The sequence below is a fragment of the Melozone crissalis genome, unplaced genomic scaffold (genome assembly GCF_028551555.1).
Source record: "Melozone crissalis strain CALT ecotype California unplaced genomic scaffold, PUWL_Pcris_2 ptg000027l_1, whole genome shotgun sequence".
Classification (NCBI taxonomy): domain Eukaryota; kingdom Metazoa; phylum Chordata; class Aves; order Passeriformes; family Passerellidae; genus Melozone; species Melozone crissalis.
Window position 1 is genome coordinate 18,267,208 of NW_026535805.1, and position 72,089 is coordinate 18,339,296.

Below are 72,089 nucleotides of genomic sequence, written 5' to 3' on the forward strand. Positions count from 1 at the left end.
GTTGATATCAGATTTACAGAGCTGGATAGGTTTGGCTTTTAGAACATTTTGGACATATTTAGAGCTTGTTCTACAAATTCCATCTGCACTTGTGCATGTAAATACACAGATACACCTTGAAACGTGCTTGTCCTAGCAGTCATATGCTGTCATATCAAAGATTTCTCAGCTATATATGGACTGATCTTGGCTACATGATTTGGCTTAAGTTATATTGCCAAATGATGTAACATTACACTAAAAATAACCAAATAACCTACATACCTTTCTTACTAAAGGCAAGTATCTCTAAAATGGAGGATAATTTTCTTTTAATTAATGTAATAATATTGTTCCTCCTACAATGCAAGCTGAGTGTATCTTTTAGTTTCAATGTGTATTCTTCTCTTATGTCTCAGGTATGCTTTGGGGTTTAAAATATGAGGGTTATCCCCCTGAAAATGATTTAAGGCCCTCTGTATTCCTCGCAACATATTTTGCTCCTTGGGAAAATCCCTCTTGAGCACTGTCTAAAAGACAAATTATAGCTTCAGGTTAACATGTGCCAAACTGATTTGTCTACAAAAATGAAATAAGCATACAGTGTAATGGAAGAGGATTTCCAGGCAACGAAGTGTCATGATAACTGAGTGCCTTATAGCCTTACACAATATTAGAGGCACTAAAGCACTGCAAGATAAAGTCCCACCCTTCACAACTCTCAGGAAATGCATATTATATGTGCTTCACAATCTCTGTCTGATTTACTGCTGATAGTATAAAGGGCTCTGTAATCTACATCCAGGCTCCAACTGTACTTTAGGAGTACCATCAAGGAAATTAGCATTAATTAGATAGAGGAAAGATGAAAGACTCTAGGAAGCATTTAGGACACAGTAATCATGTTTCCTAAAGAGAGAGACAGAGTGTGGTCAAATAAAGCTGCTGAATGATTAGGTCAGAGGCTCCTGCTTTGCAAGGGCCAAATGCAATGAAAAACACTGCAGCCAGAGCTGAGAGAAGTGCAGCTCTACTTACAATTTCATTCCAAACTGCTCCCTCTTCCCCCCTGCCTTTCCTTACCATAGCCATAGCCACAGGCTGCGAATTGGGGGCACCCTCTGGCTGAGTTTGGTGTTCCTCAAAAGAAATGCTTTGGTCACACAATCTCTGAGGTGTCAAAAATCAGGGAAGTAAACAGCAGAAATAATTACTTTCCCTGGCGTTGTCTTATAATGGTTTAAAGTGCAGTATTTCCCTGTACTCAGTCCTGTATGGAATGGTGAACAAACTGAGCAGAAGTTTGCCAGAGCTGTTCCTGCAGCAAGAGGGGAATTAAACATGTACACAAAACAAGACTTTTGTTGACACTTTATTCTGTAGATTGTGCCTGCAGTGCGATACAAGCTCTCCTATCACCACAGAAACTATGAGCAAGCTGGAAGTATCCTGCAGAAATAACTCCAACGTTGATGGTTAAATTGATGCAAGCCATATTGAAACCAGAAGAAAGGAGAAATATAATATTTACGGATGTTGGGATGGCTCATGTGAAGTGTCTCCTACTCAATGTAACTGACCTGAGCTGGGGATTTGTCTGAGCAAAGAGAAGAGTTAAATGTTCAGCTTTCACTGCTCTGCCTTGGCTTTGGTTCCCAAAGTGTCCCCCCACCATCTCCAGAGCTGTTGCATTTCTGGTGTGTGGTGTCATCATTGCTGAAATAGGCAAGCTGGTGCTGTAGAGATGATGTGTGTCTTGCTATTTTATTCTTTGCTTTCCAGAGTTTCCATTTAGAGCAGCGCAATGTATTCTGTCCACCTTACAATGTGAGGTGCATGATGGCACTACAGCCTGAGATTAGAGTATGAGGGTTTAAGTTCAGACACCCACATTACTTGTGGAATCACTTCCACTTGTCTGGAAGTGCACAATGAATGTAAAATGCTGCACTTCAGGCTTGAAAGCAATTTATCTTCACTTTTCTTAACAGAAACAACCATGTAAACTTTTGAAAACCCAGGCTGCAGACTTCCAGGTGAGATAGATCAAATTCAATCAATACTTGATTAATAAGTAATTATCCTTTATAATACAGGTTAACTACTAAAATTCTTTGTTCACATTTACTCAGTTACATAAATGTATCAAATTATTAACTGCCAGTGGAAGACAATGTGCTCAGAAATTTGAAGTCTGATCTTCACTGTATCATTTAATCAGAATGTAGTGTCAGGTAAATCAGATCCACCCAAATTACTCCATGCATAAAATGGAAGTCACTTTCATGTCAGAGAGGATAAATTAGTAAATAATTGATAACTAGTTTGATAATTAGTTGATAATCAAGTGTGCTTTGAATCAAAAAATGCAAAGTATTATTATCAGCATTAAACTCTCCAGTAGGATATGACTCAGCCTAATGTCTAACAGTTCATGTTACTATATTTGATTTCAATATTTTAATACAATTTTCATTCTGATTTTATTAGACAAATTTTAAAAGCCCTTTAGCAGCCATAGTTTGGTCCAACAATAAAAATGTGTAAGTGACTTTGGCACCAAACTTTAGAAATTAAAAAAAAATCATATTACACTTTTAACATAAAAGCACCATAAATGCTTGAACACAGTATTAGAAATTCTAGCTGACTTTGCCTATTTCCATGCTAAGCATGCCATTCTAGGAATTAAGATATATCCTGGAAGTTTAACATATGTTGGTTTGCTTTTTAATCTTTTTTTTCAGTCCACTATTCCTTCATTTATTTTTCCCCAGTATGTTTTTAAGTGCATACCAAAATACAGAATCTCCACTTAAAATTACAAACTTTTTTTTTTTTTTGCAAACTAGACACTGATTTTGTGACAGTTTCTCAAGCACTTTTTAGCCAGACTGCTCTATCTTTCCCCCTGCATCACTTTGGATGTCTTTATGTATGGGTGACAGGATAGGAAAGCATGAACATTTTAAATGGTGTTACAAATGATGCTACAGTATAGCTGCCAACATGGCCTTTCACTCTATATCTATGAAATTTACTGCATTTCATAAAAGATGATTCCTGTAATTCTGTACCACAAAAAGAATGAACACATGGTACTATTAAACAAGTTATAAAGATAAGTTATTAGAAAAAGACACACATAAAAAAGTACATTTATTTATTTTTTAATATCACAATTTGTAGCCTCACCTCAAGGTTTGATTCAGATTTTGCAAAATGTTGGGATTGGTAGGGCTAAATTAAGAAACATGATACTAACTTCTGCTTGAACAGCATTTAGCATAAAAGCCTCACAGAAGCTATTGCTGATACATGTTTGTGCAGACACCACACTGATGAGAAAACTCTCACTGATTAACTGAATGCACATATGGAAGGATTCTTACAACTGTTTTTGATGTGAATAAAACTGCATAGGAACTGATGATACGTCAGAGAGACCTGCTGAATGCCCAGGGACATAGGGAACTTTTAAGAAGAATGAAATACAATATCATGAGCTGTTTTTAGAGCAAGGTATGACACAGACTAGGTACAAGGTCACGCAGAGTGTATCTAACATCAAGGAATAAAAACAGCCTCAACATTTTTATTACTTAGATTCTTATGATTTGGGGAGAAAATATCTTATTGTTTTTGGATGCCTGAGTTCTGCAATTACATGCAATAAATTGCACAGTAAACCAGCTCCTGATAAAATTTTAATTGGTATCATCTGTTTTTCTGACTGCTTTTACAGATCTCAAAGTAGCTTAGTTGGGAAAGGAGCTGGTTTGCTATAAAAGCAGTTATTACTTTAAATAAAACATTTTAGTCAAACAAACTGACTAAATTCCTTAGAATGCATGATCTTGGCAAAAGATTATTCTCCTTTTTTGATGTTTACCTTTGTTACTCTATAATAATGTTTCTGGAAAAGAATGGCTAGGGAACCCCTTTCTGACTGAAATTCAGAATGTAAGAGTTAATGAAGCAAAACCATGTAATGAGCACAAATGCAACCATGATTAAAAAGGTAATTATATCTATTTACCTTGCTCACAAAATGATACCAACAGCCCTATCTATGTACAAATCTATCCCATATGCAAAGGACATTGCACAATCCAACATGCTGAAGGTTTTTTGGGGTTTTTTTTCAGCCCTAGCTCATGAAGCACCAGACAAACACATCCTCAGTCATGAGAAAGCCATGGGGCAGCATGTGCATTTTGCACAGAAGGCTGCATTCCATTCATGCACTGAAATTAAAGCTAAATAGAAACCGGAGTTCCTCCAGGCAAGAACCATAACTTCTAATTACCAAAGGTAAAAGATAAACTGAAAAAAACAAACATTCTTTCAGATACTGCTAAAATTATGATGTGAGTCTTAGAAATATTTATCTTTCCATCCATGAGGGAACATTCTTCTGGTAATTTGGAGTTTTTCTTGGATTCTTGTTACTGTTTCACAAACATCTAAGGCTTTATTTGTAGTCTTAGTGGTGCTTATATAATTACATAAATCTAAAAAAAAATAGAATGGCTGATTATTCTAAATTCCAGTTAAAATAAGTCAATTGAAAAAGGAACTATACCTCAGTGTTTCAGCTACATTTCAGAGGGTCATATATTCATGTGCTCAGCAGGCCACAGAATGAATGATCTTGTCACAGGAGATCACCAGGATTTCTGGGAGATCTCAAATATAATTGAACGTCTAATGTGGATTCACAATAAGCCACAAAAAGCAACAGTGTCTAAATCTCTGGTAGTCCTGAAAAAATCTTAGAGCTGCATCAAGTGAGAAATGAGACTATCTCCACTGAGAGCTTGTCTTTGAGAAAGCACTCAAGAAACCAAGTCTAATTAACTGGAAGTACAGTATCAAAGTTGATTAACTGTGCAATTGAGGATAGGACCAGGTGAACTCTGCCACAGATGCTTTATCTCTATGTGGCACCAACATACATAGCTTTGGGGTTTCCCAGAACTACTGCCTCCCCACAAAGCCCAGTAATTAAAGTTAATTCTTCCTGTAAGTGTCAAACTGATTGCACAGGTCCAAGGTGGCTGTCTAATGCATGTGGGGTATACCCTGTGCTTGCCAAACCAGCAGGCATTGGGTGAGTGAGGTATAGATCCACACTGTGTGTCCACACACAGGACAGAAGTCTTTGATCTCTGTACAGAAGCCAGGTAAACGTGTCAGCTCACATGTCAGTTCAGGGCATATGCCAAAAACCATCTGAACTTTCACCATGAATCTCCAGGAAGGCTGAAAATCAAATATAGAAAGTAATATACAGACAAATATGGAAAGTGATAAAATTTTCCTGGTAGAAAGAAAGAGGGCACATGTTTGGAAACAGGAGGCAAACAATAAAAAAGGGAATGTGCTGAGTGGCAGTTTTGCTGGATCATTCACAACTGTTAATGCATGCTACTGCTGTTGGAAATTAATAAAATTTTCAAAAGTCCTCCTGCAGAAGCATGCCCTGCTAATGGCTACTTGTCACAAATGAGTGTTTTAAGGTCATGTAAGGAATCATGTTAACAAATCATGTAATCAAAAGTCTGTGTTGTATATCAATGGACAGAGCAAGATCAAACTCAATTCAGATTCATTGTATATTTTCACATGATGACAGTCACCTTCTCCTGTTGATCAGGTCAGAAAGGTCTTAAAGGCATTAAACTGTATTAAAGGCATACAACTGTAATTTCTTTTGTTTGGGATTAAAGAAAACCTTAGGAGGAATGGCATAAAATATGCTGAAAATTCTCTAAGTAGTTGTTCATAATGAAAGCCAAACTCTTACAATATATGTAATAAAAAGTACAAATCATAGTAAAAATGTATGGTGTTTAAAAGTAGAAATCATATTCAATCTTTCTGGAGTAGTGGTGGTACCAGTAGGGCAAACTGAATTTTGTAGGCAGAATCCTTTACAGAGCACAACAGATCTGACTCCACTTTTTCAGATTACAAACTGAGTAACAATAGCTCACATCTTCTGCACATGCTTTCTGCTGTGCTCCACAGCAAACTCTTGTAGGTGAGAAGTCCCTGATCTTTTGGCTGGTTTCCAGTCCCAGGATGTTCACCTTCCTTTTCAGTATAGGCTTGAGGAAAAATGGCAAAAAAAAAAAGTCTAGGAAAACATTCAAGGAATCTCTTGCTACTGGGTCCTGCTCACTAATGTGTTATTGTGTTTGGACTGCTAAAACAAGAAACCAAGGCACAAAGCCAAAGCCGGTCAGAAATCACTGTATTTCCATGCCATAATATGCACTATATGCTGCCATGGCTAGTTTAGCTACCATGGCCTTCTCCTTTGGAGAAAACATTCTCCATCTAGTAAGAATTTGCTGCATGTTGAGTGCCTCCCTACCAGTTTTGAATACCTGGGCCAAGAAATGTGCACCTGCAGATCCCAATACACAGCTGGAGCAACATTCCAGCAGGCTCCTGCAATGACTCATCAGCTCTGATCCTGTTCACTGCTCCAATTAATGAAAAAAATAATAGCTGCAAAGTCCAGTTTTAAGCCTTTTATCCAGAACCACTTGGCCACTGCTAAACAATTAGTTATTTCCTCTGATATACATGGAGATTCAGATGTTTTAAAGAGAACACTTTAAAAGTAGATTAATCTTCACTTAAAAGTTGATTTTCATGTCAATGCCTTAGCTTAGTGTGCTACATTAAGGACTTGCTTTTAAAGTACAATGTTATCTACATAGTGCAGACTCTTTCGTTTCCTTTTTTATTCATTACTTTGTGCAATTGTCCAAATATAAGGTAGATTAATATAAGAAAGAAATATATATATATATATATGTAAAAGAAAACAGGAATTAAGTGATCACCATTAGTCTGAGATTTTGGTCTGCACCTTCTTCTTCAAACTAAGCTGAGATAGGGCAGACACAAACACTGTTTCTTATAAATATCTACAATCCTGATATTATCACTGATGTTTTTATATTTCAGCTCCCCTGAAGCCTGTGGAGTTTGCTTCTAATTTGCACTATGCTTAATGAAAGCAGAATCAGCCCTTTAAAAGATCATAATTAAATCAGAATTTGGCCTGTCCCTATACTTACTCCTTTTCTCCTTAACCTAATAGTAACAAAGAAGAGCTCTGGGTAGAGGCTTAAAGCATGAGATTTTTAATTTGAAGGATGAGAAATGGTAAATTATCTCAGCTTTTCCCTTCTATCAATTAAACAATACAAAATGCTGCATTATTTGATTATGCCATTTTCTTTATGAGACCTGTGTTGTGGAAATTAATATTGATAGTCACATTTGATTGCTGACAAAAACCATATTAGTGAAAGATACAGTTACTGTTGAAGTCTTGTCCCAGGAAATCATAGGAAATTCTCTTTTCACTCTTCAAAACTTGGAAAAACAAACAGAGAAAACATAAGACATAGATGACCTGATAAAAGTTACACAATTATTGTGTAACTGCAGAGACATTTAAGAGGAAACACTTAAATCTCTGCAGTCAGCCACAGATTTAATCCAGTTTCCGCTTCCCCTCTGAGGTGCCCACAGCAGAGCCCTGGTGGGGCCAATGCCAAGCCTACCCCTGATCACTGCAGCAGATCACTCACTTCACTCCTGGCAGACCCTCAGCACATGGCCAGAGGGATGCCAGCACATGAAGGGGACTCCTGTTCTGCTCCAAACGCCCCAGGGTCACACACCATCACTGCAAGGAGTCCTTGTGCAGCAGTCAGGCAGTGCCCTGCTCCTACCCACCCATTGTCCCCAGTCTACCCCCAGTCACAGGCACCAGCTGCAGAGAGAGAAAGGCTGCTACTAGAGGGTCATTTCTGCTGGAAGCTCAAGAAGTACCATAAGGATGCTGGAAAGAGCTTGGATGTCTTGAGAGAGATGCAAACAAGGGCGAGGTGTGGCTTGTGTTTTGAACCTACAGAGGGGTGACTCTCACTGTCAAACCAAACAGGTGTCATAGAACCAGCCTCAGGCCTGTCTGAACTGGTGGATCCAGAAACACTTCCAGTCCCCTGGGTCAGGGCAGCCCAGGCACTTCCCAGCTGTGTACTGGAGATAAACTTGGACACATGCTGTCTCCTCCCTGCCCTGGTTTCCTCTGGAAGCAACATGGAAACTGAGCAGAGAGCTGCCATGGGCTCAGGGCAAGATGACAGCACTGTGGGGAGAATCAGGGTCCTCACTGGATACCAAAGCAGGCATCCGCTCTCAGCCTGGACACAGCCTAGATGTGTCAGATCATTTACCATGGATATTGTGTTCCACAGGGAATGGGAAAGATCCTTGAAAATCAGTGGGGTGAGGTTGGTTTGTAGCAGCTTAGAGCCCAGGGTGACCTAATGGTGCTGCAATTTCACGTACTCACATTCCTCAATTCAAACACACCATGAGCTAATCGATGATCCATTTGTCTCCCCATTGGATAGCAAATAATAGGGGTTTAGATGCCAAATAGGAATGTGGCCCAACAGGGGAAATTTAAAGCTTCTATTTATTTGGGACTTCCCATATTGATATCAGCAGTGATAGGAGGACCAACTGAGCAGGAAGGATATTATGGGCTGTTGCCTGCTTTTTGCAACCAATTCCTTTCAAATCCATGCAGGATGTAGCCTTGTCATCCTGTTTGAAAACATTCTTCGCATGTTGGAGTTTTCAATGCTAAGAGAAAAGGTGGCCAAAGGGTTTCTTATGGCCACAGGGATCAGGATCACATATATTTGTGAGGATGAGCGTCACAGAGTAACACTTTACGTTATCCTGCTGGCTCACTGCACCTGTGCAGGCATTGTGTTTTTTAGGAAGTGTTTCAGTTTACAACATCCTGTCCTATGCTGCTGAAGCCACAGCTATTTACAGCACATGGAAATACTACAAGGGCTGGAATGTAGAGGTTCAATGTTTCTTGATTCTTCCCTAGTGTAGATTGTCCTGTCCGCACCCACAGAAATTACTCTTTAGCTGGAAGGTGATTCAGTTCAGATCCGAATTTATCTCTCTGGTCAATAATTTCCTTTCAGGTAATTCCTGTTGAGGAGCATAAAACTCTTATACCTAGCAGAAAAGGAATTCCCACAACAGCAAGGCATGTTTAATAATGTCATTGCTACTATGTTTTGGTAAGAGAATTTGATGCCCAGGCTTTCTGTTTAGAACCCATTTTGCCAAATCTCAGCAGCAAAGTATCAGCACATTACACAGGATTTAATAATGAACTATAAAGTCACTGCTTGCATGCTGCATCATTTTAGCAGCTTGGTTTTAATGGCATTTTCCTTTCTACATTTTTATTTCTAGTTCACTTTGAAGAGACTGCATATTTCAAAGTTTTTTTCCCTAACTGTTAATACTGTTAATTTGTTGATATCATGGGGGTTTATTTATGGTCAATACCAGCGTAATTTAAAATTAGTTATAAAAAGCTTGCTAGTCAATGTGCTCCAAACTTGTAAATCTTATTAGATATATTGCCAGGCAGAGAGCTATATGAAATCATCAATTTTCCTGTGAGCTCAAGTGGGGCGTTAGATTGCCTCTCCCAGGCAAAATCTCTGGGGCTGTTCCACACAAGGGAGTGCTAGACATGGTGACTGATTTTACACACAAAAACTTTAATTTCAAAGTTTAAATATCCAACAGCTTTTCAGATAAAAATGACCCCTTATTTCTTGTTGGTCAGTGTGTGTGGAGAGATGGGCTCTGTGAGGCCTGACAGCACTCCCAAACACTCTGGAAGCCTTGTAGGGGGGCAGACCTACACTCTGACAGGCTGCACACCACAACACAGGTCTTTGACAGAATTACATTAGAAGGATTTGTCAGCACTTGTTCTGTTTCACGGCTTGGAAGTGCAGTTCCATGCAGAGAGGGCATTACTACTCAGCACGCAATTTCTGCAGGATGTCATGAATCACAGGTTGCAGGACATCCTCCTGAAAGGCTCCATAAATTCTGACTCATTTTTAAAATAAACACAAGACAATAGCAAGCAAGACCAAACAAAGGTAAATATGAAAGCACTGAAATGCAGAAATAGGATCCCACTATGTCCCCTCCCAGCTGATACCTTCCTCCCTTCTCCCAGCCACTGAGTCGCTGAGAGCTCCACACCCCTTCATGAAGGATTGTCTCTGCACCTCCATGTGCACATCCAACCAGATTGGAGCCTGAGTAAATCTTTGCTCAGGACTTCAGGAACTGGTTGGCTGTGAGCAAACACTGAGTAAGACCACTTCCTTTCTTGATGGAATTCACTAAGGAATTTATTGTAATCAGCTCTGACATTTTTCTTCAATGATGCATTTTTTAATCTGGACGTGTCATGAGAGAATCATCACATGACATTTTTCCATGGTTCCAAGATCTTGTTTTCCAAAAACTGCATAAAATATACAACTGAGATTTGCACATCAGTTAGTAGTCCAGATAAAAATGGAATAGACTGAGTAGAAAAGTCATCTCTTCAAGGACAGAAATACAAGACAATCACGCATGGCTGGAAATCCAATGCTGAGCACTAATACCCTAGCTTTAAGTTGTTGTAGCTCAACCATTAAACTGAAGATTAATGAATCTACTTGAAATATTTGATGGGAAATAAAGACACTCACACTTCTTAAAAATCAGATCAAACTTGAAGAGAATTAGATACTGGAAGCAATTTTTTTTTCTGATTTGTAGCCTTAAACAGACACACAGAAGTCAAATACAATGATTCATGCAATAAATTTTATAAGTATCCAGAGAGACTGAATAAACAAATGGCTGCAGAGCAGTATGGTTTGCTGTTCTTTAGGGAGTGCTAGCTCAGATCTGGGAAGGTTCATTATATTTCATATTGGCTGCATTTACAGGAGGGCTTGTAACAAACTTCTGCCCTTTTAAAAAATTCATCAGATGTTATCAATTCAAACCTATAACGTATTTTGGGTTAATGCATACCTCTGTGTAGCAATCTGAGAGCTGTCTTTGGAGGTTTCAGAGCACTGGCCACTGCAAGTAATGAAAATTTTGTAACAAAAACACTCTGTGTTTCTAGCAAATTGGCAGATGTTACTAACTGACTATTTGTTCCATTCCCTAAGTTCTGACAGACAGAATTAAGTTTAATACACCTACAGTAAATTTCATATAGAAAAAAAAGTCAACATTTAACATACCAGGTCCCAAATAAAAACCTCTAAGTGTTGTGGTTACTTAAGAAAAACAAACTACGTCATTCAGCAGAAATACTTGATTAAGGTTTGGTACACACCTTCTTCAATAAAATATGTATTCCAGTCATATCAGTTTTCTTAAGAGGTTACTCTTAAGAACCCAATAATTTAGCTAAAACAGAATGGGATTTAAAATATTAGCTAAGTGACAAAATTCCATTGAAACATAAGCACCTGATTCTGGACTAAGCTAGTGCAGACAAAATTCCTCCCTGAATTAAGTGGGTGTTTTCTCATTACACTAACAATGTACCATTGGCATGTGGTTAATGGCCAGTTTGTAGGCTGTTTACACATTTAAAAAGATTAGTCCCTTTGCTTCACAAATGGTATTCCACAATGGCAACATATTTATGTACATGTGGGATGGTAAGGAAAGGAGAGAAAGAGTTAAAGATAATTAAATTCTTCAGATGAAAGGATTTTTGTCTGAGGACCAAAACTGAACACTATTTACCACCAGCAAATGAATTTTTCCAGCACTGTTATAATTCTATCTGATTCCATTTGATCAGTGTTTTAATCACATATGGTAGGTACACTGTTTGTTTAGCCAGACATCAGGCCATCTATAACAGAAGCACTGCAAAAAACATTACCATAATTGATGTGAAGACTATGAAAATTAAAACACACATACCAGTTATATTTGTTATTAGGCTTCCAGACATTTTTCTGCAAATGCACTAGGCATCTTATGAAGTGGAGATATCTTTAGAAAAGATATTTCAGATTTTGCCATGCTAACAATTTTAAAGCTTTTTTATATTTTGATTCTACTAATACTTTTCAATCTAAAATAAATAATAAATCTTTACAGTCTGTAAGAAAAAGGTGTGTCCTGGGTTAGCTACTTCCATCTTTCTCATATTGCAAACTCCTAAAAATTTTCCTGTGCAGATCCACATCTACTGACAATAAGCATTCTTTTCTTAATTATAATCATAAGACCCTCAGAATTGGACACCAGGGGCCTACAGATAACAGGTTCAAAAGAAGTGCTTCAAAAGCAAGGTAGCAACTCACTTCTCTTCACCACTTTGGAGACACTGGAGAACAGGAAAAAAGTCAGATCTTTACAACCTTGGGGGTCTTGGTGGTTTCAGGCTTGGTTTGTGGATTGTGTAAATTGTGAATTAGAGAATATTTGTGGGACTGTGGAATAGGTAATTTTATTTTGCATTTTAAATGCAGATTTTGATGTAGCTAATCCCATTTGTGCGGACAAATAAGTAGAGGCAGACTTGGTTCCAATCTACAAGGCAGGATACAGGAACTGCACACCTATGGTAACATCAGGACATGCAGAAGTGCACATTGTAATAAATACATAGAAAAGTCAAACTTATGAAGTGCATTTCTTTAAGTGATAACTGCATATAATTTCACACCAGCATCATGTTACTGATACTAATAGTTATTCTCAATTTACTGTAAAATCAACTGAGAATCAATTTCATAGTCCTTAAACAATGTGCAAAAGGCAATACAAGAAAACATGAATCATTCCCTCATTTCTGGTAGGAACAGGATCTCAAAAATATATTAATGGCAAAGAAAATGGGTAATTGTTGATTTTTAGTCAGTTCTAAGCACATGAAGAGCAGAGCTCTGCCCAAGTGTATCTATTCTGGTGCTGTATTCAGTTATGGGCAGATTGCAATGTCTGAGGTTGCATTTACTGGTTTTAACTGTGTGCTCAATCGCACCATTCTGTGGTGTGCTGTGGGAAAACTGCTCTGGTTTTTGTGAGTACCTGTACAGATGAGACTTTGTCCCTTAAACACAGTAAACTACTTTCAGCTTGGCATGCTGCAGTTTTCTCTCTGCAACCTCTGTTCCAATCAGTGGTAAGGCAGGGATCCAACTTGGAGCACTGATGTGTTCCAGCTGTTGGCATTAATGCAACCTTCCTTTTGGAACCAAGAGGTAAATGCAAGACATGAGACATGTTTGAAGGCATTTTCTCAATGACTTGTTGTTAGCCAGCAGCACGTCTGGCTAACAATATGCAGACATGGGGGCAGCTGATGCAGATTTTCATAGCTGTGAAATCCCATCCTGCTGATCAGTGATGCTGTGGTAAGGCAGCAAGCAGAAAGCAATGAAACAACTCTGGGCTGCAGGCTAGAAAGGGTGTCAGAAGAATCAGCTTTACAAGAAGAGAAAGGCTCCATGAAGCAGTTGGAAGAGTTTTCCTCTTTACTTATCTAGTTAAGACAAAACTCCCTACCCCTCTCTGCAACCTCTTCCTTCCAGCACTATAAACCAGAGTAGAGCTCTACTTCTAATCCACATGAAAATAAGGAATATAAGCCAATTTGGGTTGTCCTGCTGGATTTGCTAAGTGTTTATAAAAGAGTTTAATGGAAGTGAAACTTGGGGAACAATTGTTTAGCTTAGTAGGAAGGGTATGAGGAATATGGGATAAGCACGTGATATCTGGATTTGAGACTGAAATCTACACTGTTACCTTTGCTTTATCCTCTGTGAACTCTTATTTTCAGTAAGTGAAGGTCATGTAAAATGACTCCCAGCCCACTTCCACACCCAGCCGACTTCAGCATTTCCTAATTAGGTTATATTCATTCTTTATAATGTGCTTGTAATAGATGTGGTACTGTAGTGTAATCTCAACTGATATTATTCACTTCCCAGGAATGTACAGCTGAAGCTGCTCTGCAGGCTCTGACTGAAAACAATGGGTGTGCAGCTGACAAATAGAAGTAGCTATTTTACATGCCCTGGTCTATTTGGATGCCATTGTTTTAAGTGATGTCTGCTGAACAGGTATTCACATTAGAAAAACAAGCACCATTACAATTTTCTGATGTGGCAGCTATTTTTGAAACTCATTAAAGCTTGCTAGAGCTTTTCCCATGCAATGAAAAACTGGAATTGCCTGTTGTAATATTGGCTGGCAGTTATGAATGGCTTCAGCTCACATTTTATAATGAAGAAGTGAGCTCATGCTATATAATTGTGGGCTATCCCTAAGAATATTTTTATTCAGCGTTATTGTCAGACTAAATTAAAACTGCCAAAGAGCCCAATTTCTCAAGATGCCAGGTGCTCTCAACTCCCACAGCAGTTAATGAAAGACTACTCAGCAGCTTCAGAATTAGTCCCTAAATGCTGATAGTGATGCTCAGATTTTCATATTAAGCAAGATGATTTGCAGAGCTGTTGTTCTTCTACTCTTCTTTCTCTTTGTGAGTATTCATTGCTAAAAGTATTATTTATTCTATTTATGCTATCCACTTATTAAATTTATCTGAGCTACTGCCATATCCTTTCAAATGACTTGTGGTTTTCTTTTCCCCTTGTAAGTTTAAAACAAGCATTAATGTCTTTTATTGAAAATTACTTAGTGAGGTATTTGAAGCTGCTGTTGATCACAGGCAGAGGCACACGTCTGGCACTAGACACTTGTTTGCATGCCCTCTTGCCAAACACAGCGGAATTTTTGTCCTCATCTCCCTGAGGTGTTCTGCAAGGAAAAGTGCTCTGAGCTTAGAGGACCAAGACAGAAGATGAAAAGAGAAAGAAAAAGCTCTTTGAGGCAATCAGTGAACTACCACCTTCTTTCACTGACTGAATCACTCCATGCACTCCTCCAGGCATTACTGGGCAGCCTGGGAAGACTGGGGAGGGGGGGAAGATTGGTACCTGCACACACCCATCCTTCCACTTGGCATTTCACAATGTAGTAGGAAAATGCAGACTAGGAAAGCCAAATCTTGTGCAGGGTTTGAATATCAAAAAGAGCTGAAGGTCAAACATCCGTCGCTAATGTGTACAAGGTTAGGCAAAGCCCTTGCTCAAACTGTGGGTCAATTAGTCCTTCTTTTCTCCCCTGGGTCCAAAGTGTTATCACCACAGAGGACAATGAGTTAAAGCCAAGTATGGTCCTCTGGAAATCAGAGGCCATGGAACAAGAGTTGAAAAAAAAGGTTCCAAATATTATAACTCTTTCAACACTGTTTTCTAGGTATTCTGTTAAATATCCCGCTGGGAGGCTTCTTTTCGTCAAACTAAACCACATTTCTTTGGACTCTCTTCTCTGAGTGATTTCAAATATATAAAGAATTTAGATGAAAAACAGATCTGTATTTTTTCATTGTTTAAAACATGGTAGTAAATGCTCACTTCTCAGAAGAGTGATAGTGATTTTATTTATAGAAATTCCCAAAGTGACAGTTACAGAAATAATCTGTGGCAAACAAGTTGCAGAAGACTTTTTCCCTCAGTCAGATCATATCCTTGCTTTCCAATGCTGTGTAATAATCTCCATTATGTAGCGCTGATCATTGTTTTCACTTGATAAGAGCAAACAGCGAGCAGAAAGTTGGGGAAAATAAAAACCTCCTAATAGGATTGTCATAAAGATCATCTCACTGTTCTCTGGGGTCATTGAGAGAAGAAATTAGACTGATTTGCAGCCAAGAACGATGTAAGTTGTGTATCTGTTGGGAAAACAGAAAAAATACAGATAGTGCAAAAATGAGCCTATGGGTTTACCTCAGAAGGTTGTGGATTTTCTTCCAGTGGATGAATTGAGGAACAGAGGATAAATGAAGATGTGTAGGAATATCCTGGGTATGTGGTTGACCAATTTGCCCACAGTGCCACAGGGATCTGGGAGAGACTGTGAAAAGTGGAATTTGTACACACTATGCAGCAGCCCATTTTAGGGAACTCTTAAAGGGGCTGCATCAGCCCTGGAAACGAGCATGGCAGTAAGTGCTGGATCCTCCATCAGGGCACAATGGAGTAGATGACACCAAAGTCCCTTCAGTTCTGACCCTACAGTTCTATAGTAGTCTATAGTATAGTCACTCTCTGAAGTAACTTATGAGAAATGAAGTATGCTTGGATGTATGTGCATTGGTAATCTACATGAGTTACTAAAACAGAGCCAAATATTTAGACTATTCCTAGATAGTATTGCTAAATGCTATTTAGCAAGAGTGTTTCAGAATGCATTCTTCGGGAACCCTGGAAAATGGAGTTTTTGGAAAAGGTTTTAGTCACTTTTTCTCATATGTTTTGGTAGTATGAAGTTTTTTACATTAAATAATTTAACTTATTAGCTTCCAGAGTTTATGCTAATCATGTGTACTTTAGAGATCACAAAACCTTTTAAACAGAAAATTTCAAAGCAGAACAGACTGCTTAACAATCCTCACTAAACTCATGGTCTAGCTCTAGCTGAAAGAAGAGTAAAAGCACCACACACTTGGCATATATAAATATAAGCCCAATATTATGACGAATAGAAGTTCTCCTGATTCAGCAAAGCACTTAAACAGATACTTACTTTAAACTCCAGTTTTAATTCCTAATAAAATAGGTTTGAAATTAAAAGGAGAGAAGGCATACATCTGTGGTCAAAAGAGTCTTAACAACAAAGGATCCCATCACTCCTTTCCGGTGCTCAATTAAAAATCTGCATGTTTTTAATAATTCTGATACTTTAGCTGTTAAGAAGTATAAGAAATTCATCATTGAAGTTCTTCTAGGAACCTTGGTTCTGCCTCTGGCCCCTACATGTGTGTGCTTCAGTGCTTCCCATAACATGCTTAGCTGGGAAAGGGACTGGTGTTTTTTCTGCAGAGAAACTACAACTTCATGCTAAACCATTAGTGCCTTAAAACACAAATGCTATTGATGTGTACACGTATCACTTTCCTATTAATATGTCCTTTGCTCCTATCTAAGAGAACAAGCCAGTATCATTATGGCCTATGATGGCACACTTGGGTGCAGTGCAGAGGGCTGCAGCCTGGCTTTGATGTCCTTGGAATGGCTAACATGGAACTTAAAAAGGTAAAAACAATGATACAAGACACCAGAAATGGCATGACTGTGTCTTCAAATTGGCTTTTAGGGCTGGAGTAAAGCAGTGAAAATGTGCATGAATCTCAGATGGGATAAAGACGAGCAGAAAAGAAGGAAGAAAGGATGAAAAGCTGGAACAGCTGCCACAAATGAGAGGTGCAAGAGGTCACGACACGAAAGGGCACAAGAGAGAAACCTGAGTAAAATCAACTGTGGCACAGTACAGTGGCCCACAGGTTTGAAACCCAGCTCTGGAAAGAAGAACCAAGGAAATATTCAGAAGAGGCAGGGATGTGTAACATGACTGGAACAAACTTTTCACTGAGCTACTGTCAAGTGTTGCCAGCCTGTTATTATAGCAAATGAATCCATGTGTCTGTTTCTTTTGTCCTCAGAAACAGTTGTGTGGATTTTCTTCAGCTTCAGCACATGGTGCCACACACATGCATGCCCACACAGATGTCCTTTCTGAACTAAAAGGAAGTAAGAGCAGTGTCCCCCCTTCAGTGTCCCTTTTAAAAAGTTTTAAACCACTTAAATTAGGTTCCTAAACGAGAACTTAGTCTCAAGCATAGAGTCGGTAGATGAAAGGTAGCATGGAGTGTATTCACATAGGATAAATAATTGAATAATTGCTAAGTTGGAAATGTATCCAAAGAAGCCAGGAATTACTACAGAATTCTTTTTTCTTTTGCTTACACAAACTTTATAATAGCTGTTTTCTCTGACTCTCCTTTTGTATAAACTGGGAGCAGCCTCTGGGCTGCTCTCAAATTTACTTTGGCTTCTGCAATAGCACTTAAGAATTACTGGAACTGTGCAGTCTCTGGCCATGGCTCCAGAACTGTCGGAGGCCAGGGCACAGAGCCATCCCAATCCCCTGGGCAGCAGCCTCCAACCACCTGCTGTGTCACTGCCTGCTCCCACCTGGGAGGCCGTGCACCGGGCAGGGCTGTTTGCACAAAGGCCTTGCTCCCATGGAGCAAGCAACTTCATCCTTGGCTGTTCAATGGCATATGGAGGGCTTGAGAGGTTTTTTATCATTGTGATATGTAAATCAAATGGTTAAAAAGATTTTCACAGAATTGAAAATATATCAGTAATGACAAACTGTGAAAAATGTGAAAGCACACTACTTTCTTCATAAGTTTCATTTCAGACAGCAGGATGGGGCCATGCATGGCATGATGCTTCCTGCCCAGAGACATCACCCTGTAGGCATAAGGGCGCGGCGGTCTGTGGGCATGCTGAATATTACAGTATCAACACCTTGAAAGGAACATGTTCTCTGAATTTGGGTACTGTATTTACAAAAAAAGAAAATACAATTAACCCGTGGTAAAGTGCTTTAGAGTCAGAGTGCTCCAATGCAAAGAGAGCAAAGGGGAAAATTCTCTCACCCAGATGTGGGTATGTAAACATAATTTAAGCTAAGTATACACGTTTACATACAATGCATCCACTGTTTACGCTGATTTTAAAACACCATACGTAATGAAAATTATGCAAATATTTAGAAAAATATCTTAGCCTGGGTAAGGTATATACCACACTTAATATTTCAATGAGGGCACATGCAGTGCTTGTATGGCAGTGCCAAAAGTAACATTTTGAAAAATGACCCTTCGGTAAAACTGTCAGGCACAGAGTGTTGAGTCCAGGTATCTGCCAACAGAAACCTTTGAGAGGATGTCACTGCGAGAGGTGGACCAATGCCGGGGTCTCTATCTGGATTAACCAGAGAACTTGTAAAAAATTTAACATCAGCACAGTATTTATTTGGCTTCCTAGTCAGTAATCTGCAGGACTGCCAACAGCTGTTTTGAGCCCTTTACCGTCTGGGCAAGGCAGTTTCACTTGTATAAAACAGACGGGCAGGTGCCCTTAAATCTGTCAATTAAGGGCTCTTGGCCGACGCTGAGCGGTCCGCGCCCCGCGCAGCAGCTCCGCGCCGCTGCCCCGCTCCGGCCCCGCCGCTGGGCGGGAGGAGCCGCCCCTGCGCCTCGCCGCTCTCGCAGTATGTGCCGGTTACCTGTAAATCACAGACTGCCGGGTCCTGAAAGCCCGAGCGCTCCTTAACAACGCGTAAATAATGGAGGACAGGCAGGATGAATGAGTGCGGCGGGCGGAGAGCGGGCTGAGCTTCACCCCTGACGGATCGGGGCGCCAAGGAGGTGAGGGGCAAGAGGGTTTGGGTGAGAAATCATGGGCTTTAAAGGGCACCTCGGAGCTGACCGTGCTCGGGGGACAGGGGGAAGGGGAGTTGCCCACCCGAGGGCTTCATCGGGACGCTACCAGGGTGTGGGGTGTGGGGGGCTCCCGGACTGCCCGCAATACCCCCACCCCCGCAAAACAGCTCAAAAAAAAAAAAAAAAAAAAAAAAAGAAAGATGCGGGGGGGGGGGGGGGGGGGACCTTTTATTGTTACTGCAGTTGTTCCCGGCGTCCCCGCCCGCCTCCCCGCCGGCGCTCCGCGGTGCCAGGATTTCCCTGCAGCCCGCCCTCCCCGCCCGCAGCGCCGCCGGCAGCGCCGCCTCCCGCGGCAGCCGCTCGCCGCCCGCGGCCCCGCGCCGCGCCCCCGGCACACGGGGCGCCGCCGCCCGCGCACTGACAGACGCTCGCAGGTGCCGCGCTCGGCCCGAGTCGCGGAGGGGCGGCCCCGCTGCCCTCCCGGCTCCGCAGCGGCGGGACGGAGATAGCTCGGGAGGGAGGAGCGGCGCGGGAGCAGCGGCAGCGCCGTAAGTCGGGGAGCGGGGCGGGAGGGCCGCCGCCGCCGGGCTGCGCGACCGGGACGCGACGCTGCCCCTCCTGACTTGCGGGGCGGCCGCGGGGGGCTGGGAGGGAGGCTACGCATTTCGGGGTAGCCAGTGTTTAGCTGCTGGGGAGGTTCATGCCCGAGCTATCGCTTAGAAGGACTCGGGGTGTTTCTACATCGCTGAAATTCCGAGCTGAAATTCGCCCCTGTATCGGTTTAAATTTCCATACCAGTGTGTTTTGGCATACCTGATTTTGTGCCCGTGCCTTGGAGGCAGAAGGCATACCCAGCCTACACCTCCTGAAACAACAGGCTGCGCCCCTTTTTGTGCGGTGTGTCCCCTTGCGCCGCCGCGCCTTGCTGCGTGGGGCTGAGATAACCGTGCGCTGGAGTGCGCTGCTCCCTGCCCGGCCGGGGCTGCGGCTGCACCGAGGGCAAGCTCTGCGCTGGGGCAAGTCAGTACCCCGTGTGATGCTGGTTGTCGAGCTAAGAGTTCAAGTCGGGAAGTCAAATTTGAGAATTTGGGTTGGGCTGCAGATTAATAGAAAGGACTTGATTTATTTTCAGTTGAAATTTAAAAGAGACCAAAATAGAGGAAGCAATTAATTTAAGACTTGCGTCACTGTAGATTGTTGCTATGTTTTAAAAATAGGAAGAAGGCTTATTATGAAATGTTTAATGTAACAAATATGATCTTGATCTCTTACTTTCTTTTGAAAAATATCTGGGAGGGAGGCAAGGACTCATGCATAGACCATTAATTTCAGTTATATATAGGTTGTAAGGATGTAACATTGTTCAGGAAAATGCAGATGAAAAAAATCAGAAGGTTTAAGGCATTAAAATCTAAAGCTGAACAATTCTTTAGATACACACTACCAGAAATCTTATAATCCATGTTCTATGGTTCAGATGTTTAGAGGAATGACAGAGATACCAAAAAAGGCATCATGATACTCAGCGCAATTCTAGAAGCAGAATTTTCTCGTTCCCTACAGAAAAGGAAAGCACATTTCTGGAAGCAAGAAGTGACAGATGTGGCATCTTGGCAGCTGGCTAAACATAAAAGCATGTATCAGCAGGTGATTAGTGTTGCAAGGATTTATTTTTAAAGTGTCTTGTACTGAAAGGTTTCAGCCTGTTTTAGCATTAGCAGTAAGATTTAGTTGCACTCTGTGGTGTGTTACAAATAGCCTTTCAGCAGAAACATTCAGAAAAGCAAGAGAAAGCTCCTATGTTCCAGGCACTCCTTGCTTTGAACATTTGTTTTGCATTACAGCATGTGAAGGAGAGGAACTGAGCAGGTTCTTTGGTCGGTATGATAGTACGGAAGGGAATGATTTTTTCCTGGCCTCAGCATAAGCCAGCGGTATCTGGGAAGGAAACAATAGGGCCTATCTTCTCCTTAGATTAAAGGTAATCACAGTTACTGTTGTCTGGGCAGCACCTTGTACATCCACAGAGGTAAAAACCAGGCTGCAGAAACTGCCTCTGCCCCTCTTCTCTGATTGGTAAAGCCAGCCTGAATCACCAGGAGGTGGCCTGGGTGAATTGCAGAAAAGAAAGAGATGGATATCACCTAAGAGGCAGCCCTGAGCCACTCTTTCCCTGAGGCAGCAGCAGCGTGGGTCTGCACCATCCCTGTTTGCCTGCTGTGGCTAGATGTCACATTGACTTGAAAGAAGCATCTAAAACTGTTCCAAACCACTTGTATCAGCTTTGCTCTGACCAACAAAAGCCACGGTTCGTGGCAGAACATGCTTTGCTGTCAGCTTTTCGTAATTAGGGAGCCTGCTTTGGTTTATAGTCTTCTGACCCAGATGGCTTCTTCTAGAAGAGATTCTGGTCCTCTGCCCAAGTTTTGACAAATAGTTAGGGGAAGAAAAGAGAACTTGCATTTTAAAAAATTTCTTTCTGCCACGCAGAATTTGTTGTCAGTTTCTCCTTTACTTCTTGCCAGTGAGACCATGTGTGTCCCAGGGGCTTAGCAATGCTCTCTGACCAGTTCTTTTCTTCTTCCTCACCCTGGTTAACAGAATTGCTTTGGATCAGGTCACCTCATGCCTATTTGGCCTTTCATAATGATGTAAACCACCACAGGCTTTTACCCTCCTCCATGCAAATTTTACTTTTTGGAAACAAACAAAGAAAGCCATCTTTTTTTTAGGTTTTTTTTTTTCTTTTCCCCCTCTTATGATCGCATCAGAGTAAATATATTTTCTCAAGATCTGAACCATCTCATGGAGAACTCTCCTTCCCCCAGTGATAAAAGTGAACTAATTGGGTGGTCTGTACCTAAAAGCCACGGTACCTCCATGGGTGCAGTGCTTATAGGCAAGGCAGTTGGCTGAAGGTGTTGTTTGTTTGTTTGTGTGATAGCAAGGTGAATTTCCCTAATAACCTGAAGTCTGAACTTAAGCAAGGATGTGGGAAGAATTGTGTTCAGCTGTTGGGTAGAGGACTGTTTTTCAATGGTTTCCTCTCGCTAAGCAGACGGGTTAGTAGGCAGTGAAAGCGGCTCAGGGGTGCTAAGGGATGTGTCTGGGTGGAGCAGTGAGAACAGAGTTCTGGCTCTTCTGCCGAGTTCAGTACATCCTGTGTGAAGTGTGAAGCAGGATGACAGAAAAAGGTGCAACAACTCATGAGCTCAAGTAAAGCTTATGCTGAAGAAGAGGCACACTTCTAGTGTTATTAAAATTTCTGGTTGACATTCATGCATATAAGCATTGCTTACAATATTTTACACTCATAATTGACATTCCTAATGTTATTGAGCAAGGATGTTGATCCAGCATGGTGACTGCTGGGAAGGTGAGTCTGATGGGAGCAGCTGGAACTGGCTGACAAGACTAACTTCCTCATAGTTCAGGGGTTAAATCAAGACCCAGTAAAGCCTCAGGAAGCACACTGCCAAGATAAAATGGGATGATTACAAGAGGACAAAGTTGGCCAGGGTGACAAGATGTATTTATACCTTTACTTAGTTTCATTGATATTTGTGGAATAAATAGTCAAATATAGAAACAAATATTTGTCTTATCGTTTTACCACTAGTCAAGTCTGCAAGAGCACAGCTAGTCAATAATCTTTGTAAGCAACTGAGATTTTTCTTTTGAGAGGCTAGTGAACTGCTGAATGTATTTTACTGCTTTTTGTGTTGTGCTTTTGTTTTTTAAAGAGGAAAGGTAAGCCATTTGCAGGCCATTTACAGGCTGAGCCTACAGCCAAGTAGCACTTTTAGTGCCTAAAACTCTGAAAATGTGAGAGTCGTTTTTGAATGCTCATACTAAATTGTATCGTCATGATCTTAGTAGGTTTCAATGCAAGACCATTTTACTGAAATGTATATATAGCACAAGTAATTTGAATTACAGTTATTCTTATCTTTGAAATTAGCGAGTCTTGCAATACTCTTAAAACTTGATGACCTAGTATCTCATGAATGCCAGGGAGCCACATTAAGGTTTCAACCCCCACTATGTGTGGTAAAGCAACAACATACAACTTATCTATGTAAATGTTGTGTTCATGCTGTTTTTACTTGCACAAAATAATAGAGAAAAGCTCACCAAATCTGATACACTGCTTTGATTTCTATCATAAAGGTCAATGGGGAGCATGTTAGATAAGAAATTAAATGGACTGACACTGTGAGTTTTTGTGCTGGGTCTCATTCTGAACGAGCTAAGTGAACTTTTCTATGATTACATGTAAACAGCAGCTGACCTTCTGTAGAGATACAAGAGCTGATGGCAAGCTGAGACTAGGTATGACTTGCTTAATCAGGTCTGCAAGCTTGTTTAGGTACATTTACATGGCAATTAATTTTTTTTTAAGTCATCTGTAAGAACTTTCTAAAAATAAATACTACTTCATATCTTTGCTTGGAAGATCTAAAATGTAGGGCTTGGTGTATTTTTTTTTTCATCCCTTTGAAATACCAGGTGTTTCAAGTCCCTTTCTCACTATTTTGCTGTAGAAACTTTATATGTATCTGAGGATTTGTGTTGTGCCTAAAACAAAGGAAACAGGTATTGAGTCTTCATTCCAAATGTGGGGTTTTTTGCTTTATGAATATTAGCCACTAGCATAAAAATAGTAAATAAAAGCAAACTGTTAGTCTGAAATTTCCTTTTTTCCCTCCCTGCTAAGAAATCTATACATTATAACATTCAAGTCAAGCAAACCCAAACCTCTAAAGCCTGTTTTTCTGGTAAAAGCAAGTATCCATAAGTTGGCAAAAGCCTGTAGAAAATGGTGATACATATATAAGTGCATTAAGGTCATGTTATTTTTCATAGTTCTCTTGCCTTACATAGTATGTGGGGTGAATTAGGTGACATAGGAAAAAAGGAAGATCTGTTTGAAATTCTGGGCTAAAGCTGAAGCCCCTGCTCTGTCATAGTTGTTTTGGGTGGTACAGATGATGAAGGAATCCAATGATTCCACAAATAATACAGTCTTGGGATTTTCTAACTTTGTGTTCTTTGAGTTTGTAACCTTAGTGCTCTACATATGATATTTCTAATTATGGGGTTCATAATTCTCAGTGATACTCTGCAAGGAAGATCAAAGGTGCTTGGCTGCTACCACAGTCAGCATCTCTGAAGCCTTTCTGCAGAGAGCTGGTGAAACCAGCTCCCTAGCCAGCAGAGCTCTCAGTCACCCTCTTCACCAGGAGAAATCCAAATCCCTGTAAGAGTATGAATAATAAATCTTAATGAAGAGGAGGCTAATGTTTTCTTATTTTTTTGTGGTTGTTTTTGGATTATTTGGTAAACTATATTTTGGTTAAAATATGTTTCCAAAGGATGGTTAGATTAGTATTCTCATGTTCAGATTTCAAATGATAGCCTAATCAATTGGAGTTTTATGAGGTCCATGTGATTTGAAGCATTAATGTGACTCCTTGATTCTTTGAGAGTACATGTTTCTGTAACCACAAAGAATAAAAAAAAAGCATCCTTGAAACTGGAAGTTGCACATGCCACAGTGAGGATGAAGAGAAAAGGTGTAGATTCTGCCTTTTGTAATGTCATGTAAAGGCCAGCCATGCCATTTCTGCCCAGCACTGTGGTTCTTGTAAAGGCACTTTACTTTGGCTTTTCCATGATTTGTCTCTATTCATCTGGAGGATGGTTTATGGCTGTGTAGTTTCCGTTTGAAGGATGCATTGCTCCTAGAAGTAATGTTAGGGGTTAGCCCAATTTAAGGAAGGTTTGAACATCTATGGTATCAGTGTTTCTGCTCTGGATACCATGGATTACTGCTCTTGATCAAGTCTAGGCTGTTCTTTGCTTGCTTGTGACTCCTGTAGCAGATGACCTTGGAATAGTAACCATGGTTCATAGGAGGGTAAGATGTAATGCATCTGGGGGTCTCTTCTGTTTGATTGTTTGCAAACCAGATGGGAATATAGAAGTGAAGAATGGAGTAGCATGTCCATGCATAGGCTGTATATATGGCATACGGGATTGCACTTTGCTTCAGTCCAAACAGTTGGAGTGGAAAGGTGAAATGGGAGGAAGGTGATGTTCACAGCAGCTACAATTCTGTCGGTATTCCTTGCCCCAAAAGGCACAACAGGTGAAGAACCATCTTCTGTGAGATGCTATTGCTGTCATTTTATATGTGTATAATTCTTAATATACTACATACCTGGCTTGTGGTTAGGGGTGTGATGCTGCAGTAGTACAAATTTGTAATAATTCACTTTGGTCATGCTGCCTAGAAGGCAGGAGTGGCATCTAGTCAGTTTGATGAAAGACTTAAATGCAAAGGTTTGCTCGTTACTGTTAGCCTTTCTGCTTAACTTGTTTCTTATTAGTAACAGCAAAATAATCAGTGGCACACAGAAATCCTCAAGACTGAATGGAAAATCTATTGTTAGGAACAAAGATAGTGGACTGAGCAGACCAGTAATTTGTATGGCTGTTGCTCTGTTTTGCATGTCCCTCCCCACTTGCTTGTTATGATTTTAGTGGAAAGAGAGGCTGTGTTTCTTCTGGTTTTCTCTTTGTGTACCTTCAGGCAGTATGAATACCCATCTCAGGCTCTGGAGTCTTTCAGATAAGATCCCCTGAGGTCAACAGCAAGGACAACAAAGTAACCCATTTGATAGCAGTGGACTGTACAGCTCTCTTAAAAATGCATGCTTCTGGTCCCAAAGAAAAAAGTTACAATAGCAAGAGTCCAAGAAGGTTATTAATCTGTAGGAGTTTGTAAAGGAATTTGTAAGGACAAAAATAAAACCTGTCTCTCCAAATGGAAGTGCTGAATAATCATGCAATTTATGCTGTGGACAGTTTTCACATTTTTGTCTCAGAATTAATTTCACTGTTAGTTTCAGTAGTTATTTTGCCTTGAGAGTACAACCATGCCACTACCTTGGCAGAGAAATAAAAATCATAAATCAGGTATTTTGTGGCATGGTATAACATTTTGATTACTGGGAGATGCTCTGACAGCTGTATAGGAGGAAGTGACAGAATTGTTATCTAATGAAGCAACAACAGAGAAATTGGAGGCTTTTTGACATTGCCTCTGGTATGCACAGTATATCCATTCAAGTGTACATCTTTAGGTGTATCAAATAATCTCTGAAAATACAAATATATAATCTGCATATAACTGAAAAATCTGCAAGGAAAGAAGCAGGCTTCAATCTCAAATGAACAGTCTAAACATGCAAATTACTCCTGTTGCTAAATTCCAACCAATTTTCCTGCATCAAACCTGTGTAAATGTCTTTGTTCCTTGCATCTGTGAATAAACCTTAATTCCTTCCCCACAACCACTGTCCTCCATCTCCTGGTTCCACATCCCTGGTTTTTATGCAGAGATTCCATCACTGATCTGAATTTGGGTTGATTGCTATTCCTGCCAGCTGAATTGTTTGTGGGGATGGAGCAATGTAAGCAATGAGGGCTAATATTTTCAATAGACTGGACTTCAGAAGGTTCTAGGTGTCAGACACCAAAGCTACTGAATCTTGTAAAAAATTATACACTTTAACACCTTGACATTGCCTGTCCTGGTAGTTCAGAATGACAGGAAAAGACACATTTAAAAGTACAGAAGTGCCAGATCCTGTTAGCAATGTTGTGGATTTTCATGGTTTGTATCTGTAGGAGTAAAGGACCTTATGATACAGCTGGGGAGTAGAATTAGATCATTTTGTTTTATCTCATTAGAGAAACAGTTTAAAAACTTTGGTGAAAATTCTCCTACCTCCTAGTCCTCCCAATAAACACAGATGGCTGCAGAAGAGGATAGAAAATGTTGAATGGCAGTGTCAGATATTGATAAACAACTCTGAAAATAAGCCTTAAAATGGAAGCTTTCAACACAGCTGAAGTGTAGGTGGACGTGTTGAAAAGGCATCAGCTGAGAAATTGTGTGTATTCTTTCTGTAATAAAAGTGGTATCTGCAGAAGCAGGAGCAGCTGTCTGTATGTGTGTACATTTAAGATCCATTACTGAAATGGTACCAGATGATTTTTCAGGTGTTCTGATTCAGTGTGTTCTTTGAATCCATCTGCTGAGGTAGCTGGTGGTAGTTATTGGGCTTTCCAAATTTCAAAGTTTGTAATTTTGGGATAAGTATCCTGAAAGTACAAATATGGTCCCAAAGTCAAGTTTTGCAATGGTAACTGTACAGAGGAGATGTGATTTGAGAAGAAGTTAGAGTTGTATTTTCAAGTTCAAGAACTGTGTGATTGATTTTTTTTTTTTTTTTGTGTAAAAGTGAATGAAGCCACATAGACTATTTTTAATTGTGTGTTTTTCTTCAAAACTGGGTATCTGTAGTTGGACATGGATTCCACTTGATCATGGATCTTAGATACCCTTCTTAGACAGTTGTACTTCAAAACGAACAGGAAAAAGTTAGCATTTTAAAGAGGCCTAAGTTGCTGTGAAATGGGTGCCCTTCTGCTTGCACAGTGTCAAAGGAGGAACAGCTTTTAAAGCTTGCAAGATGTCAAACTGTTAATGGCAATTTGACAGGACAGAATTTATTTCGTTCTCCATGCAGGATTTGAAGTAATGTCCAAAACAGAGATCTACTAATTTTTTCTTTTTTTCTATTTCGTGCTGAAAGATGAAAACTTTACAAACACAACAGTTTTGATGAGAGGTCTATTCTGATAACTGCCAGGAGATTTGTCCTTTCAACCTTCATATTCATCTTGATGGCCAAAGAAACAAAATCTGTGGGCAGAAATGCTCTAAAAATTTAGTGTGGTGTTACTGAGATAAAAATACTTTTCCAAATACTTAATTCTTAAGAGAAATGCCATGAATTTAGGGAAGAATACTGTTCATATCTTGAATGATGAAAGTCAGACCAGACCACTGGGAACTTGCTTATGACAAGCTGTAGGCCTTTCCTGAATCATTATCCAGTTCTGTGTCAGTAGGACTCCTGGCTCTGCCTGAATTGTTTGAATTAAAGAACAGTAATTTCTTAAAAAACAAATAAAAAACTAACAATTATTCAAATACCAGAGAATCTACCATAAGCCTGAGTAAATTGTTCTTGCTGTTCCAAAAATGTATATTTCCTTTATAATTGCTTTGACTAGCTTCAGTCTAGCAAACTGAAACTAAATAGTTGGACTTTATGATCTTAAAGGTCTTTTCCAACCTTAATGTTTCTATGCTTCTATGAAATGTAAGTGATAATGTCAGTCTTGTGGCTCTCCTGGAACTTTGTTTCATGAACCCTCTTGGAATTGTGGCTACAGGAACTGGACATAGTGATAGCCAAATACAGAAATACTGGATCTTTCAGTGCCCTTGCATGCAGCAGGGAATTGCACTAGTCCCTTATGACTACAATTCAAGAGGATGAGGTTCAGCCTGGTTAACTCTTCTGGCCTCTTATTTCTGTTTCTCAGCACAGTCCTCCTTCCTGAAACTGTGGCCTTTGGGATTTAGTCTTCCATTTTAAACTTGAGCGCATGACTAGGGCTGCTGTTAAAACTCAAGTGGCTTGCTGGGGTTCAGATACCAGCTCGAGGTGGTTTAACTTGACAGGTAACTGCACAGCACACAGCTGCTTGCCCACTCCTTCCCCACCCAGTGGGATCTGGAGAGAATTAGGGGAAAAAGGGTGAAATTCATAGGTTGAGATAAAGACAATTTAATAGGACCGAAAAGGAATGGATAATCATAAAACAATTCAAATGTACAAAACAAGGGATGCACAGTGCAGTTGCTCACCACCTGCTGACCAATGCCCAGCCAGTTCCTGAGCAGTGGCCCGTGGCCACCTTTCCCCTGGTTTGTATCCTGACCATGATACCATATCCTGTGGGACATCCCTTTGGGCAGTGGAGGTCAGCTGTCCTGGCCATGTCACCTCTCAGCTTCTCCCCAGCCTACTCACTGCTGGGGTGGAGTGAGAAGCTGAAAAGGCAGTGACTTTGTGTAAACACTGCTTAGCAACATCTGAAACATCGGTGTGTTATCAACATTATTCTCACCCTAAATCTAAACACAGCACAACACTGTACCAGCTACCAGGAAAAAAATTAACTCTATCCCAGCTGAAATCAGGACACAGTTGATCAAGGCCACTCTATCCCTCAATTTCATTTTCTACCTGTTGATTTTCCCCTTTGATTCTAAGTGTTCCAGTACAGATCATCTTAGGGTAGTTTTCAAACCAAAATGGATCAATTCAAGGCAAAGAGTTTAAAGAGTACTCCCTGGTAATGCAAGCTTCAAGTCCTGCTGAGCAGAAAGCCCACACAACTCCAAATGCCCTTAGAAAAAAGCTACGATTTTTCTTTGTATCATTAGTCTGACTTGGGAGTGGCAGTACCTTTTAGGGCCTGCAAATGGAGAGAAACTCCTATGAAATCAGGCGTGTTAAGCTCCTGTGTAAGAACTCATAATTGATCTACGATCTTGTGACAGCTTAAAAAAAATATTTGTGGTTTTCAGTGGATGTACTGGGCTAAAAGAAGAGCTGTATATATTGCAAGTTGTCCTTCCACTGAGATGTACCAGTTTTGCATCTTGTAATCTATTTAGTAGAGCAAGAGCTTTGATTCTGATCTAGTTTGCAGCATAGCCTCCAATAATTACACTGATTCAATTACTGTTGAAGGAGAAAAGATGTAAACTAGTGACTCAAAAAGTTATCTTAGTTGTTTTCAAAGCTATCAGCAAAGTGTTTGACCCAGGAGCACATGGCTATTTCTGGGTACATAGGAAATTACAGAATTTCAATGGAAAGCTCAAGAAGAATGTTTTGGTGTCTGACAAAGCAAGTGAAAAAATTTTCTGTATCTTCTGCATAAGAAAGGTAACTAGCAAGAGGTATTAAGGCAGTTTTATTATTTATTAGCCTTAATCAAGTTCTAAAACAGCAGTCAGTTTGTCTGTTGGATATTAAGTCACTGGGAACATAATACCCCAAATGCAAGTCAGGTCAAGAGTCTCTGGATTTTTCAGGTATTCATAATTTTTTGCTTTTAAAGTTGAGATTTTGCTTTAAGATGTAATGCTTTTTCAGCCTCTTGGCGCCCTGAGTGAACTTGCCTGCCTTGTTTCAGACAATTTGAAACACTCACTTTGGGAGGTGTGAACTCAATCACAGCCATTAATCTGGGAACCTGGTGACTATAAAAAGTTAACTGCTTTCCTGCAAGCTGCTAATGTCTTGTACTTGGAGAATTTTAGCTTACTGACTAGGTGCAGATTTTTTTCTTTTCATTGTTGTTTGTGCCTTTTTCCTTTCCTATGCTAAATTGTCTCTTCCCATTTTTGTCCTCTCAAGTGAATGGGTTATGGTCTTTCCAGGAATAGAAGTTTAACAGCAGTATATCCGTGGCTGGATTTTTATTTAAGAAGATATATATTTAATTTTAATTATTGTAGGATGAACCCTATTTAGTGCTGTGTTCTGAGGGAACAAACAAAAGGACAACAAAATTCCATTTTACTCAAGGATGTGGTTTAACTTAGGAAGCCTATGACTATAGCAACAGGGGTGTTGCTGAGCTACTTTTTACATTGGTCTCAGTAGCTGTTGGTGAACTATTTATTACTTTCCTCCAGTAAGGATTTCCTTGGGCTCCAAGAAAGAAGCCCAGGTATGCTGCCCACTGTTTCTGCAGCCAGAAGGAGCATACCTCTGGTGAATCCAGGTTAGCAGGCATGTGCACAGGGAAAGAAAGAATGCCCCTTGGGTGATATCTTCCTTTTAGAAGTTACTGTACATGCCTTTTAATGGAACTATGTTTGAGTCTTTTGTTTATGGTTTTTCTCCTCCTTTCCAAGGGAGCTATATCCAGAGAGCCTGTGGAACAGGCCCTACATTATCCAATAATTTCTTCTGGCCCAGTACTGAAGCAGCAGCACTTGAAATGTTGATGCCCTACTTGAATGCAAGTTCCCTCTTAAACTTCTTGAGTATAGTGTCTCTGCTGTTGTGTAATTCAGGGAGTTATAGTTTGTTCCTTGCCTTTGTTTCCACAGATGCTATCTCTGTTAAAAGAACCATATGGACAAGAGAAGAGAGGCCTACACTGTTCCTTAAATTAATGCAATCCTCATGCATTGTTACACTATTACATGTTGTTGGGTTTTTTGCTGGATATGGTTTGGATTTGAGCCCAGGACAAGGAAATTGACTTCAGTTTTTCTTCCTTTGCCGGCAGTAAGAAACTCAGGAATACCTGTCTGCTTATTTAGGTGGCTTGGTTTCTGACCATCTTTACATTGCTTTTGTTTTCTGAGTTGGTGTTGCAGTGTTTCTTTTGTTGTTGTTGTGTTTTATTTTGCTTGATTTCCCTTCTCCCCCAGCAGAAGTTTTTGTCAGCACTGTAGCTGTGTTGCCCTGGACTCTAAAGCAAGTCATCTTTTCTTAAATTTTTAAGGATGGTAAGCCACACTAAGCAATGTAGTGCTTCTCCCATGTCTTGAATTTTGACTCCCTGGAGCTTGAAAGAACCATTAGAAATTTGCTTTAAATAGCCTGCAGTAAAGGTAGCATTTCATCTTACCTATTTATTAGAGGATTAAGTAAATAAATATGCCCTTTACATGGGAAAGTAGGTCCCAGAATTATGTTCTTTTATTTTTCTGCCTACACACCACTGCTTTCCACACCAGTTGTATGTATTGGTACATTAAGGATTTGCAGCATGTGGTAACAGCTCATTCTTGGTCAATACCGAGGTGCATCCATGCCCAAGGGGATTGCTACACCTCATTTCTGTGCTGCTAGAGTTGTATGAACAAGATGAACAGAGCTTTAACAGTCCCGCAGCAAGTGTCACAATGCAATATAAAGCCCTGGTATATGTGTGAGTGCTCCATTTCAGAACCAGCTTCTCTCAACTCTGAAGTAATTACTGCAACCTGTATAAAGTATAGACTCAGTACACTTAGCTGGTATTGGTTTAGTCAGACCTAAACATAACTTTTGCCTTGTGCAACACTTTGCTTCTCCCACCTGTCATCTCTGTTTATTGTGAGGGGCAAAAGGGTAAGATTGCTAAATGGTGAGCTGAGGCATTGCTAAAAAGACAGTTGTTAAATTTGAGTTGAATTTGGCTGTCAGATACCTGGTAGAGGTCTCTTCAGTATCCTGAGAGTGGAATGCCACTGCTGATCAGTCTTAAACCTATGGACAGTGATTTTGACAATGGATTATGTATGTAATGGTCGCCTTCAGAATCTCTCTCCCCTTTGATCTCCCTTGTTGGAAGTACCATAAGGAACACAGTAACTGGTGCTGAGGAGCATGTTTAGCACTTACTTGGCATTTGTAAAGGAGTGAGAGGGACCTGCAAATATAGGCTCCTAGCTCTGCTTCTGAGGTAGGAGGAAGGGAAAGGAGTTGTCTGTTGACTTGATCTTAAAGGTCTTTTCCAGCCTGAATGATTCTATGATTCTATCTGGCCTGTGAGGGCTGCAGAGAGGTGCAGCTGGGTGTTGGCATCTGTTACCTAATGTCTAGCCTAGTTTCTGTTGAAATATCGGATTAATTTTGGGGTTTTCATTAATGTGGGTTTTGGAACAAATTAAATGTGACCAGGGTCCCAACAAGGATCTGAAATCTGTTTTCTGCTGAAGAAGTCTATATACAAATGAAGAGCAATTTGCATCATTAAGCACATGCTTCACTCGGGATGCTCAACAGGGGAACACTGGGACAGAAATTGCCTCGTGCAGTGCTTTTCTTATAAGGTGGGAGACACTTAAGCCCAGTCCGTGCTTTGTCCCATCTGTATGTTCTTTTACAGCCTTTTTGGAGAGGTGGTAGTTGTTTTACAGCAGTCTGAGTTCGGTGTGATCCTCTCTCCAAAAGGTCCTTGCATCTCGCGTTTCTTTAGATACCAACTAGCATCTAGACATTCTCCTTCTCCCCAGGCATCCTCCCAAGGATTTACAGTATTTTAAAGGTGTGTTGAGAGGGTTGGTTCGAGTAGGAGAACTCATAAAAGTTGTAACTCGTTTCTCGCAACAAAGACAAGTTGTTTTGATTGGTGTTACGCCACCGTGTTTGTCAGTGTCGATTTATGTAAGGCTTTACATAGGATGCTCTGCAATGAGTTTGTTTTCTGGTAGTTTGTAATCCTTTCAGGCCAGCTAACATTAACGAGCGGCAGCATTACTGTGGCTGGCTTTCTTTTGATCATGCACAGCCCTAGTCAGGAAATGGGTGAGGAGCATGAGTCATGATTACATTACCCTAATGTGACTGCCCACTAGAAGTTTTCTTTTTGCTGCCAATATGCCTTCCCTTGACACTACTTCTGAAAACAAAACGTCCATTTTGGAGCACTTTGAAATATTGACCTTTGAACAGAGAGATTTATGTTCTCTTGCAGTCTCAAGGCAAAGCTCTAAGCAGGAGCCCCTGCAGAGAGCTGAGAGAAAACGAATGTCTGCAAAACACTTTTCCAGAAGTTTGCAAAGACACGACTTAACTTGCAGTACACTGGGTCTGCTTGGATCCAGCATGCTTCCCTGACCCATTTACTTATCCTCTCATGTTGCCTGCACAGGCAAGCTCCAAGTCCAGTCTGTACAAGGGCTGTCATCTCATTCACCGTTTGGCTTAAGCTTTGTCTTAGATCTGTACTTCTCTTTTGAAATATGGCTACAATAATGGGAAGATAGGTGCTGAGTGCTGGCTGATGTAAACCCTGAGTGTTGAGAAGGTGGCTTTAGTGGGATTTGAGACAGCAGTATTTTGGACAGTTTAATTAAATGTGTGGGATTTAGAGTGTGAAAGAAATATCGGCTGCTAATCAGTAAACTAGTTTTAGCACCGAATTGCCACTGTGCACTCTGGATATTCAGACAGTACACCTCTGTACAAGTGCTGGGTATGTTAATTTCTTTCAAATTAGACTCATTTGCTCTGACCGGTTTTAAAAGCAGTATGTGAAATACGACTATTGGCACGAAGTGTGAATTCACCCTGATACTACTTGATATATTGCAGAAAAAAGGAAGTCTGATCAGTTGAGTACGAAGCATCTCAAGGCAGAGAACCAAATGTCTTGAGAGAAAGTGGGGACCCCTTCACTGCTGCCCAGTGTGGTGCATCCCTGTGAGTTGGGGCACATTGCAGGTGTCACTGACGTGTTGCAGAGCAGCACCAGAATATGACATGTCTTCCAGTTGTCACTTATTCTTCCAGATTCCTACCTCTGCTCAAATGGTGCCTCCAAATAGTGGAGCTGTTTTGTCAGAAGCAGAGTATAAACTCACTGTGAAGATGTAATTTCTGGGTTTTCCCTTTTGTTTCATATAAGGGTGATAAACCTTAGCTGTACTAACAGTATACTTGAAACTGCATGTAGATAATAAAATTTTAGAAAGCCCTATTTGCTGTGTGATTTCAGCCCCATTTTTAAAGGGGGCATGAGTTGGACCAAAAAAGTAATTCAGTGAGGATTTTTTTAATCTATTGAAGCATTTCCTTTCTCCCATCTACCCCAAGGCCATCAACTTTGCTCTCATCCTGATGACCATTCAACTCTCTGAAGGGGGCAGAACTGCAGCAGAGCACAAGATTCATCATTCTTTTGTGTAATTAAAAAAATAAGTCCTGTGCAACTTTAGATTTTTCTGTATCTATATATCTCTACCTCATTTTAAGTCTTTGCTTATAAAGGGCTCTCTGGCTTTCCAGTTTGTTTTAAAACTAGTTTATCAGCCACTTAAAGATGGTCAATACTTATTTAAACACTCTGAAAAATGAATAATAGAACTGGTGATTGTGATATGCCTGTGTCACTTCTGTGTTTTAAGAAGATGATAAGGAGTATTTGACTTAGAGATGAAGCATATTTGAGAATTGGAGGTCAGGAGTTCAGGGTAGGGTTTTGTGGGTTTGGTGGTTGGGTTTTTTTTTTTCTTGAAACCTCGGAGGATACTTATATTTTAGATTGCCTTTTGTCAGTAGCCAGCAATTATGGAAATTTTAAACTAAGGGTCTTTTCCAAAAATAGTGTGAATATATTAAATAAAGTTAGAAAAACTTAATTTCAGTATAAGAGCAGTCTTGGGAACCCTAAGGCAGAAACAAGTGGAGCTACAAAGCCATTTTTGCATCAGGAGTGCATAAAGTCTGGATGTAATTCCTTGGACGTTTTTCCTTGCAGGAGAGCTGGTTGAGGCTTGGCCAGCCCTTCTGCCACAACTCCTTGCTTTCCAACAGTGGTGTCTCAGGAGATAGCTTAGCTAATGAAAGGCCTTTTACAGCAGAGAGAAGCAGTCTCACACCAAGCCTAGTGATTTTAGATTTCCTTCCTAGTTAGTTTTCAGCTTGTTGTGTGCTGAACTGGCCTGTAAGGGGTCAAGTGTGCGTACACGGTAGGGGGGGAAGGAGAGAATGCCTTTCTGACAGCAAGTTATATTGGGCTTGATCTCTCTTGAAGCACTGCCATCAGGCAGCTGCAGCTGTTGCTAAGCCTGTCCTGTAAAGTGAGTCAGTGGAGAGGACTGCGGCTGTGACCAGTTTGAAGTGTGACTGTGGTCCGTCTGCCTGTGAAGGGCACAAGGAACTTCGGTGCAGAACCAGGAACCAGCAATGTGCAGTGAGGAGTCCAAGGTGGGAACTTCTCAAACCGGCTTTGGGAGCAGAGTTGAGCTGAGGAACTACAAGCTCTGTGTCAAAAGAGAAAGCCATCTATGCTAACCTGCCCAGAATCACAAAGGGTGTGGAGTGTGGATTCCTAATCCACTTAAACTGATCTGAGTGCTGGCTGACATCGCAGGGGACAGTTGAGATTTCAACCAGAGCAGTTTGGCAACTTTTGGGTGGCACATCGGCTCGGCTTGTAGGGGTCATTTTTTTGGCCCATTTCATGTTTTTCCCTATGGCTGAAGAGAATGGATGGACAAGTTTTTAAGCCTGTCCATCTGGTGCCGTATGGGTTTATGGTAGCCAGCTATTTGCTCATGTGGTGTGTGACTCTGTAGGAGGAGATGTGTGACTGTGCCTCAGCGTGCAGTCTGATGTAGCATAACCTCACCGTGGCTGGCTGCGTTATTAACGTGCTCTGCTGCACCTTGTGCTCACATGCACCTCTGCCTAAATCTGCATGGGCTTGTGCTCATCCAGGTTTTGGAAGCCAATGAACTATATGGTATTAAATCTCTATGTATGAATGTACCAGCCAACAAAGCTAAGGAGAAGGTAGTGAAAAGGGACCTGTTTCCATCCATGAAGCTGAACAACAGAATACAGTGAGCTCATGAAATCCTTGTCTCTGGAGAAGAGGAGAAAAGAAAGGAAGATTTTTATTGTTCTAGAAAAGATGCTAACTTTTCAAAGCTGAAAGTAAGCTGTGATTCAAACCTGTTGAAAAGTTAAAAAAAATACTTGATAAAAAAGAGTTATTAATTACTATTCTAACAAGTGGTTGTAAGCACAGTTGCAAAAATAGACTGTGTAAGGCATTTATTTTCTTATTTCATCACAACCAGATTTTACAAATGTTAGTCCTCTACAGTGTTAACAAAGCAAGTATTAAAAATATTTAGAATCTCAGAGTAAATGTCAAAATAAGTCAACATCAAAGAGGGGTGTATTTCTACTGATACAATGCAAAGATTTATTTATATGGTATGGGTTGCATAGTATATTTATGAGCATCTTGCAAATAAGTACAAAATTGCTGTAGTACAAATTGGCAGGTGATGGATATTGGTGAAGTATATTGGTGAGGGAGACAGAGAAAGCTCAACTGATTTGTTGATTTGCAGCTTGAGCACATTGAAATAAAATGTTTCTCTTTCTGAAGTATGGCATTACTTTTTATCCTGTAGAATGTAAATCCAGTTTATTTGCTGGAGAATGATAGTTTGGAAAGCTTTTTAGCTTTTCTCTCCCCCAAGGAAAGGAGTAGAGTCTTACTGGACAAACAGTGTAACATGAGCACTGCCACTGGCTGTGCTGCCAAAATTTGTTGATTAAATTAATATATTTGTATATTGATCCTAAAAAAAAAAAAAAAAATGGAGATGCCCACTCTGAACCAATAAAAAGCAAGGATAACAAATTCTACTTTTTCCAGTATAATTTATTCTGCCTGGAGAACTTGTTTTTATTATACCAGCACAAGAATTCTTAAATGGTTTGTAATATAATTCTACCCTGTAAATACAGGAAAATTCCTGTTGTAAGAGGATGAGAATAAGAGCAGAAGTATGATCTTGTTTATAAACAAGGCAGTGATGATGGGAAGAAAGAAGTGATTTTTATCTTCATATATGCTGTTAGGGAGAATTATATTGAAATATTGTCATTAATTCTGATCTGCTTGGAAAACAATGTTGAAAAATTGGAGGTGGTTCAAAAGAGAGAAGGAGGGACACCAGAAGGCTTAAAGTTATTCCCCCACTATCACCACATGAGGAATTCCCCCTGTTCACTTTGTTCAAAAAGGATGACTGAGAAACAACCTGGTTAGTGTTCAAGTACCTTAACAAGGATGAAGGTTTCTGGTTGATAAAGGACATTTGTAATCTCAGACTGATAAAGAACAAAATAATAACTAGAGACTGAGGCCAGTTGCTCAAATTAGACCTCTTTTTTTTTCCTTCCCTCCAAATCAGCTTTGCTGTCCTTTGTTTCTTTTTACTACAAGCTAAATACTTAAATAGATCTAATACTTCATTCATTTCCATATAATATATGAATACTTTAATGGTTTAAAATTAGTTGAAAGTGTTCCCTGGTTTAGTTAACATGATTTTCGCAAGGTTGATCTGTTTGAAAGAGTGCTGAGCAGGGTGGCAAGAGTTAAATGAGTCAATAATTAAAAATCAAGAACTTGTTTTTCCTTTGTTTGTAAATCTAGGTTTTAGGGGGGGGGGGGGAAGAGGGAGCTGCTGGAGAAATGGAAGCTATCTGGAGAGAAAGGCACTGTATGCAGCCTGTCCCTGTCTGTGCTTACACTTAGTGGCAATTAACCCTTCTTCGAGTGGACAACTCACAGCTAGGGTACTATTTGTCTTTGATTTATGTGGAAAAGATTGTTTTATGACAAGGGAAGTCAAATTATATGCTTGTGTGATTTTTTTTTTTGCCTTTTAAATTTTTTTTTTTTTTATCCACAGCTAGAATAGATAAAATAACTTATTCTATTAATCAGGACTCAGATTGGAACAGGGAACAATTTAGGTGCATATTCTCTGATGACTGACCTCTGTGAAGTAAATTAATGGATGTAATTTGCATGTATGGGGAATTTTAAGAGAAGGGTGGACAAATACCTTCACAGCTAGCACATGGCATCTCTGTCTTTTTAGGGCAATGTAGAAATGAATCAACTGCAACATAGCGTCAGGTCTTCTCTTGACCTGTGCTTCTGTAGCTGTGGAAATTATTTGGGATTTTTTTTCCTTCATTTTCTAAATAGTGTATGTGATGGCACAATGAAATAGGTAAGACTTGATCCAGGAGAGTCAGTTGAGTGCAGTTGAGAAAATTATTTGAACTGAAGTGTGTTTAGCCTGATTGTTTTTATAAAGTAATTAAATCTGTAGCTTTAATCAGGAAGGTTCCAATTCTTTGATGAAAGGAGAAGAAAAGGAGCCAAGGACTTTCTAACCTGATCAAGGGAAGTTGACTTTAATACAGATGAATTCAAAGGCTCTGCCTCTTATAAACAATGTAAATTTAGATAAACAGTCTGGAGGGAGAAGTGTTAGCGCCTGATGTGGTTTAAGCTACTTAGAAGGTAGTGGCTTTATAAGTGGAGAGCTGGTGATCTGGTCTAGAAGTGGACAGACTTGTGGCCTCTTGTCTTCAGAGCCTGATGGTTGATAAGGATACCTGAGTCCCCAGAAGCATAAGAGGTAAGCTCTGTGGTGCATCATCTGATGCTTTTCTTGTACCTGAGGACTTGGTTATCTGGGAGTGTATTTCACTAGCATTCAGGAACTGTGACTGCATGACTTCAGGCCCCTGATATAAAACCAGTAAAAATGTGTTTTACACTTGATGCATACTTTAGACATAGTGAAAGTAATTGACCAGGATGTTCTTAAGTTTGTTTGTACTGCTGAAAGCTGCGATAGCTAAAACCTAAAATGAAGCCCTAAAGTCTAATTCTTCTATGCTTGCAGATACTTCATCATGTAGAAAAGTTGCAGCTGCTTGTTGCATAGTTTTGTCTGTCTTTTGCTATGTTGCTGTGCTTTCATTTGCCTATTTAGATGATGTATAGACTCAGTTTTCTCTTATTGACTTGCTCCACAAGGTAATTAATTTATATTTTAAATTATGCTTTGGAAAGGCCTTTCTCTGAGTTTCACATGCTTCTAGTCAGTGATGTGTAAGGCAGAGCCTTTGCAAGGGAGAAAGCCCAGAGACTTCCCAGCACACAGAGTCACTTCTGGCTCTGCTCTGTGGAAATGTGATTTTCTTTCTCTAATTTCTTTGCTAAAGGATCTAGGTTTCTTGGGATGTGTGCACAAATAAAAGTTTGCACTTTGACCCTTATTTGTCTCTGGCTTTGCAAGCTTAGCTGTTGAGATATTTGCTGATAGTCTGTCTTTTTAAAATGGAGACTGTGGAATAAGCTAAGGCATCCATGGAAAACTTTGAGCTGTGTGGAAGGTGATGATTGCTGAGTGGACAGAAGGCAGATTGAGAAGCACCTCTAAAAATATTGGTCTTTGTTACCAAGCAAAATACTTATATGAGAGTGTGAAGTGATAGGAATGAAAATGAGCAAATCCTACAGCCATACTAAAACTTTAATTTTCACTGGGCTGAAATTCCTCTGGTTTGGCTCATGCTAGGATCTTGTTAGGAGAGGGGATATCTTTTCAACTGGAATGAAAACCCTTTCATGTTGTTTTTATCTTAAATTAAGGTCTTCCACTGTAGGCAGTCCAGGATTGCAGACTTCTGGTTTTCTGGTAATTTCTCACTCAGCTTTCCAATTTAGCTATACAATCACTTGGTTACTGAGCTGAAATTAGTCAAAACAAGAGACTTTTTTAGCAGTAAGATCTGAAAAGGTCTCATTTTAAGACAAGGAGAAATTTATTGTGTAGCCTGATATCAAGACTGGGTTGTGTTGTGTCCCTTCTCTTAGCCCATGTGCCTTTGAGATTCCATCAAATCTTGTTGAGTGCAGGTGTTAAGGTGTTAAGATTCTTGTGAAAATTTTGTGGACTAATTTTTGTCTTCTAGGATATTTGAGCTGGAAACTTAATTTTGTTAGGTTTTTCTTCATTTGCCAAAGATTTTTTTTTTCTTACTAAAAGAACTACTATATGCTATATGTTAATTATTTATATGGATTCTTCCTTATTTAATTGAAAATTAAGTATGAATAAAAATAGTATTTTAGATTTAGTGAATATATCCAGATTTATTTGTTTGAAGTATCTATAAATCTGTACTCCTTTAGGCAGTAGTTGACAAAGAGGATAGGTATGCAGAAACAAAATGCAGTTGCTCTGAAGCTGTGTTATGTTGTACATGGAAGGCCTGTCCATTGAGAAGGGAGCCCTTTTCTTTTATTTAAAAGGTGTAGTTTGCAGATTTCCAGTACTGTGGGTACTGAAATCTGCTGTAAGAATAGCCTTTGTTTTCAGCAGAGAAAATGGTGCTTGCACTAAGCATGTAATTGTGAAATTTCTTCTGTTCAAATGTAAAGCCTCTTGCACTGGCCAAATGGAAGGCAAGGCTTTCACAATTAAAGGGAGTGCTGTATAGAGAGGGTTTAGAATTCTTGATATTGGAGTCTCTTGCAGCAGCATCATCTCAGGTAGTGTGGTTTTACACTGCCCCTTACTGGGGCTGTCGCGTAGTGCAAGAACTAAAGGAGATTTGGATCTCCAAAGTTTGTGCTGCTTTCAGAGTTTCTGTATTTTTTCCCCCTAAGCTATAAGCTAAATAAAATATAGTGCTTTTCTTGTATGTTAAAATGGCCTATTTATACCTAGGAGTTATTTTACATTTTCTTTTTAATATTTCCTGATGTTCAGATGTTTCATTGTGTCCTTCAAGTTTTTTTTTAAACCTCCCTGTGGAATTTGGTTGGATAATGGTTTTTGATACAGATCCTAAGTGGTGGGAGCCTTGAAAGCTTTGAATGAGCTACCATTTATCTTTCATTTTTAAACTAGTGACCAACAGGCGTGACTTTAAGACCACATTGTCATTACATTGTCATTAATTCAAATTAAAAGACCTTAAAGAATGAGAAATTAAAATCAGAGGGAATTTGGCCTGTTATTTCCAGGAAGTGAGATAGAGCTGAGTCCCCTAGATAACTGGTAAAACAACCTCACTATTCATCTTTGTTTGATAATAGTCTTCTCTGTAGAGTTGAGCACATTTTTTTTTTTTTAGGTAAATGAGTTGCTTGGGCAGAGTGATAAATGGGGGGAAACAATGCAGTGAATTTTAGACCTTAAAACTGCAGGGTTGATTTGACTGATCAGTTCTGTTCCCATTGCAGGTGGCACATACAGAGATCTTATTCAGGAATTTCTTTTGTATCTTGCAGTACTGCCATGGAGTAATGTGAATCTCTTAGTATATTGTAGATTCTGATGAATTACCATTTTGTTGTGTAGGAGGAAGCTTTGAAGTGCTTTTAATTGATTGATGCAATCAATTGTATTTTCATAATTGATCTTAAAAGTATAAAATGCCCTCATAAATTGAAGGCCAGGCAATCATATTTATAAGGCTTTCCTGTTTCATCTCCCCCAACATCAAATTATTGAACTTCTTTTGTATTTCAGCTTTAACATGTTTACATCTGATATATTTTGTGGGGGAGGGCTCTTCAACATTATCAAAGTGCAGTAGATACCTGGTGGGTAGTCAAAAAATCCAAAGCACTGACCTGGCTAGACTCCCAGCTTCCCTTGTGACGCACAGTTAAGTACCCAACTGTAGGAACTAATTACTGTGGTTAAAGGATTTGTTAAAATGCATAAATGCTTCTTGACAACCTGGGTGTGTAGTCATACAGGGCTAAGTTTTAGACCTGGTGATTTGTACTGGGCTTAATTTGGTGAAGGAAAAACCCTGCCAGGGCATAAGTAAAAGGCAGCAAAAGCAGCCCTTGTTACAGCCAGCTCCCTCCTCTTATGATATGGAACAGTCTTGCTGTGTGAAAGCTGTAATCTCCTTTGCACAGTGGGGGTGGTAATGGACATAGGGTGACGGATTTGTAGCTGAGTATTCTAGTGAGAGAGGGGGATCTGTGGTGCATGGACTTAATAGAAGAATGTATAAAAATGTCCAGGAGAAAAAATGATGTGTTAATTCTGAGAGGGTCCAAGAGTTAGGAACTGACACTATAAGGAAGAAATATGCCATTAAAGTACTAAAAAAGAGTGGTTTTCAATAGCTTTTTGACTTAATAGCATGTTAGCCCTTGTTAGCTCTATCAGACCTTTCAAAGACCACATTCTAGTAGGACAACATGGTTTGCAGAGACTGTTAAAATTGGTTGCACAAAGCAACTCTAAATCACTGTGGCCTCGTGATCTGCATAATTCATGAGCTAGTCTATAACGAGTTGCTATGAAGAATTCATGTAGCCTAAAGAATATAGTCACAAGAATCAGTCTCCTCTAAAGCACATGAGTTTGGATGTTCCTAACAAACTGTAAAGACCTGGATGTGCTCTTCTTTCTAGTTCCTAAAGCTATCTGTTTAAATGGGCACAATTACTGGAGATGTTACAGTTTGTGAGTGTTCCAGCACTAATTGGAAGTATCTGAATGCTAATCTGATTACCCAGTTATCTCAATCAAGGGAGTCTACTCCATATCTAAAACAGTTTTCTGAATGACTGTCAGCTTTCCTGGATCTACCAAAAACTTCATGTCGTTGAATGTTATAAATGTGTTTCTTCATGTGTTCTTAAAGGTCAGCATTTTGAATGCCACAATAGGAGAGGAAAGATTGAGATAGTGATATTTATCAAATGAATTGTGCTCAGCAACTGTGTCTAAAAAGTCTGACTTCAAAAAAAGCTATGGAGTCAGAGAAAGGTTAGGTGGCCCTTGTTAATCTGAACTCTTTTATCCTGCCTAATGAAGGGAAGCAACATCATAAAGCAAATCTGTAGGCTGGAACTGTCAGTACCATTACTAATTTTGGAGTTTGGTAAAAACAAGACTGAATGAACCATGAAAAATTAATGATAACCTTATTTTGTATCCCATGCAGGTTTTCTCAAGTTGAGGAAGTAGCAGGGCATTTGGTTGGTACCTGACCCCAAAACCTGTGCTCTACCTTGCGAAGAGCTGATGTGGGAGACATTTACCTTCACATACTCCACAGTTCTCTGCATCAGAAGAGTAAGAGTTTGTGTGCAAGGGTGGTTCAAGATGATGATGTAACATTGCTAACACTGAAGGTCTCCTGAGAAGAACTGGCTTTGTAAGAGGCTTCTCCTTCCCTTTTTTTTTTTTTTTTTTTTTTTAACTACTTCTCTCAGAAACTACAAGCAAGATGCCAGCCAAGACACCCATCTACTTGAAAGCTGCTAACAATAAGAAAGGGAAGAAATTCAAACTAAGGGATATCTTATCTCCTGATATGATCAGTCCTCCGCTTGGAGATTTTCGTCATACCATACACATTGGAAAAGAGGGACAGCATGATGTTTTCGGAGACATCTCATTTTTGCAGGGCAACTATGAGCTGTTGCCTGGAAATGAAGGTGAAACCAGACTTAGCCAGTCTGGTATCCACAATGAATTCTTAAGGGCAAACAGCACTTCTGAATCCATGTTTACAGAAACTCCATCACCAGTGCTCAAAAATGCTATTTCCCTTCCTGCCATTGGGGGTTCTCAAGCCCTTACGTTGCCGTTATTGTCACCAGTGACATTTAATTCTAAGCAAGAATCCATCAGGTCATCCAGAAATCCTAGGCTTAGCTGTGAGCCAGTAATAGAAGAAAAACTGCAGGAGAAAGGAAAAGAGATGGAGGATGAAGAAACGTACAAAGATGACATATGGGGGCAAAATGGTTCTTCTTCACATTTTACCAACGGTAGCGACAGTCACTCATCCAGCTTTTCTGAACGATGCACGGATTGGCAAACAGTGGATTTACTGGATGACAGTCGGCTTTCATGTGAACTAACCAAGACAAAGTCTGAAGAATCCCTTTCAGATCTTGCAGGCTCCCTTCTCTCATTACAACTTGACTTGGGGCCCTCACTTTTGGATGAGGTCCTCAATGTAATGGACAAGAATAAATCTTAGAACTGGTACTCCCTTGCTTCTTTATAAGTGATTCACTTTAAAAAAAAAACAAAAGACCACCATTCAAAAGCAGATGCTTAAAAATCAGCTGTATTTGCAGTTGTATGATGAATTTTCTAAAAATATTCTTAAAATACTATTTTTTTACCTATTGTTTTTCATGATTTTTATTACACTAAATTGTCATATCAGGAAGGTAAATTGTAATAATCAGTTTCAGCAAATACAAAATGTTTTTAAGTACCAGTATTAATGATCAGAAACTTTAAAAACAGTGTTTGAGGATGATGCTGATTGTGACATTTGCTTAGTTCACTTCTACAGGCTTCTGAATATGTGAGAATCTCTTAATGTCAGAAAGGAGACTGATACTAATTATTCACTTTTATAAGTTATTACAATATCACTTTACGTGTAGGCCTCTTTCTAGAACCTTGTGTTTGAGGGTTTTATAGTGTTTCTCTTCATTTTCCATAGTACCATTTCTGTTATAAATTCACCATAACTACTTTCTTGGTCTTATACTGCAGCTCTGAATTCAGTTGTGAACAGTTTGAAGGCTTTTTTGGCTTGAATAACCTGGTCCAGAGTCTCAGTTGCTTTAAATGAGTATGCACAAATTTACACAAGTTGAGGCTTGGGCCTGACACTGTATATGAAATGTTATGTTGTAAACAGGTGACACATGCAAGATATTATGGTTAAATTATTTTAAAAGTTGAAATACATTTTCTGTGTGCATATTGGCTTTTTACTGCAGAGCCTACACATACAGTATCTCATCAAAATACTTGCTTGGCATTATTGGTGCTCTTCTGAAAATTGTATATTTGTGTGTTTGAAGAGAAATATGTATTAATAGTCCTTGCTTTTTTCTTCATTTATTTCCACAACATGCTTAAACTTGCAACTGGTTATTTTACTTTTTGAAGAAGGCACTGGTTATTCACAATGCTAGTGATGTGTGCAGCAGCAGCCAATGTTTGCAAAATGTGGATCCTTCAATACAGTACCTACATGGATTGCATAAATACCTTGTGCAATACAATAAAAACCCCTTTAAATTGTTGTGTCTTTGTGATTCACTACACAGCCTCACCAAAACACAAAGTTTAGTTTTCTGCTGTAAAGAAACAGACTAGTTGCAGAAATATGAGACCCACACGCAAATCAATTCTAACTTAATTCAGTTGATTTCTCCAGTTTAGTTCCTGAGGTTTTAAGGGCAAACTCCAAGCAGATAGGACCCTCTGGAATATATATACTGATTTAAAGTAATGGGAGATAAGAGAGTAATACTTTGGACCCAGTGAAGGTAGTGGCAGAGTTCCAGTAGCTTTCACTGAAGTCTTTAGGTAAAATCCCAACACAGTTTGTAGACTGTTCTTCATTAGATAACTTTATTTATCTGTATCTTCCTATAAGAACATGTACCTCATGGATTATTTAGTACATATTATTTATCCTTAAAATTTCTAGGGGATCAATGCCCAATAATGTTCCTTCAGCATGTTTTAGGAACACAATCTTAACCCCTGTTAAACACATCTGTTATTGTAGCTGCATGTCTCATTAATGCACAGTCTCCCCCATATTATTCCTGTAAGTGAGGAAATGAGATGTAGAATGCCCAAGAACTGTTTATTTTTAAGATAATGTTTAATTGCCTTTAACTTCATATTCTCTGTTTGTAAGCCTGTATTGAATTTCCAATGTATTCATAATCCAAGAAGAATGGTGATGACTGTGGTGCTTTTTCTGTTTTAGAAATTAGGTTCAAAGCTCTGCTTGGCCACATTTCTTATGGGACCTGGGGATTTAGAACCTAAGGAGACTTTAGGCCAAAACTTTCATTGGAAAAATCTGTCACTCATTAGCATAGGGGAAGTTTAGGTGAAATAGGGAATGAGACATTTTCTGTGTAAACCAGCTTCAAATACCATGATTAGAACATTAAAGTATTTGCTGAATGGAAAGTCATTATCTTTTAGGGCTTTCCAAGAAAGTATTCTCTAGAAAGCAAAGCCAGATTATATTAGCAGCTGTTGCAGTTTGTAATTTTTGCTCTGTCCTGTTTTATACTTTTTTCCTGCCTTAGGCTGCTGAAAAGTGTCCCACTTTGCATATTGCAGGATTTTTTGGTCTGTATTATCCTTCCTATGTCATTGCTTTTCTAAATTTGTAAATCTTTAAGTCTTGTGATGAGGGTGGGTGGTCTGAACTAAAATAATAGCCATTGCTCCCGGCAAAAAAACTGCTGTGTTGTGGAGGAGGACCTTTCCTCATGTCAAGAACAGGACCTTTGCCCTGGCAAAGCAGATTGCATATTTCTTTAAAACTTTCTTGTTACTTCCCTAAGAAGCTGGATCCCTCAATTGTTCAGATCTCCTCAGTCTTACATGTAAAGACCTAGAAGACGCAAAGTCAAAATGTGCCCAGCTTCTGTTCTGATATGGTCTTCTGTGAAATACTGCTTTGTGTAATCTGATCTGGCATCTCATCTGTCAAAATCTAAATTCCAAAAAAAAAATTAAGGGTTCTGCCCTCCTGAAGCCTTCATATAGTTCTTTACTGAAATTAGACTTTCAAGGAGGAGCTGTATGTCAGTTTTCTGAATATCCTGCTACAAACTGGCCTTGTGGTTATTGCATCAAAATTGGATATAAATACATATATATATATGTATCTATATATCTATCTATCTATCTATCTATATATATACAGGGAGAGAGAGAGAGATATCTCCAAGTTGCCTTGCTATTGCATCAATTTTCTGTGTCCATGGGAAAAGTGTGCTAACTGTACCACTGCACAGAAAGTTCCACAGGTGCTTCACAAAGCCTGCTGTTATGTCAGAAAGCTCTTTCCCATCACTTCTAACTACAGATCTACAGTGGAGGTCTAGAGATGTAACCTAAAGGTGCCAAAGAGGAAAGCAGAGGCATATGCCTGCTTCCTACGTAGCTATATGCCAAGTTTCACATCTGTGTAGTCCTGCAAACTGAGCTATACACAATACAATAGAAAAATGTACCTGAAAGTCCAATAATCATTCAATTCAAGAACCTTGGAGCTCCTGTCCCTGTTCCCTAGCCAGCCTGAGGTGATCAGTACTGGGCTGAGGGTGTCAGTGGGAGGTAGAGAGCTGGTAAAATGCTGGCAAGTACACAGCCCCACATGGATATCTATCAGTTTCTAAGAAGGACCAAATCCAGACACTGAGAAGCAAAACAAATCTCAACTGAAGGATGGAAAAGGGTTTGAAAAGGAGGCCAGCAGAAACCCTGAACTTGAATTCATTCTCTTGAAACTTCAATGTACTGAAGGTATCTATCTCATTTCACCTGTTTACCCACAACAGTATGAAGTGTGTACAGGACAGCATCATCTGGTTTTGCTGTCAAATAGTTGTAAATAACTATATGTTACGTTAACATGACACAAAAGAGAAGAAAATAAAAAAAAATAAATTCAAAGGCTGTCATAAGTCAAAACCTTGTTCAAGGATGGTTTTACTTTTTCATCCTTTTTCCTTTTTGCATTTTTTGGTGTTAACAAGGAAGCCAATTAAGAAGGCTAGAGCCTGAAGGATGTTACCTGATTTATGTAGGCAATTCTCAACAACAGGAACAGACTATGGCCAAGTTTCAGGAAAGCATGGGACATACTGGCTCATTTTTTTTTCCTTCTTGCTAAAATTAGTGAGAGAAGAGACAGTTAGGGTGTCTGCCTTTTTGAAGATGTCATTCATGACCAGAATCAGAAGCAGCTGAGATGTCTAATGTAAATAAGGTGTTGTGAGACCAAATAAAGTTTGAATGATGCAAGAAGAAGCGAAGAGACACGGTGGACTTCATTCCAAGGAGAGAAAGAAACCGTTGCTGTACATTTAATAAATTAGTGACCCAGCTGGTCTGCTTGCATCTATTTGCTTTTCCCTATGAATACGAAGTATGGCAATACATCTGTTTCTTGTAACACTTTCATTTTCTGTGTTTTTAATGAGGTTTCCTGACTCCAAGTATGAAACTGGATCCCTCACTAACTGCTTCTTTCTAATCAGCATTTTACAAGTGCTAGAAAATCAAGGAAGTACCTAATGCTTTCTGTTTACTTTTGAATATTGTAAGTTATTTTCTCCCCTATAACAGTTATAAATGGACTGATTGTCTCCCAGTATAAATTAACATTGCTCCAATAAAATCAGAGATTCAGATTTATACTAGGGTATTCCCAGAGAGAAATAAATTTCCCAGAATATTTACAGTAGAGATAATGTTCTTTTTCATGGGTACCTTGTAGTATGACCCTACATATTGTTCCAGTTATTTATCTTCCTCATTGTCTAAGATATTTCTAGCTTGTGCTCAGAGAAACTAGGACTTTGGATTTCTAAGTGGATGACTTCTAGCCTGTGCTGTTTCCATTGCTTCTTGAGATAATCACATATTTAGGAACCTTTCTTCTGTTAGAACCTCCTACAAGGTGAAACACGAGCCATGGCAGGGGTGGAGACCAGACACCAGTGGGGCAGGGACTGAAGGCCCTGGGCTGAGATGAAATGGGCCTCCTGAGCCAGTGGATGGGTGGGATCTGACTTAAGAACCCTGGCAACCTCTGGCAGAATTTCATGGGTAATCCTTTTGATCTGGAGATGAAGTTTAATTTTATCTTCAGTGAGTCATAGTCACAAAAGCCATCTGACACACAATTAGATTTTGGTCCAGTACAAATGTAAGAGCCTTGGGCCATTTGCTGTTTGCTATGTAGGATGGCCATCAGTCAAAAAGTCTTTTGAGCCTTTTGCTCACTTAGCAAATTGCCATTGCTATTCCAGAGCACTTAACTGCCCTACTAAAAATGCTGCAGTTTTAACAGACAAACTGCTAGATGATAATGCTACTCAAGAAGAAAGTTGCATCCACATAATGGAAAGGTAAAATTCACACCAACTTAGATACCCTATGTCAGCACTTAGCCAAGTAGATTTTTTACCAGTCCCTTGTGGCATCATTTCAGCTCTAAGTGCTTTGAGGTCACAGTCCCCAGATATTCCCTAGATATTGTCACATTACACTATAAGATGGCCTCATGCACTTGTGAAAGGCCAGTGGGCCTGGGCCTTTCTTTGCTTTTTTTGCCAGACTTCTCCATGTATACTGTCAGCTTGGTTGCACCTAGTGAAAGTAAGGCCCAGACTCAACCCAGAGGCACAACCAGCCATAGTGGGAACTGCTCACCATCATGTGGTCCTCAGGAGCTATCTGTTGGAACATCAGCTGGAGTCAGCTAGATCAGTGGGGACTTGTGGGAAGAGACACCAGGAATGGGCCCATCATTAGGAATGGGAAGAGCAATGCCATCTAGTATGCCAAGCACATATCCTGAGGATCTAGACCCAGTAAGAGCCATGACAAGTCCCTCATGATTCACTCTCAGAAAAGTCACCTTTCTTGAGCTTGGAGGAGATGGTCTTTGAAAATAAAACCTCTCCCCTGGCTCCCTCTTCTCTCCTAAATTCTATTCCTGGGGCTTCTTCTGAGCGTATCCCTGACAGGTTAGAGTCTGCTCTTCTGAAGTTTAGGGTGGGGATCTTGCTTTTGCCTCTCCTCTCAAGATCCAGAATTTCACCATCTCTCTTTATGCACTACAACCAAGGCTGTCGCCTAATCTTGAAATCCCCAACAGGCTGTGATCCACATGGACTAAAAATGCATTCTATATTATAGCATAGGATGAGCTCTAGGTTACTCATTAGCTGCCTACAGATACAGTGCACAGCTAAAAGGAAAAACGTATGTTAAGAATGATGTTATGAAACGTGCTCACTGTCACTATGTTTAGGCAACTGGAAGGAAAAAACATTTCCATATCTGAAAACATTTATGCCAGGCTCCTTAGAAACCTGTCTAAAAGCAGTATCAGAATAAAAGTAATAATTTTAAATGCTTGGAGTCCCAACCAGATATCTCTAATATCTACTTTATCATGTAATAACTGGATGGTTTGTTTCTTAATATTTATTCTCTTTGTAGGAAACAGAGTGCCACCCAGTACTTCCAACTTCTGAGTGATACTGTAGCATGTTATCATCGTCTCTCAGGGCTTCCAGATATTTGTTTTTGCTGAAGCACTGTGCTGCAGTACAGAAGAATTTCCGGGGATATATTCACTGTTTCTCCACTGTTTCTCCTTAATTTCTGCTACATTCCAAGTGGTGAGAAAATTGTGGGAATATATTTAATCATAATATTTCTATTTCCTCTCCTGGCAGATGCACATATCTGCAGTTCATGGTTCATGTACTTATGGTTAATCATCAAATATTTTCTAAATTTGGAAAAGCTTTACATCACCTGCTACATTGTCCAAACTGCTCTCACTAGAAAAATGCAGATGGAGAGAGCAAATTAACAAACCAACTGTAAAGGCTGATCTTCTGCATCCACAGGGTTGTAAGAGCTGGTGTTGCATTTGACATATGAAATTATTTTAATGTAAGCCTCAAATATGCTACATTTCAGCTACAATTCTATGGTAAGTGCTATACCCTGTGGCAGAGCTGTGGAGGTCCCAGCCACACTAAAGAAGTGCATACTGAGGAATACTATTTCTCATACTGACAGTAATGTGCTTTCCAGCACTTTTCCAGCACACTGATAGTTGTGAGTGCACTGGCACAGTGAAGGGAACTTCCCCTGGCACTGCAGGGCAGTGAAAAGAACAAAGGAAAAGAGCAAGATTTCTCTGACTACAGCATTAACCTGAACTTCTAGACTTTAGACTCTCTTGGCTCTAGCACAGACTTGGTCTGTGCCATGAATTTGGGCAAATGATGTCTCTCTTAGCTGAGACTGACATCACTAGAATAAGAAAGATAACACTGTTCTTCTAACTGGGTGAAATTCTGTCACATTAGGTGAAAATATTTGCAGGTAAAATGTTTGGAGGGCAATGCTTACCCTAAGAGTGTTAGCTGGGGTAGCTAAGGAGTACTGCTATATGGAACTGCAATGCTTTACTAGACTATATACAACATGGTATTATAAATACTTATGTTTAAAAGACTGTATAAGATTTCAATGATAAACATCTTAAATTCATATTTTCTCTAAACTGCCATGAAAAACTGTAGCATTTAAAGAAAAAAAAATCTTGGCTTTGCTCTCAGTTGTAACAACAATCAACCACAAGGCAATATGATCACATAACTTGGGAAAGAGGGCAAAATAAGATAGTGATGGCATCAGTAAATCCAATAGTCAAGAATTACAAGCAAGGCATTTAACTTAATTGTTTGACTATTATTGTTTGTTTTTTGGAACTGTGGTGGGGAACTAGGACTATCCCATCCCATGTCTGGATAGCAGTTAGAATAACCTGGCTGTCACCACAGTTCAAGAAATAGTACAACACGTGGCCAGCAACAGAGAGGATATTCACTGCACCATGACACCTTAGCAGAGGTCAAATTTGTGCAGAATTAGTTAAGTGTGAACAGGTGTAATCAGACCACCATGAAATGGCTCTCTGGTTAAGTTGTTCTAGGTGAGGCATGAGACACTCTACCCTAATGGTATTTGTAATCCTAAAGTATCCTGGAGCTACAGAGTATCTGACACTATTCCTAAAACAAGCCAGCAAGAGAGAGCCATCCTTCTTTACTGCTGTCAGTATTGTTGATTGCTCCCTGATGTGGGAGTAACCAGAAGGTATTTTCCTGTCCTACAGTTATTGAATGAAAAGACTAAAACTGTAAGTAGTTTGCATGTGGGGAGGCATCCTCTCACCAAATCATTTCATCAGGATGAGAGGCAGTCATACAGAAATGGGATTACTTTGCACTTCATGCAACAAAGAATTGGATCTGACATAGCTGTCCTATAACCTGTTGGAGGCTGTGGCATTGCTCATGAAGTCTTAATCTCTTTAACCAGCTTAAAACCCTGTAGGTTTTTCCACTAACTTTAGAAATTTGTTCAGATTCTGAGGCATTGAGCAACAGAGACAGAGCACATGGAAGTTAAGAGCCCTCAGTGGAACAGCATCACAACAAAGCTAAAGCATGCCAAGCTCTCCTCTGCCACATATGTTTGGGTTCTTCTACTGAAAACTGAGCATAGGCATGGAAGATGAATGTCAGCTCTGATTTCAAGCAGGATGCTGCCCGGGCATACCCCATAGACAGAAGCCCAAGAGCACAGCAGTTTGCACACAGTCCTAAAGCTTTCCCCTGCTGGAATTGTGGGCTTTGCCTCTTTTGCTATGGACTTTGTGAAGTATTTCAGATGAAAGTGTGCCCACTGTGCCTTGCTTTCTGTGAAACTACACACTTTCCCATTTGTAGGGCTCCTCTTGAGTTCTGAAAATGGAATATTAAATGGATTTTAAAGTGTCCCCTCTTCACTGTGAACTTGTATTTACAAGGTGCCTTCAGAAGTTTCCTTACTACACTAAATTGCAGCCATTTAGCCCTTGGTGTGTTGGAAGATGCATCATGCCAGTGGGCAGATCTGAGAAAAGATCATCAATTAGTGTCTGACCCCCTGGATAATGCAGCTTTTTCTGGTATAGAATAAAATCCAACCTGTAACATTATATTCATTTAAAGACATAAGTATGCACTCTCGTACAAATAAACCAACATTGCTAATGCTTTAGGGTTTCTAAGGCTTTTCTATTTTTGTTCCCAAAGAACAGAATCCTGTGTAGATTCTCTCATGTCTAAAAAGGGCTCCTTTTCTGCATTGGGAGAGTATAGGCACACTGGAAGGGTCTCTCTCTGTTGTCTAGCTGCTTATTTTCACTCTGACTGAAATAAGCCAACGTTTCCAAAAGTACTCCAGGACCCCATACATATATGAATCCATACTGAGATTTCAAAATTGCATTTCTTTAGAAAGTCAGGCTAATTGTGTGCTGTGTTGCAACCCACACAAAAGTCTAGGAATTCAGGCAAAGTGAAAATTGATGCTGAACTTCACTTAGTGTTTTGATATTCAGATGTGTGCTAAGTGCCAATAAATTAAAATACTACAGAGTCCAATTTTGGACTATTTGTTCATTGTTTCTTAACACATCTTTTAATCTGCTGTGGACAATTCTATCTCTTCCTTTTTAGGAAATGTCTCAAAGAGGTAATTTAAACTATCTCATAAAAAGTTCATCACTGTCAGGCAGAGATATGTGTAATTGGGCTAGTGCATGGCTATTTTTTGGATTCTGTGAACTATTTCCTTTTAGGGGTAAATCTATTGGCATTGCAAACTTCCATTAGTCTTCATTCAAGGGAGGTGAACATATACATTTATTGGCATTCTATACCTGCTTGTTCCATTGTACTTTCTACCAGCATTACACTTAAATTACAATTTTATTGGTCCCAGCTTTTCAGGTCAGCCAGCTTTGTTTGCTCATTTTTGTATGCAAAACATCTGCACATAAAGGAGTCAAAGTAGGGAAGACGTCCAATCTGAAATATTGAACTTAGACATTTTCTTTCTGAAACTCACCCAATAATCAATTCAATCACATCCCCTGATTAAATCTACATTTATTTTGAGTGTGCTTTCCTGTTCACTTAGGGTCTCCTAGTTACAAATGTGCGTACGGTGTAGGAGAGTTAAAAAAGGTAAGAAGGTTTTTTCACATTTAGAAAGCTGTGTTACTGGGAAACATCCTTAGACATTCTAACTGAATAAAGCAAGAGTTCATAACTTAAGCTGCCAAAGAACACTTTGAAAAGCAAAATATGACATAGTTTTGCTGGATTTTCTTCTCTCCACAATGTAAGATGTTGTTTTAAATAGCATTTCACATGCCTTCTGTAAAACTCAGTGATGTCCAGACTTGATAAAGATAAGGAAAAAAAGAAACTATTAAATATATCAAATCTATCCATAAAGCTGCAAAAATTTACACTTGTGATGTATTCTCAGAGTACCAGTTAGGCTTGAGGAAATTAGGATTTCTCTACTGTATGTGAAAATGTTTGACAAACTGAAAACTGCAGACATAGCCTCAGGATAAGCTGCCTCCATGGTGCTCTGTGAATTTTCTTTTGACTATCTGTGAACTCATTTTTACAGTGAAATTGCATTTACCTCCTGTGAAATGAAGGAAGAATTAACATTTCAATCTATATTATCTATATGTCTGAGGAGCTGTCAGAATGCAATCAGAAATAGAGCCCTCTGTGGGAAGATATATGAGTTTATAATGCTCCAGTGATTCTGGGTTTGCCCCTTCCTTTCTCCTCCAGTTCCCTGTATCAAGGCCACAGTAAAGGACTAACCATGTATTTCTTCTGGCCACCACCCTTTGAGCAGTCTAGAGCACAAGGGATGGTTGTAGAAATAAACACCGAGTTGAGAAGTCTTCACAGAATTCAGAGTTGTATTTCCAGTAATACATAGGTGGCCTTTGAAGTTTCCCATTTGGCCCAGTTTAGACTATGGATCTGAAATTTAACCTTGACATGATCCTATTCTGGAGTAACATCATTCAGCATACCTCAGAAAGAATCAGGTATCTCTTGAATACATAGATAATCACCACTTGTTTTCTCTGGTAACTTGTTCCTCATGTTTGTCTTGGGGAAATTTCAAGATGATCTCATAAGTCTTCTTAATCTCATCCATTTATAGGATTGTTTTCCCCTTCTCTTCTATGCACTGCTGGATCCAACTGGCCCAAATCCTTCCTACAGTAAGTGGTTTACACCAGAGATAATTTTTTAAATTGTGTTGTATAAATAAATAGTTTAGATCTTTGAGTAAGATTACCCATTAGCTGAATACACTGAAAGAGAATAACTGATATTTTTACTGTCTGCCTACAATCACTTACTGTACCAGATGAACAGTTTCTTCTTTCTGATCAGACAAAATATAACAAGGAATTTAAAACCAGCAAATCTCAACCTGAACATAAAGAGATGTGGCTCTAATGCTTTGCTTCTCTGTGTTTAAGATCTGTGAAGAGCCAGTCATTTTAAGAAAAGCAACATATCCAAGCAAGGCCTCACTATGTTGCATGGAAATGTGGCAGACACCTCTGAATCAGCAACAGGACAGGACAAAAACACTGTCCTTAAAGACCATTTTTATCTGTTTTAACTCGAGGGTTGGAAGGAATTTCATCAATAGCATGAGAATACTAGGCCATGAGAGAAGCCTAAGATAGAGTCTCTGGGTGTAGAATAACAGAATCAGTATTCTAGGAACAGCCATGAGCCTGCTCACATATAAAGGCAAAGCCTTTTTGCCAATTTATTTATTAATACAGCACTGCAAACCAATGTAGCTTTGCAATTATTTTTCTATGTTCCAATGATGTCTAAGAACACATATCCTAGGAGAAACTGCTTTCAGGAAATGATGACAAACCCTTCATAACAGGTAGGTACCTGCTTATGTTTCTCAAAAAATTTTTTTAAATTAACATTTTAAAGCAGTTATGAAAACCCCAACTACACTTTCCCCCCCACTCTCTCTCTCCTCAGTTGTAGAAATAACAAAAACGTCATTAAAATCACAATCTGTCTTGTGTCTATAACTGTTAATGTAAGAAATCAAGCAAATGAGTTTTGTATTTAGTTATTAATGCAGTGAGATCCGAAGCTTTTCCTTAGTCCTACAAGTAACGAATTCCAAATGCAGTAAAGCCAAGTTCATTTTTCTCTTGCTCACAAGGGAGCCTCTACTCACTTCATTGTTCTTGTGGAATTCATCTGCTGTGTGAAGGTTCTGCTCACTGCTGGAGAGGCAGTGGTTGGAGTTACTTCAGTACGTTTGTGTGTAGACTGGTCTTAAAAAGATAAAACAGCAATAAAGTAAAGTCCCATGTTATAGTCCCTTTCACAGCCAGGTCAAACCCCATCTTAAACCCTTTGTTTCCACTGCTGCTGTCATAGCTCCAGCATTTCATTCTTGTAGAAGCTTTCTGGTTTTTCTATTCTAAAATCATTAAGGGTCAGTTTGTACCCTTGTGCCAGTGCTGTCTTTTACCCTAAATAGCTTTTTCTCCTAGTGTTTACCCCTCTTCACCAGTGTATTTGTCGTCAGTTTTCATCTTCTCCCTTGATCTTAGTCTTGCTAGACTAAACAAGCTGCTCTATTTCAATCTCTTAAAAGGCCTTTCATTCCCTAACGATCTTTCCAGCTCTTTTCTGCAAACATTCCGGTTTAAGTTCATCCTTCCTGTACACAGATGACTATGCAATTTCCTAAAAGAGATTTCACCAGTGTTTGAGCTTCCCAATTTGCACTGGTAGAGCCTGCTGGAGCCTTGGACCTTGCTGTCCTGTATTTGCAGGAAGTGAGAAGGCTCTACAGACTGCAAAGCAGTGAAGTGTGATGCTACTGCTGACTTTTGTTGCAAAATAGGAAGTGTGTCATGTAATGAACCAGTTAGGGGCTACAATAACTGGTGTGAGGTTTTTTTCCACCTAACTGCTCCTGAACTCCTGAACTTGCAGATTTCTGTGATCAGACCTACTTCTGAAAGGAAAGTCAAGCCTCAGGCCTACAGAGACATTATGTGGAAACCTACTAGCACAGAAACGCTTGAAAGAACAGAAAAGTTGTTGATCATTTGTGTGAATTGGATTTGTTTCCACAGCACTTCCCTGTCCTTGCTACAAAGCCATGTTTGTGCACTCCTCCTTTCTAGCTGGCTGATCCCAAAGCAGTGGTTGATTGTACTTTGATAGAAAGCTGGAGGGCTGTGCATTTGAAAGGAAGATGCTGTAGACCTGGCTGCTATCCACCAGCTATTAGTACAGATGCTGCCCTGCTGCACGCCCTCCTGTACCATGACCCAGACTGCAACAACAAAACAGAAGCAGCAGTTGCTTCTCTGCTTCTCCTGTTACAGAAGCTGTTGTCTCCTATAAATCCTTGTGAAGTAAAGGGATGAACCTGAGCTACATCCGTCCTGCACATCCATGGAAGCAAGAGAGTTTTTATGCAGTTTCCATCTCATCCTTTATTGATAAGGTGTTGTGAGGTCCCACAGATCTGGGAAGGCTGGAACCTGGCACAGCTGAGCCACCAGTCCTCCTCAGGACTGGAGGAAATTGAAATACATCAGAGATGAAGCCTCTCTACAGTGGCTATGAACATACTGTTGTGGGTATGATTCTCATTTTCTGAGAGATCTTAATTTCATGACAAAATTTCTCGTTTCTCATGCCATTGTGAAGGGGGGGAAAAAGCCTGTCTTGAGTGTATCTAGGCAGATGAAGTTGCAAAATCTGGTGAAAACTCATTGATATTTACAGTAATGGCCAAACTCCTTTTGATTTTCCTGGGGGTCAGATGATCTCAATGTTAACCATAAAGTATAATATTACAGCTTCTATTTGTAATCCTCTTTGGTAAAGCCAAAAATTCTGCACGTAGCTTATTATAATGGATTTTAATAGCTATAATGCAAATATTATCACAGAGAAGGTGAATTATAGCAATATGTGACAACTGAGCAGGAGGTCTTCAGCTGCTAAGAACTGCAATGGCTTAGCTGCAATACTATTTTGTTAGCAAAGAATGTCCCCCACACATTTAGGATATATGAATAGTGAAGGTGTTAGGAACTTTTATGTGTGTGAAGCAACTTCATGACTCACTTTGGTTGAGAACTGAGAAGCCCCAGCTTCATGTATTGCAGAAGTTCTCCAGAGAAAGTGTCAGAGAAACTGAACAATGTACTCAGGGTGTAAAACACATCAGTTTTGAAAGAATTGAAGCCCCTGTTGTATATTACTGACTACAAGCTCAGTCCCACAAGCAAAGAAGTAATGCAAAAAAATTACTGGAAACTCCTATTTAAAACATGACACCTTCCAAAATAATTTCTACAGGCAGTAAGAATTAATGCACTGTGAACAAACCAGTGTTTTCTCTATAAACCTTTAAAAAGGGAAAAAAAGGTTCAGCACAAAAAGTCTGCAGTTAAATCTCTGATGATTTAGGCATTTTTTTTAAGTGTTAATAATTTATCAAGAGCTAAAAGTGTTTTCAGAAGAATAACTCCATGCTCACACATTTTGAAGCAACTTTGGGTTTTTCCTTTTGTTTTCAATTTGTTCTAGTTGCATTCCTTCTGAGTGGGAAAAATAAACCAAGTATTTCTAAGATATAAATAGTTGAGGATGAGATGAGTAATTACGTGAGAAGAAACCGGAGCTGGTTTCAGATAGATCTAAGTGACATTACAATGAAATCCATTCTTTCCTATGAGCTCAGCATTGAGGAGGTGATGATTTTATGAAACAATGCTCCATAAAAATACAATGCATTGCAGAACATTATTATATTTCCCCCCCAAAAAAAGTAACAACAACAACAACAAAATTACCTTTTATTTTACAAAGGACATGTAAATTCTGGCACATTAGGCCATTTGAAGAGTTTTTCCAGGTGTTCTTTCTTCAGTTTTTAACCACAGGAAAACACGCTAAATAAGCCTTACTTTTCTCCATCTGTCACAAGCCCTCACTCACCTGCCTTCTTTGGAACCTACTCCTTCTCAGCTGTAGGAATAGTAGCTGGTACTGGCACATTTTTCACAGTTTGACACCCTTTTTAGCACATCTTTAATATTTAAGTTTTCCTCCCTCCGAGCATAAAAGTGCAAAGCAAAAGACCATCAAGGAACCAAACAGTTTACATCTCCTGTGTAATTCAAAGGTAATAATGCTTATATTCTTCTAATATAATCAGTAAATACACATAAAATGTAAATGTATATACATGTAAAATGTATCAATACATGTAAAATATATATATATATATATATTTGTGTAATTGAATTAATTAGTTATTTAGATAAATTTTGTTAATCTCTATTAAAAGAATTACAAATAGACAATTATTGAAATGAAACACATTGGGTCTACGTGGTCTTGCCATATTCCATTTCTATTTTTACTTCCCTGTGGACTGAGAATCAATGTATGTATTACAGTGGAATACAAGAGCTCAAATGAACTGAAAAGAAATTATTAAGACTCCTTAATCCTCTTTTGCCATCTGCCTGCTTCACATGCTTATGTTTTCCTTCAATGTGAAAGATCTCTTCTATTCAAGTGTAAATTGTAAGTCACTGATGGAGATAATATTTTAAAGGTTAAAACCAAAAAGTGTGTCCAAATTTAAAGGGCCAAAGCCAAATGAAGGAAATAACACACCATTACTACTGGGGAAGGGAGTCTCACGTCACCTGGTAGGAGAATGAAACTCATTGATAAGACCTGCATGCCCTTCCTCAATATTTTACAACTCTTTTGTAAAGTTAGGCTCAGGGAACAGGGGAAAGGCTGATGGTTTATTATTCCTAGATGAGCCATAGATTGCTAGGGGAGCCTTATCTGCTCTAGTTTTGCTGCTACAAGCTTTGACAGAATTTCCTTAGTGCAGATGAACATGTTCATTCAACTAGAACTTATTTGAGAAGCTGTGTTAGGTATCTCAGCATTTACATACAGACTGGGTGTCCACCCAACAGCCTTTCCTGCATCTGACTATTCTGGTGAAACAGTCCTCTTCTAATCAGAACAGTAAGAATAGTAAAACTTTAAAAAGTATATCAGATTTGAATGACCTTTTAATTCTCAATAGTGCTGCAGTGGAAACTCCTCTGTTTTCCTTTTTAGGAAATATTCATCTAGATTAATTTATCTCATAGAAAGATCATCACAGGGAAAAAATAGATTGGACAATAGAGGTCCTGCAACCTCAGTCATACAACTGATGTGAATGTCAAATCTATTGATACAAATGTCAACATGAAACAGTAAAATCAAGACTGAGAATGCTAGAAGGTTAAATGTAAAAATAGAAATTTTAAGCCCTAAACCAATCCAAATACTTCTGTTACTTAAAAGCACTGTTGAAACTATTCAGTAAGACCGGAGCACTATCTGGGTGAAACAAGCTCACGTTCATGTTTCCTCTCCTGTCATTGTAAAAGCATACTATTGATAGAGAGTATACAGATGGAGCTAAGTTTGGAATGATTACCTGCTGAACTTGTAAAGGAAGGACTGTGCCTATCTAGAGAGCTGGACCCTGGGAAAGTTTGTGCTTACCTCGGATTCCTGCTGGTAGTAAGGTCTCATCCTGCCATTCACAGCAACACTTTCCTTCTCATCTGAAATGAAGTTGACTGCAAAGAAAAGGAGACAAATAGTAAAGTTACCAACTTTTGTCAGTAGGAACAAGTACAACAATTAAAAAGACCCTTGTAAGTGGCTTTCTGTCCCCTATCCCAATAAAGACTTCACAGCTTGTGCTTCTTTTTTTCTTAGTAGCAGAAATATTGCATATATGTCAACCAGTCCATCCCACAGCCTCGTTGAAGCAAAACTGGTCTCCTTAGCAACAACCTTTGAGACACAAAAGGGAAATTTCTCCATCTGTCTGACCTGGAGGCTGGAACGCTCCCTCTGGGGACCAGCTGCCCTCTTTTGTCTCTAGCTTCATTTGTAAAACATTTTAGCCTTGATCTGTGTTTATATTGACAAAAAGAATATGTATAAAATGAATGAGGAAAGCTCAGCTGTATAAACCTGCCAGCTGCCTCTGCAAGAGCCAGATGAAGACAGAAATCTTCATCATTTTCCTTTGATGTATAGAGACAAGTAAACTGGCGTTATTGCTTGTCTTCAGGAGCTGTCATAAACGAGATGAAGTAGGTACTTCCACATGGACAGACAGAAAAGGCCACTTACATTCTCTCTTCTCTGAAGACTTATAGTTTTATTGGACCTGGCTTCAAGAACAGTCCTGAAAATATTAACTATTGATACTAGGTGACATTTGTAAAACATTGCAAGATCAGGGTACCTAGCATATCTGCCTGTTACATCCACATCAGCCTACTGCAACATGAGGAACTAGGTCAATATGCCAGTTCTGGTACTGGCTTTTATGTGGAAAAATTTACTAGGTCATTGAATTTCCACCTTTTTTTTTTTTTTTTTTTTTTTTTTTTTTGCAGCTGCAGTGTAAAAAGAGCCTGAGAAAGCAAGTGTAAATCAAAATAGCCACACTGTCATGCTCTGGGAAAGCCTTTTAAGGAGCAGGTCTGAATCTCACCTGTATCTATTTGGTTAGCTTCCAGATGGTAAAAATAAGAAGTAGCACTAAAAGCAGTTGATGATGCTGCTCACAGAAAAGCTCTAGTCCAAGGGATGCTGACAGGGTTACAGTCCTGGCTGAGTGACCAAACAGGCTGAAGGTAGCTCCTAACAAAGTATCAGTAAAGTTTAGAGGAGGGGTCCTTGCTGATGCCTTTTGCTAGGATTTCCCTCAATGCTGGAGTGTCTGCTGCTAATAAATGGTACTTCAGAAAAGGAATGGCACAATATGCTATCTCCAGTTTTGGTGATGCATTGCACTGGCTGGTTTACATGGCAATGAGGAAGTCTGATCCAATGCCAGGCCTGATGGAAAGCTCTTGTGCATATAGATGTTTATACTCTGGTTTGCTTTCTGCCCCACCAAGTGACTGAGGGAGCCATGCCTAGGATCAAGTTTGTTTCCCTTGGTGGAGCACAGCAGTAACATTCAATGTGCTTCTTGTCTCAATATGCTGTTGCTTCACAGCCTGAGAAGACCAACAGAGCAGTCTGGTTTATGGACCTGCTTTCACCTCCATTTCTGCCTACACTGTTGTTATTCATGAGGTGGGAACACAAGGCAGCTTACGCAAATCTTCCACTGTGTAAATCATTCTGGCCCTAAAGCTGCATGCTAAAATGTACCTTGTAAGTTAGAACATCTAAAACTGGTATTGAGGCAGAATCACTGCTCTGCACTAAAATGGTTTTGTTAAGAATGCAAACAAGCCAATGTTGACTTGAGTAATTTTCATCTGTTACTTTATTTGAAGAAAAAGAAATCATGCTAATAGTGCTAACAAACATCAGAGCTAAGCAACTTCATAGGGTGATTATACTGCAGAGTTCTGGAAACCTTCTGTCTGCTGCAGCTCCTAGATTTTAACACAAGCAGCAGACTAAACATTTGTACCTTGTTTGTACTGCCAGCTGACAAATGAAGGTAATTAATGGGAAGCTATAATGTGGAAGAGTCTGGAAAACAGCAAAACTTATAGTCCTGAAATACATAGTGCTGATGCCAGAATATTGATTTAATTCCATTACTGTTGCTAGGTGATCTTGTATAGTTTTACATTACATATTGATGTTTAGAGCTTATTATATTTTCTTATTTCTGTTTTATCAAATTTCCCCTTTGAACATTTATTTCTAGCTGGACATTAGACAAAAAGAAATATCCCATATCAGGTGCAGCTATTCAAGTCAACTGGTAATAGGACTTGACACTTGTCAGGTCTTTTTAATTTAGGTTTCAATTCTCTTTTTTTGGGTAACATTGACTCTGACAGTGGATAATTACAATGAATACACTTAATGAAATTAAAATCAATGTCATCTCTGTATTTGCTCTTTGGGAAAATTGCCAACAGAGGCAAAAAATGATTTTCCAAATACTCTTTTGGAAATGGCCAATACTAAATAAAATTGGAAAGCAAAATATTTATAACTGCATTATAGCACTTGCATTATTGTGGGCTGATTACTTTCTTCAAATCCATATTCGTGCAAGGTGAACTAAATGTATTTGGCCTCAGCTGCAGAATTTCCTCCAAATTCACAGTTTTCTGCAGGCTGCTTTGGGCCTTCTGCTCTTCAGTGGAATCAGGGAATGCACACTCCAGCTTCAGTTTTCAAGTCAGCTTGTTAGAAAACATGGGTTTTCACAGTCATTCAAGGCAATCAGCCTATGACTTGTTAGGTACAGAGGATAGTTTGTGCTATAAAGAGATGGTTATAATGGTTTGGCCTGACTTGACCTCCTGCCTAACCTATCTGGCCATTTCCATGGTTACTCCAGAAACTTCATAAGAAAATATTTTTTATGAAGACAACCAGCTGAAATTTAAGGAGTACAAAACATGCTGAGTTTTACATGCCTGTGGTTAACTGCTCCAGTAGTTACATACCTCAGCGTTAAAAATGTATTTTATTTCCTGTTGTAAATTTGCTGCTTTAAACTTCAACCACTGCATTTTGCTATCCCTATGCCTTTATACTAGAAACTCTTCAATCTGCCTTTAGTACTGATAAAACCTGTTCTGTCTGTGGAGGGGAAGAAGGATCAGAGCAACACTAAAAGGCAAGGTATTTGCTCTCTCCAATTTTCCAGGAAAGGCATAAAAACATAGGCTGAATTAGTTGCTAAATTTTATCACACCCAAAAGAGCTTTCTGATACTATGCCAATATGAACACTCTATTAGATTAATCCATGTGCAGGTTATAATGCTTTCTCCTGCACAGCATTTCCCTCATGGTTTTTGAGTGATTTGAAAGAAAAATATTCACGTTCTACATTAGAAAAGTTACTGACATATAAATCAGTGTGTTGCCTTGTACAGGGGAAGCTAACATTCCTCTCCAGAAGGATGTTTCTTAGAACAAAGACTTGGGGATGTGCACATCTAGACACTGTGGCAGGTTCTAGTTTTCATTCACGAAAGAGGCTCAGGCTTCACTTAAGCCATTGTAGCATAACGGTAAAATCAGTTCCTAAATTTTATTAAAGCAATTCCTGTCCTAGGAACTTTTTTTTGTCTAAAAAGGAGAAAGCTCATTGTTGGTATTCCTTGTGCGAAGGGAGAAGCACAGGGATGGATGCTTGAGCCGGGTTCCAAAATGCCAGCAGTACTTGGTTGGCACATAGTGGTGACTGAGGGGAAAGGCCTGACAGTGCCAGGCTGATATGGCAGGGTTTCAAAGTAGAACAAAGACTGAAATTCAATAAACTGAGAGGAGACAATCTCCTCACTCTCTCCCCACTTGTCCTGTTGTTGGCTGCACACCTCCTTTCTTACACCTGCTCTGACACACTTTGGGCCCTGCTGTGATCTAATTTAATTCTAGAATGGCAGAGAACTACTGAGTTTTTCATTGTGTGTTGTTCTGGTGGGATTTTTTCTCCATTTTAGCTAATGGAGTTGGCACATAAGAAGAGCTCTGGCAGTTGCCAGCACCAGCATGTTGGTGAGGAGAGGGGAGGAGGCAGGTGAACACACACCCTGCCTTGGCAGCACTGAGCTATAGATCAACCAACTGTGCTTTTGAAACCATACTCTTCAGTTTTAATCAGAATGTAGAAAAGACATGTAATACCTTGAAACTGGAGGACCTGTCATGATCCAAAAGGCAGCAGCATGGTGAGAGAAGCTGGGGTTGTGCGAAGCGAGGAGACGGGGAGAGCTGAGGGCGTCCCTCAGGGTTCCCGCTCTTTCTGTGAGGGCCCGGCTGTAGCACTCACCTCTTCCCAAGCAAAGCAGAGGCAGCTCCAGAGCAGCCCCACACACAGTGGTAAGAATATTGTAATGGTTTGAGGGTTTGGAGCTTTTTTTACTTATTAATTTGAATTTCCTTTCTTTCCTTCATTTGCTTTTGAGTGCTGTCTGCCCACACCTCACTGCATGGCTGCCGAGGCACGGCTGCTAATGGCTCGTGGGGCTGAAGCACCAGGTCCCACTGTGGCACCTGGGTGTCCTGGAGGGCTTGGGGGCTCTGGCATGCCCTGCATGGTACCAGGAGCTGTGGCATGTCCTGTGTGCCACCAGCAAATGTGGCATGGCCTGCATGGCAGCGACACCCCCTCAGCCCAGCTGCATGTGGGTGCAGCCCCAGGGCCTGGCTGAGCTGTGCCAGCAGTGGGAAGCTGTGATTTACTGTGTGGTAAAAAGCCAAAATTCCTGTGCACAGGCACATCAGGTCTGTGAAAGGACACGTGAGACATGAAGGGTGCTCAGGCCTCATGGGTGGTAAAGCTGGCAGCCCTAACATCACGCAGGATCTGAGGGACTTGGGAAGTGGGTCTGGATTTAATGATAGATTCCAGCCACATGTAAAGAAACTTTGGGAATTGGCTCAGACTTTAGGTGGTTATTTTTATCTTATCATGTTGACCTGCTGGGTAAAAAAGAGGAGTTAGTACAAGAAACACATAGTTGTATAATAAAAGTGACTCCAAAACCATCCCATGCTATACATGTAGTTGTTACAGAAAGAGTGTTGGGTTGGATATTGAAAATAGAAAATATTTTCACAAATTGCAGTATGAAATTCTGTGGATCTTCATGCTTGTTCCGTCGCTGTTGTATGCTTAAATTGAGGATGTACATTCCTGGACATTTTTCATTTCTTCCCTACTCTCTTTTGTGTGCTACTACTTATTTATTGTCAGTCTGTTTTTTTCACAAACTTGATGATTTTGAGGCAAAAAACCAATCCTATCATTCACTATCACTTGATATTTTCATAAATCACTGGGCATATTTAAAACTGTCTATAACCACAGTTTTGTTGCAGCAGAGGAAAAATCCTAATTATAATATCCTACATAGATACTTTGATACAGTACAGTAGCTCTAAGTCATGTGTAAAATGGCCGCTATTCAGCCCTGTGGGTCTGGTGGTGAAACAAACCATGAAAATAAAGCTGACTGAAACCAGAAATGAGAGACAATAGAGTTCTCATGCCAGCTGAGATGAGAAAAAGATAGGGTGTTATTTATGGACTGAAGTTTTTACCCTTCCTTGGATCCTAATGTACTCAGTGCCCTTTGCTGCAGAGCACTGCTGCTCTCACAGTGCATGTTCCACTAGTATTTGCAAACCACCTCCATATGTTTTGTAATGATTTTTAAAAGTAGAAATACCAGACCATCATACTTGAAATCCAAATCTATCTCTGTCAAATGAAAAATGAACATTATAAACCTAGGAGCAGCTGGTGAGCAAACAGAGATTAGCTAACATTTATTTTAAATGCTATTTCAAAGCAATTTTTTATTTTTCTAAATTGGAGAGTGAGAACATGACTACTTTAGGGCATTTTCTGTTTTCCAAGTAGTGACAGCACCCTTGTCTGGACAGACTGAAGAAAAAGACCGGGTTAATGGAGAGTCAGAGCCCTCTGAGGTGTTGGCAGGACTGCCTGAACAAGGCTCATGCAAATTGGATTGGGTTGGTAATCATGGGAGCTAAAAATTGATAATTATTTTCATTTGTGAAGTTCTCAGGCTTTAGTGTATGTGTTTTCAAGGCTTTCTCTGCAGTCATAACAGACATAAGGGAAAGGAAGGTAAAAGTGCAGTTAATACAATATAGGAAATTACTCTGGGACTTAGGGCTGGAAGCACCCTTCATATTTGGAAGATCTTACAATAAAAGTTATGAGAGTTGGCAGTGCTGGTGGATGGTTTGTTGAATTCCCTTTGTAGGAAATGTTGTGCAGGTAGTGCTCTTTATCTGGCTCCAGTTCTCAGCTGCTATTGCTATCACCAAGTAGGTAATGTCTATGGTGGGGAAAAGGTTTCTAAAGAAATGCAGGTTGTAAATGGCTGCTGTTTCTACCTAATGTTTCTGCAAGAGCAGGACCTGTGCACAAAGTCCTGTACATACTTCACTTTATGGGCAGGGGAACAGACCATTTGCTGTGTGTATCCCTAGCCATGTTTTTGTAGCCTTTTCCATGTGCTGAGTATGTCTCTAGGAAACTTTATCTTTTGCAGCCTGACATGAGTCTTAATTCACTTGATCTAGTTATTTGGAAACTAGATGGTGTCTTCAATATAGATGTTTTAATGTTATGTACTTTATATTAATTTTGTGGCTTTAAATGGCTCAGTAAATTATTTGGACCTTTTGAATAGCCTCTGATTCCCATCTTAGATTTGTGTCTGCTTTTTCTTGCATGAGGGCAGGTTGTAACCAAACACAGAGACTGTAATTCGTCTCTTGTCATTAATAGAGTAAGTAAAGGATAAAATTATTTTCAATCTAACTTACACACCTGCATTTAAAAACACAGACACCTCTTTTAGTCAAGATAGTTTCTCAGTTGCAGCTTGAAGGAAGCTAGGGAGGGAAGGAGGAAAAGAGTAAAGTGGGGCATTTATCATGTCATGCCTTTCCTGTTTGTGTGTTGTTCTGTAGCAGTCTACTCCCCTGTGCTGGCAGAGATGGCTTTCTGTGCTTAGGAGACAGTGGATCTGACCCAAAATGTCCATTCCTGAGCTTAAAGATTGAGGGCACTTTGGCCCTTGATAAGACATTTTTAAGTACCAGAATAAATACTGACTGCACAGTTAAAGAGTTAAGTTTAATTTAGCTTCTTTTACAAACTGCTTCTTAAAGGCTTTTCTGTTTGCTCATCTCCACTGGATCTTAAACAGAGACATTTTGTTGCTACGGAAAATAGTAAGCAAGCAATAACAAATGCTTCCTCACATGGAAGCAAAGCACCCTGTTAACCATCAGCCATACAGATATGACTGAGAGTGGAAAAGAAAACATGGGGGAAAATATGAAACCAGTTCCAGCTTTCATTCTGTCCTTAAGTGAAATATAACCTCACTTCCTTCTTCCAGCATGGCACAGTGGCATTGCTGTGATCTTGGAGAAGAGGGTCATTTGCTGATAGCAGTTTCACTGTTTAAGGATACCTGCCACAGTCATGAGTATCTGTCTGAAATAAGAGATTTTGAAAAACCTCACCAGAGTTAAGCTTCACATATGCACATTTTACACTAAGCCAGAAAGTATAAGGGATTTTTCTTCTATGATGTTAGTTCCAAGAAAATTTCTTCATGACACATATGTGGGAAAATAATACCTTAAATCCAGTCAGACTTCATCTTGCCTCCAGACTCTGAAAGGATTGGAGAGATATAAATTAGAAAAATTTGACATTCGCCTTGATCTCTGCTTTGCCACCTAAGATGCTTTCCAGGGTCAGCCTTGAAATTCAACACAACACCATTCTGTCAGAATAAAGCAAAAGTTGCACAGTAGAGTTATTTTAGTCATTAAAGTATTACTGTTACAGCTTTTTAAAAATAGTCACGTAGGACCCAACCTATTTTTAAACAACTCAATCTTTTCATTCCTAAGTCTCTTCTTTTTTTTTCCATCTATGTGGAATTTTCTTTTTATAATGTTCTTGACTAATCAGAGTTACAGTCAATACTAATTCATACAGCATACTGAAGCTGACAGTGCAGATCTTTGTTTCAAGGGCCATTTGTGTTGTGACAGGCAAAGAACAGATCAGTTGCACTGTTGTTTTTACTGAAGACAGGCAAAATTAGACCAAATCCTGTAGCACACACTCAAGCAAAACTCCAAGAGAAACTTTGCCTCAATTCACGTAAGAATAATCAGAAATGGACTTTAGCAGTTCCATATTTTTCACAGTGTACTCTGAAAAGCCCAAATCATCCTTTTTGCAGCTATTACTCATTCATGATTCAAAAATGTCTGATTCATTATAAATTTAAAAACTCAGCAAAAAGGGTACATCAGAAATGCCTTCAATATAAAGCTCCAACTATATGTGAGATGAAACCTAGTAAACTTCAGCTTCCCCACTAGCTGAAATTAAGCTAAATTTTGTTAACAATTAATAGTAAATAAGATGGTCTGAAAAGTGCTCAGTGCTTTGTGAACTTAATCTACAGCAGCAATTGCACCACATCTGTCTCTCTAAATCAGAAACATATCTATTTATCAAAAGATTTAAATAATGAAATCCAGAATTTTTTGTTGTGTGTGTTTCCTCAGTGTTTTTCTAGTTCTACATGGTCATGTACATGAGTAGCTAATTTCATGAATATCTTTCTTCTGTCAGGAGACATCATTGTGTTGTAAGGAATGCAATAATCCACCCACGGGCATAAACTACCTTTTGTAATACATCAGCATCTACATTTTTCAAGGACTTTTACTTATTGTAAGTACTCTTGGCTGGTATATGGAACTCAGCACCCACAATGCATTTTTCCTTCCCTAATTTCTAAGCTGCATTGCCTGAAGCTGAGGAGGTCTTGGGATATTCCCATGATTCTGGTTTCAGTCAGTATATGAAACACCAGATGAATAAGAGACTTTTACCAACTTAGTCACTACTCTGTATGCAAACAGAAACATTTTCCAGTGAGTGATTTAGACTAAGTTCAAGTTTAAAAGCTTGACTCCTTTAATTCAGTTTCCTGAAGCAGAAATATCATTTACTCATCATTACTTACCAGGAAGGAAGTGTACCTGTAACATAGCAAGATGATCCTGTATAGAAAGTAGTTTAGACTTCTTTGGACATTGAAAACATGCAATAATATTTTACTTTTCCCTTGGTAGGGAATCAAAGACAGCCTTGGGTACTCCAGTTCAAACCACATCACAGTTGAAGTGTCCAAGGAGAATCTAAAGTTTCAGATTCAGCCACTGCTATGTAAAACAATGCCACAGGAACATTCCCATGTCAAAACCACAATCTTTATAGCCAGCTGGATAGCTCTTTCAGGCAATGAGCAATCAGTTCAAATATATACCTTATTCCAACTAAAGCAGAGATCCACTATATTATCTGTTCATGGAGAATGCTTAGCCTAGACTCTAATCTCTAGAAATTGGCATAATTTGAAGGCACTTGAGAGAACAAACACTCAAATTACAGAGTGTTAAAATAGGAAATATGAATGGATTTCTACTGGCACACTTTGTTGGACACTCCTGCAGTTATGCTGCAGCCCAAATAGAAATGCTTTCTGTATTAGCTTGACAGACATTAAGGGTTGTGTTTTCTATAGATGAATTGATATGAGGGCTGAAGACCTAACTCTAAAAGCAAAGAGGAATGGGAAGCCTTGAGAGTGGGCTTCCTAATCATGTGTACAGAAGGCTCTTCTGTGGATGTACCATGATGGCTGTAGAGACAGAGCTGGCTCTACATGGGGCAGGGATAGAGGCTGTCTGCTGTTGATGTCTTGAGCAGGACTCTTACCTGGAGGAAGTCTACTTTCTCACTAGTAAATGTGGTCACATTCTTCAGTACTATGTTGGGTTTGAAAGACTTTTTCTAGCTGTCTCTTACAGTTTCCAAGGGCTGATTTCACTGTGGGGGAGTACACAACACCAGGACTATCTTAGGAAATGACACCCTATATTTAGATATCCAAATGCTTTAAAATGAAGCTGTTCTGAATAGAGATAGCAAAAGATGTAAATTTATGCACTTAAGCAAAAAGCTGAAGAATCATCTCCCATCTAAAAATCCTTTATTTTCTCAAACCTTACTCGCTTTTGCCACCAGGACATATAAGAGCTCCAGTTTTAACTTGTCATGATATCCTTTGCAAGACTGAAAACAAAAGATATTTGTCCCAAGTTTTCTTTACAGAGAGTGAAATTTAGAACACCTTTTCAGGTAGCTGTTCTCAAGATAAATAATACATTGCAAATTGGAAAAAAATTATGTGTTCAGAAGGCATGAGTTTTCTTTACATCACTTTAAATTCACTTTTCAAGCTTCTTCTATAGATAGAATCTCCAAATGTAAATATCATGCAATATTTTTAAAATATTTTATTTTTAAAACCTCACTGCTTGGGGAAATCTTGCTTAAAATTTTGGAAGGCCTTGAACTTCTCTGAACTTCACTAGCACTGTCTGCAGTTTCTGGTGGAATTCCCATGGAAGGAAATAAAAGTGTCCATGTCTTTTGGTTACCAGGGAGGAATTCAGGGGCTGAATTTCCTTCACTTAAAGCTGTGCTCCCAGTCCTCATGCCAAAACATCTACTGATAGGAAAAAGCTGTTTGAATAGTGTTTCAGTAACTTTGAATAATTCAGGCCTCCACATTCTGGACTCCAGAGTGATTTGAGGTTTGAAACTGGGACATTAAAGCTAAAGTAATATAAATGGAATGACACGTGTTCTTTCCAAGATCTGGAAGCCTGCTGCCCTCCAGGTCTCTAGCTTATTCAGGAAATGACCATTTTTTATAATGTTGACATTCCCATATACAAATGAAAATCCATAGAGTTTCCCAGACCTGACACTGAAACACACACAAAAGGGAGAAGCAGGCTCAGAATGAAATAAAGTGCTAAAGGAAACAAGAATAATAATCTTGAACTTCATTTATTGTGCTTCTTTAAATCTTTGTTTGGCAATCTCTCTGTGGAAAGATTGAAGTGAAATTTTTCACATGTTTAACACCCGGTTAAACACCATGTAAACCCATGGCAGTGGCCAAATACACCTCATTAAGGAAAACTTGAGACTACTGTCCTAATGAAGTTTCATATTTTTCTCTGCACTATCTTGGATTGATTCTTTAGAAGCTTATTCAATAAGACATCTGTCCTCATTTCATATGTCCAGATAAAATGAAGTACCTTTTATTGAATAACCACCTCTGGCTGTGATTCTTTGTATCATTTGAAAGTGTGTTTTTAATATTGCTGTTTGTAGGACAGCAGAGGGCAAATGTTTTTGCAAAGTAAACCAAGAATATTGACACTGTAATAGAGAATTCTTCTTGACACCTGTCAGTATTGGGTCCTGTGGCTGACATATCCCTTCCTTTTTTTGACTTGCTTTGTGTACTAACTATCAGCAGCATCTTGGAGATATCCTGGCTTCATACCTG

General features: G+C 39.5%; 1 protein-coding gene across 2 annotated transcripts; it reads left to right on the forward strand.

The window, feature by feature from the left end:
• Positions 1 to 19,095: 19,095 nt before the first annotated feature.
• On the forward strand, positions 19,096 to 45,614 carry CDC42EP3 (CDC42 effector protein 3). Of its 2 annotated transcripts, none has more exons than XM_054279766.1 (2): positions 19,096 to 19,231; positions 43,501 to 45,614. In XM_054279766.1, exon 2 carries the CDS (start codon positions 43,786 to 43,788, stop codon positions 44,545 to 44,547), a length of 762 nt encoding a protein of 253 aa, XP_054135741.1. In that variant the 5' UTR covers positions 19,096 to 19,231; positions 43,501 to 43,785; the 3' UTR covers positions 44,548 to 45,614. The 2 variants fall into 2 exon arrangements, with proteins under 2 accessions (XP_054135741.1, XP_054135740.1); XM_054279765.1 differs by lacking the exon at positions 19,096 to 19,231 and adding an exon at positions 19,681 to 19,794.
• Positions 45,615 to 72,089: the final 26,475 nt, after the last annotated feature.

Excerpts from the sequence above, each read along its gene's own strand:
- CDC42EP3 (XM_054279766.1), top strand. The coding sequence starts at position 43,786 with ATGCCAGCCAAGACACCCATCTACTTGAAAGCTGCTAACAATAAGAAA.